The sequence below is a fragment of the Rattus norvegicus genome, chromosome 1 (genome assembly GCF_036323735.1).
Source record: "Rattus norvegicus strain BN/NHsdMcwi chromosome 1, GRCr8, whole genome shotgun sequence".
Lineage (NCBI taxonomy): Eukaryota > Metazoa > Chordata > Mammalia > Rodentia > Muridae > Rattus > Rattus norvegicus.
The window spans coordinates 54,110,143-54,182,231 of record NC_086019.1 but is presented as its reverse complement, the minus strand read 5'-3'; the positions used below and the strand labels follow the sequence as shown (position 1 = coordinate 54,182,231).

The window sequence follows — 72,089 nt, the reverse complement described above, 5'->3', positions numbered from 1 at the left end:
CACACTGCATGACATATGTGTGATGTACCACAGATTCATGGCCATTGCTTTGCTTCATGTGCATGGAGAGGCATAGGAACATGCTCACACAGCATATCCAGGATTACAGCCTGGACCACTGTATTCAGCTATAGGTAGGTCTAACTGCAATGAACATCTGTCTGTGGGAAGTCGTCCTGGAGCTAAGTTCCCGACACAGCATTCCACAGCCCTTCAAGGCTGTCTCATTGCTTAATACTCTTGATAAGTCTTTCCGTGTAAACACACCAGCTTTTGTGGCAGAGTTCTTTCATCCCTAGAATATCCGTCCCTGGGGACAGGTTCTCTTCAGTGACACACTTTGGTATCGCTGACACCTTTTATGACCCCTCTCTCTTCCTCTACGTTATTATTCTGTCCTTCTTGTACAGGAGCCAATTTCTCTGCATTTTCCAAGTTTCAAGCATACATTTTATACTTAGAATGGAGCTCAGTGCTAGCTAGTTCAATCTTTAGGCAAGGATACTCCTAAAGATGAAACACTTCACTGAGATGGGCAAGAATACATTTCTGTATTATTTCATAACATACACACATGGATGTTCACTTCCTAGCAGTGTTGCAAGGAATGAGGGACTCCCTGGTGCTGTCTCCAGACTCCTGGTCCTCACGTTGTGCCTGTTGGGTACTAGAAGCTGTCAATATGTACTCGTTCTCTTGTTTGTCTATTTGTTTAATTAGCATTGTATGTTTCATGTCATATGCATGTGTGTTTTGCTTGCATGTATGGCTGTACCATGTGCATGCCTAATTCCCACAGAGGAAAGAAGAGGACTCCACATCCCCTGGAACTGGAACTACAGATGTTTGTGAGCTACCATGTGGGTGCTGGGAACTAAAACTAGGTCCTCTGCAAGAGCAGCCATTGCTCTGAACCACAGAGCGATCTCTCCAGCCCTTAGTTTGCCTTTTTATGAACCCAAGAATAAATAGTGGTTTCCAATTATCCTGATGGGGACGGAAATAAAGCCTTATTTTTTTTCTTCTCCATTTTATCTTCTGTGCTTGCCTGGGCAATGTGCTGACGTTTCTGCAGCTATCGTTATCTTTCTTTCTGTCTAGAATTTCTGCTCTGTGCTCTTCACTTAAGCCTCAGGTACACAAAGTAAATATTGAAATAGAAATGATCTCAAAGCCTGGTATGAAATGCTTTCTATAAATGAATAATGTAAATCGGTACTGGCTGCCTGGACAGCTCTGTAATATTTACTAATGGGCAGGATTTTAGTGGGAAAGATTTCAATTTTCAGACTACCTTGGCTCCGAGAATAAAGATATTCACCCAGGATAGTTACTTCTGCTAAACTTATTTTCAGGCATGATTTTATGTTACTGCCTTTCTGAGATTTAAGAGGCCCTGTGCTGAGGCACTGGTGGTGGGAAGGGTAAGGGAGGGCTAGAGTGCAGGAAGCTTCCCTGAGCTGTGGTAGAAAAGCCCAAGGCCAGCATGCAGCCATGATCACATGGTGTGACGCACACAGAAGAGGGCTTAATTCATTCTTGCTGAAGGGAGGATGTGTGGGGAGGAAAGGATTTTTGAAAGGAAAGATTGGCCTCATTTTAGTTGAGAAGGCAAAATGGTCAAAGATCTTGGAGAGTAGATGTCCCTCCATTTGTATAGTAAGGATCAGAAAAACTGTGTGTCCACTTCCAAGATGTTATGTTACCAAGGGGCATTTACTTCCTTGTCAATATATTTGACAGAGGTCTATCTCCATGTTGATTATCTTCTGGAATATTTTGTGAAGGAGAAACCCACTTGGGATCCAGTGAGTGAAGCTTCCCATTGGGCTCAATGGAAACTCACAAAGCGATGAGGTGTCTGTTGGGTGATGGGGGCAGAGTGTTGCAGGGGACACAGACTAGAGACATGAAAGAGCTTGACATTTGACTGTATAATGAGAAATAGAAAACATCCACAAATAATGCCTGACGAGCTAGTTAGTCCAGGTGCCAATAGAGGACTCAAAACTTGAAACTAACTTATGAAAGATAATGTTTTTGGTCTCACTATCAGAAATTACATAATGTCAGATATATCACCAAGAATCTGTCCTTCCACATCTGGCTTCTACTCCTCTCGTCAGTGGCAGGTATCTCTCTACTAAACCTTTATTTCTGAGTTGAGATTTAAAAGGTAACTTAACATCTCCTTAGTCACATAAACCTTATACTCTGAGGTCTAAGAAGGAAATATGTTTGCTCAGATAACCCATACCAGGTTTTACAAAGAGGTGATGGTTGGCCCACAACAAGGCCCTTAGGGTTGTACTCCACCAATAACTGCTGAACATCACATTGTTTCCTGGACCTGAATCTTGGGTCCAAAAGCCTGAGAACAGTCAAGGTTGGTGCACCACGGAGGTATAAAGAGCTGACTGTGCGGTGTGCCCAGCGATTCAGAGAACTAGGGTGTGGTCTCAAATCAGACCCTACTAAGGGCTTACTTCTCTGTGGATGATGTAGTTTTTTTTAAATCTGCCATTTCAATTGCTACATTGCTAAAGTCATGGCTTTTTCTCTTTTTTTAATGTTTTTGATAATAATTTTGACATTTTTGTTCTTTCACGGAAGGGATGTCATCTTGATTTCCTGGCACTTAGATAAATGACAGTTATTATGGAAGATAAAGTACCCAGGAAGGATGCAAAAATTAAGGCCTCACATAAACTGTAGGGTCAGAATGACTTTGGTGATGTGAAGTCCAGCAGCAGAAAGAAACCCACCGCATGGGGCTAAGGCTGTTTATGTCTGGAATGTTTATTCCCCGTTTGTCATTATGAGTGACAGTGTCATCACTATTTGTTGAAGTCTTCAGATCAACAAGCAGCTCTCTGTGGGTCTAATTTCTCAGGGTACTGAATGCTATTTCCTAACACTTTGGACTATACATTCTTGACCTCCAGTCGTGTCCGATGAGGCTTGGAAGCAAACCATTAGTCTATGGCTGCTAAGTCTGTGTCTGTCATGGTGTTAGTTGTAAGGAAGAGAGGTCAGGGAGGTGGATGAGACCAAAACGTGCCAAGCCCCGATCTAACATCCTAACTCCGCCACCAAGAGGTCGGACCTGCAGTTTGCCCCATGCCCTGTGATGTGAGCTGCTGGTGACCTATGAGATGAAAGGTTGCCCAAGGTTGCCTGTAAAGTGCAGACACTTCATGTAAAAAATAAAGAATATAAACACTAAGATTCTTCTTTTTCAGTGGCGTGTGCTGAGTTACACTTCTGAGACATTTGAGCTCTAGGAGGATGTCTTAGAACATGAACCGAACCCACTGTATCTTAGGATTCAAAGCGAAGCCTCATGAAGTTCTAAACAGACAGTAAGAAAATTCCAGGGGAAAGCAGCAGCAGATGGAGCTGGTCAGTGCTAAAACACCCCAGCTGAGCTGAGCACCGGGCACTGAGCATGCCCAGGTACCTACTGTGTGCCTGATCTAGCTCTGGGCTGGAACCTGGAATCTGTGAGTAGGTATATGGTGAATGCTTCCTCGTCCTCTCCTCTCCCAGGTAGAGTTTCTGTCTTTGTCCCTCTCTGCATCCCCTCCCCTCTCAAGGGACTGATTTTTTTTCTACCAAGCAGGGAACTCTACCTGCCCAGTTATTGGTTGAATCATCTCTTGGTTAACCAATCAGAGGAGACTGAAAACAATTTTTACATAACATGGAGACATGAGATGCTTGACCATGCCAACATCTACTGCAAACAGATGTCTGGGCATAGGGATCAGCATCCTAATACACAGATGCATAAAACCCATCCCCAACAATTATCAGGAGAGGAACCAACAACAGAATCATTGCTTTGTCCTGCTTTTCTTTCTCCCTGTTTATAGGGAGTGGGCTCCTGATCACTCTCCTCACCTCTGACTTTTCACCTTACGAGAATTAATTGGACATGCTAAGTAGCTGGAGAAAATGATATAAAAAGGCTTGAAGACCAAGCTTTGGGCTGCGGTGTAGCTCAGTGGTAGAGCACTTACTTGCTTAGCAAGCGAGAGGCTCTGGGTTGGGCACTAGCACCCACTAGAGCTGCAAGAACAAAACCAAATACATGCGTAAGACAAGGGTGAGACAAGACACTCTGCAGCTTCTGCTTATGACCACAAATTGAATGGATTTTGGGATATGTGTGGAACATGCTAGGGATGGGCACCATGTTGACATCCTTAGCTCAAAGTGACTATTTTCTGAGCCACTCAATAGCTGCTTGTTTCGTCAGAGGCTCTTTCTAACTGGGTTAGCATGGATAGTTTTCATCGTTGAGAAAATAATCTATTCTTGTCTTTGTAGGATTCTGACTGGCTACTTTCCATTTGGATCTTGTTAGCTCCAACGTGAGGAATGGTTTATACTGTGCAAAGACTGAAGCTGAGGGTGGGCTTCTGGCTTGGGCACTGCAAAAAGATCCAAGCATTTGCACAAAAAAGAGAAGCCTGCAAAACCTAAACTATGATGGCTGGGCAGTGTGTTGTGAATAGGCAATGAGAGGTACAACAGAGCGAAGTTCACCTTTATTTTTCTGGTATAATATCAGACCATTTTCCATAGCAAGTTGGAATTTAGGCAAATCTTTTAATTTCAATATACAGAATTGGTATTTTTTTTTAACCTCGCCAAATTTGAGCTAAGGAATTTTTATTACCAGGGAACTTGATAATTGAAATCATCAAGGTGATAACCTGTGTAATGTTCTAAAACGGCATTTATTAAACATATTCTTCAATAACATCCAATCAATGATGCACATCTGGAAATGTGAAGGCCTTCACCAGACCATCTCTGGGTGTTTTCAGACTCTAGCCCTGAGGGATACACACAGGACCCAGTACTCTGCTAAGTCTATGTCCATGGCAGGATTGGGTTACTTTCCAACCCTAGAATCAAGCCAAGATTTTTCTTAGTTGTTTGTGAGGCAGGAAGAAAAGAAACATCAGCCAAGAGCAGCGGAAATTTTCTCAACTTAATAAGGACCAGGGAGACAGGCAGAAACACCAGGGACAGTGTCTCCCCGATGCCATCAGTGTGTCCCATGCATGGTATAGTGTAGGCGCCCAGTGAAGTCTTCAGCAAGACATTTGATGGGAAATGACATTTACCTTTTAAAAACATTTTATTAGTGAATTGCTGTGTTCAAGCAAATACCTGAGTCAGGAAGAGAGTTTTATTTTTTTCTACATTTTGAGCTGAGCATTGTAATCCCATTTCTATCAAACATTCAGTTTTTCATCTAAAGATATCTCTTCTTTCTCCTAGTCTCTCATCTCTCCGGTGATTCAAAAAAAGCAAATTTAAGATTATTTATACCTGTTAGTAGGTGCTGACTTTCCTATCGAGTACTTAACTTGGAGGATACCGTATTGATTAGATTTGTCCCCACAATTTATCTATATCACCGAAGAGGTTGAAAGAATATTTATTGCTTCATCTTTCAAGTTGGCAAGAGAAAGGAAGAGGAGGAAAATTGTCAGAAATTAAAGAGCTCATTGAGGAAGCCAAAACAATATCTCAAGTCCCGAAGATCCCAATTTCTCACCGATATATGCCTTTAAGTTTTGTTTTTGTGTGCGTCAGACCTGAGCCTTATTGAACTGGTACAGTTCATTTCCCCAATGCTCTCCCTACACTGAAATCTGTTGGCCTGAGAGGGTTTTTCTGTCTTCTAATTAGGAGCTGATGTACTTTCATCTCCAGTTGTCAGTCAGCCTTTGCTGATACCTTACTGCTTCTCTCTGCTCCCACTCTTCCACCATAGCTCTCATCACTCTGGAGTTCTCCTGCCTCGGCTCTACCCCACTAGTTCCGGAGATTCCTACTGAATAGGGTTAATACCCATCAAACTTGTGCACGCATCTCTGCCCTTCTCCATTCTGTCTCTCCTACTATAGTCATCTCAAAAGCAGATGTTCTCAAGTGGAGAAACAGTGCTGTAGCTTTGAGCCTTGCAAAGTGCAGTAGCCTAGGCTCAGAGAGTATACCTCACTGGGAAGAACATTCTAGAAGGTCCCAGGATAAGGTCTGCTCAGCGCTGAAGACACTAGCTTCTCTATGAACGTTAAAGACAGCAGAGTATTAGATAGACAGGTGAGGCAAAGAGGTTTCCGTGGACATTCAATACCGTCATCTGAAGTATGTGGTGTCTGAGCCTTACTGTCTGACTATGCCATTTAGAAACCTTGTTTTCCTATTTTACACAACAAAGTAGTTCATTTTTCAGTCCTTCCATGGGTTGCTTATAGCCCATTATGGTCTTTGATGTTTTGCTTCCATTTCCTGTAGGTCTCTTTTCTGAGGAGGTAAATCTCTGTACAGTAAAACGCATACTTCTTAAAGGCACAGGTAAAGATTAAGAATTTGTTATGGGCAACTTCACCAGGGGCCAGAGGATTTTCATCTTCCTGGAAAGTTTATTTATGGCCATTTTCATTCAGTCCCAACAGGCACAACCAGTCCTCTGAGCTTTGCTATGTTTCACACAATACTGACCTGTGCTGAGTAGTGAGTGATGCTTCAGGCAAATGACACGTGTGCTCATAGACCTAGCAAATCATATTGCCTACATGCTTGTCGCAGAAGCACACACTAAAGACTTCACCCAATGGTGACATGACACATAGGAAAGAAGCATCCTGCCCTTGGAGAGGTGAATCCACAGGATCACATTGTGTGTGCATTTGTCTGTGTCAGCTTCTACTCTGTGATAATTGGAAATCGATTCACAGGCCCGAGACGTACAACTCTCTGAGCTGGTGAATGTGTGCATGGGACTCTTCTCATTGGTGGTTGCTACATGTCTAATTAGTAGGATCAGGGAAGCACTTGCAAGGTATCTATCACAAAACTGACCGTTTCAGCACATGCAATCTGACAGTGCATAGAGCCGATCAGCTCTTTGTTATCAACAGTGCCGATTTAGTTCACTTGGCTAAAGCTAGATCTTCTAGGCCTATCTGTTGTAAGGTTATGACTCTGGCTTGTTAATCAATATCTTGAAAGGAGAGAACTCAAGGTTGGGTCATGTTACTATTTCTGCTCAGATGTTCCAGCTACGGTTCTGAGTGCGTTGAGGTGTCTGTCTGAATGAATGACTCCAGGATGGTCAGTACAGGAGACTCTCCTAACGAGAATCCATTCTTTGGGACACTACCACAAATTACATTCTTACTGCAGCATGCATTCTGGACTTAGCAGATGTCTTTGAACTGGTGTAAACCATTAGCAATGAGTTTTTCTGTGATTTTGCGATGGCCATCGTTTTCAACACTCTTAGTTTAGCATGAGGATGCCTCCTGGTCTCTTTTTGTAGTGTCTAGGGCCATCCCCGAAATTGGCCTTTTTCTCTAATACTAATGATATTTGCAAGTGCAGTTTTAAGAACTGAGTGTGCCCATTGCTGCTGCTGGCCACTTCGTTTACTTCATTTAGACAGAGAGTTCCAGAAAGCACACCAGAATATCAGTTATACATGTGTGTGCGCATCTTCCTGTCAAACTATTGGCTCGTAGAGATTTTCCAATGTCAGCCCAAAAGGTTTACTCTCATCCCATTCCTCTGTATAATATATATTGAAAATTCTGGCTTTATCTACCTCTATTTACCTATATTACCCTTTGTCTGTCTATGTGTATGTTTATGTATCCACACACATATATTCTACACATATACAAACATAAAAACTGCATACATATTTTAGTGCTCGAGACCAAACCCCAGGCCCTTACATCGCCTCCCACTCTGCACCTGCTTTCTTATGTACTTAATTCTAAAGCCGAGAGAGAGTCGTTTTACATTCCCCGATTTCTTCTAATGAGGAAGAGCATGAACACAAGGGTCATTTGCTTACATTCCCTTTTTATGCATTCTGAGAATACGTTATAGAAATAAACCATCTTCGGTTTTCCTCGGTCGGCTCTGACCCCTTTGCCATTGCGGTTACACCCCCTCCCCCACTAGAAATACAATCGTGATTATTTCTGCTTGTGTTTGAGGCTTACGTTTGACTTTATGGTTTTTATAGATTGTGTCAATGAAAATCACACTTTGCAAACAGTACACCAAATAGATATTCCACTTCTTTCTAACCCCACCTCCTACTCTATCTAGCTTTTGTTCGTAAGTGTCCCCCTTTTCATGTTGGGGATCAGATCCAGGACTGAGCAAACAATCTATCACTATGCCACATCCTGTGCTCACCCTGACACTTATGCATGAGTGACTAGAATATTTTTGTTTTCTTAATTCCACTTCTAACATGAAAGATCACAAAACTGCAGACACACCTGTCTTCATTTTTATCCCCATCCTAGAATCACTCCTTAGAACTCCTTCATGAAAGTCTGTGCAGCTCCTCATTATTTTCCGGGCTGCACAGCACACTTAGTGGAAGTCAGACTACCTTTCATCCTCACCAACTGCTGTGTGTAGGGAATTGATTGTCTCTAATAATTGGCAATTATACATAATGTTGCGGTGAGTAATTTCGTGCGTGTGTATGTTGAGAGGTGTCTTCAGGGTACATTACCAGACTCAGGATTACTAAGCCAGGACATAAATGCTAAGCGGGGTTGCTAAATATTGCATGGACCAATTTGCATTTCGACCATCGGTTTATGAGAGCATGCTTCCCCTCAGCCTCAACCAAAATGTGTTATCCCACCTTAAAAGGCGTTGACACTCGGGTAGGTATCAAGTCACACTGGAGCTCTTGTTGCAAAATTTGTGGCGATTACAATTCACATTGAATGTATTAATTGTACAGTCTGACGACTTTAAAATCAGTATTGTTTTAACAGATATTTATTTACTGATTTTGATTGATTGTGTGTGTACACATCTACTCAAGCCAAAGTACAGAGGGAGGTAGGAAGATGACAGAAGTTTGTTCCCTCTATGATGTGGGTCTCACACAGGCTCAGCAGGACGTTCCTTTACCCACTGAGCTATGCTGGCTTCATCTGACGACTTTCAAAAGTGTATCCATCAGGGTTGACACCTGAAACATTTAGTAACAAGCTTATTCTTACGCAAAAGTTTGTGTGTAGCTCTGTGTTCCTTTCTTCTCCACTGAGGACTAGCACCCCTGTGACATTCGGAACTCAGCTTACTTGTTGCACAGAATCACAACATAGTTACTTCATGAGTGACTTCACCGGGCACAGTGCTTTGTATCTTTCCAAGCTGTCAAGTGTTGCTTACTAATGTGGCGAACTATTATTGCATATGGACACGCCACGGTTTGTTTATCTGGCTATCTGGGCGTGTGTATTTGTGTTGTTCAGTTTTGCCTATGGGAGCACACACTCCATGAGCATTTACTTGAAAGTTATCCTATAAGCCAAACTTGGTCACACCTGTGTCACCTCCGTGACCTCAGCCCTGCCTAGGATGAAGCTGGAGGGTCATAAAGGTCAGAGGTCTACAGGATGAGATTTTTGTCTCATTAAAACCATGGGAACATATGTCCTATGTAGAGATGATTGGATTAGCGAGATGCATTTCTCGTCAAGAACTGTCAAACTGCCTTCTAAAACACAGAAGCTGTGTGGAGAACTTCTCCCCCTTGATTTTGCACCCTCTCAACTGGCTAAGACCTTTAGACTTTCCATTATGGAGTATGCTGAATTGCCTCTTCAAGATTTTAATTTGCACTTCCTCTCTGAATGACGACATCAGCATCTTCTGCAGACACACTGGACAGTTTTCACACATTTTTTTTTGACCACTTCAAATACTATGCCAGTCCACGCTGAGTTTTTAATCTTACTTTTGTACAGTAAGAGGTTGATCTGTGAATCTTTTGGATGCATTCTTTGGTCAAGCAGATGAATTTTTAGATATTTCTGTGTGCCAGTGGCTTGGATGTTCATGTTCTTAAGACTTTCTTTGTTTTATGTGTGGATCTAAGAACAAGAAAATGAAAGAAGAAAAAAAAAAGTCTACTATTTAATGAAAAAGAAGTCTTGATTTTTCAAAGCATAAATCACAGGGGAAAATTGTTAATTTAATCACACCTAAATAAATCATTTTTGTTTACTAAGAGAGTTTCCTCCTCCTGCCTCTTATGAATTGACCTTGTGAATGGAGTACACGATAGACTTGCTCTCAGCCCAAGTTTTCCCCTATGTCAAGTAGAGAAAATAAATACTTTTAACGTGGGCCGTTATCTCAGTGTGTATGAAAACATTAGCCAACATCAGAGCACATAATTATCACTTACAAGCTTTGCAGGGAATTTGGATAACTGGTATTTTTCTGTGGTTGCCTCTCATCTGTTTCCCCAAGATCCTCAAGCACATCAGCATGCCTTCTTCATGACGTCATCTATGAGACGTCTTCTCTGTGGCACCGTCTCCATGACACCAATTCCACGATGCCTTCGCAGTGATGCCATCTCAGCGAGGAGCATTTTTCGAGAACTCATTGAAATACATCTGGAATAATCTATTTTTATGCATTCAGACACAGAACATCCGCTCAGGGCTTGCATCATGCTAATTTGTTCTGTATCGAAAAATCCAAATTCATATTTCACAGTTGTGGCATGACCCATCAAGGAAAGCTAGTGCATGCTTAGGGTTGAGCAACCCAGGGTGTCAGACCACGGAGGCTGATGTGCGGTGATGTGATTGTAGGTTTCGTTGATCAGAGTCTCATTTTTTCTATTGTGGTATCCTTCGAGGCAATTATCTCTCTGAGCTTTGCAAATGAACTTGACCCTTTTCTCCAAGGTAATGCCCCTCCCTGCACAGGCTGGCACATAAACGCATGTATCTGGTTAGAAAGACTAGAAAGACCGTAAGAACTGTGTGTGTGTGTGTGTGTGTGTGTGTGTGTGTGTGTGTGACTTATTTTTAAAACAAACCATTACTGTAAAAATGATTTCACAGGCATTTAAACTGCCTTCTAAATATCCATGTTTACAACTTTAAACAGGTGTTACCCTTGGCCTTAGATGCTTCTCTGGAGGAATGAGTACAGAAACCCATGGCTGCTCAAGGTACTGAGAGCAGGGGATGGTTGAATGCTCAGCCCTAAACAGGATGCTTGTGTCACCCCCTCTAAGGTTCAGAGACTATTGTAGAAGGAGAGATGGAAGGAATATATGAGGTGAAAGTCAAGGACAAGGGCTTCAAAAGGCCATCTTCTAGGCATTGCAGATATGGTCTCACAACAGCTGTGTTGCCTCTAGTGGGCCTGCACAAGGCTGGACCTGCCTTTTTCTAGTCAGCCATAGCTTGGAGTGGAGCATATAAGACCTACTCTACTCCTCTTTCCTGAACTATTGAAGGATTTGGGGGAAAGCAGAGTCATTTTTTCCATTGTATACCCACTGACCAGCTTACTAGGTTCCTATCAGATGTTTTCCTACCCACGGTCATGCAGTTGGCCCTGATTAAATTCAGAGTGTCACCAAAGAAAACAAACAGGTGGAAATATGGAGCAGAGGCTTTAGGAAGAAGGGTTTATAAGTATAGAAGAGAGATAATATGGGATGAGTGAAATCAGAATATATATACATATATATATATGTGACATCGTCAATAAGCAGATTTAATTTAAAAAGTAACTTCATAATTGGAGTTGCTGCTCAGAGGTACACTTCATGCTCCGTTGGCTAGCCCTGAATTTATATTCTAGCACTTCCAAGACTGATTTCCTAACTCAGAAAAAAAAAGGACATATTATTTCTATGGTAAACGCTGACAATGACAAGAGCATTTTTGTGAAACTTAGATTAACCATAAACTTAATTTCGCTTGCTTTGTTCCAGAGGTTGGGTTGAGTGTGATCTCAGCTAGTATGCTGGTGTAGTAACCGTGAGGTTAGAAAGCCTGTGGCTAATTAATGTTACTTCTGATCTTCCGAATATAGTTATATTGCAGAAACACAAAGGGTGATTTCATTGCCTTTAATCCTGAAGAAATTACCTATGAACATATTATAATGGACGAACTGTGTGGAACCAAAATGCTATACTTAAAGTAAAAACTAAAATGGAAGGTCTTGAACCGGAGAGAAAGTGTTCTATTGACTGAGATTGGATACTTCCTGATATCTCAGATGTATAGCTCACATTATCAGCAGATGTATTGGTGTTCTACTTTGTAGATCAATCTCTCAGAAATTAGGTCATGATAAATCATTTTGGTAGACCTTGGTCAGCTCTGGGAGATTAAAAAACACAGTTACGATTTTATATCTAATCTTAAAGATTTTTCTTTGAAATCTATACTGGGAATTGAAGCCAGTGGCCACTGGGCTATAAAATCTGTATTTACTGTCTGATCATTTGTGTCCCCAAGGGCTGGTACTGTGGTCCTGCAGGACTAGCTGCTGCACATGGCTGGCATGGTGATACTCTGTAGCAGAAGCTGGGAGAGTCTTCCAATGCAGTCATTGCTGGGCCGGACAGTTGCAGATGGCCCCATGAAAGGCTTTGTTTACTGATCAATCCAATTATTATAAGCTTACCACAGGAGAGGTATGGTGCCCTGGATTCCTTAAGTAATTTCACTGTTTTCAAAATATTCACTTTGATTTAGAAAATGGATGTGGATGTCCTATAATTTTAAAGAATAATGTGTTTTTCAAACACCAGGGACATTCTAAAAGCAGAGATACTTTTCCTCATTTGAAACAAGGAATTTTCTATTCCAGTGTGTGCTGGTGGCAGATGGGTCTGCTTTGAGGGTATTATTCCCTCTGGTCTCAAGAGATTTGCCATGTAAAATTTTATAAAGAACAAACAAAAGGAAACAAAGAAATGGAAAATGCTTGTGATGATTAACTAGGGAGAAGCTTTGTGGACTTGTCTTTAGGCTGCCAGGACCTCTCACTTCTCCATGGCTTCTGCTTAAGTTCCTGCCTCCAGGTACCTGTCTTGAGTTACTGTTCTGGTGTCTTAGTCACTGCTGTATTGCTGGGAAGAGACACAACCAAGCAATACACCAGAACCAAGGCAACTCTTATAAAGCAAATATTTAATTTGGGATTTGCCTACAGTTTCAGCGGTTTAGTTTATTATTATGTGTCTGGGAGTATGGAAGCATGCAGGCAGGTGTTGGAATTCTAGCTGGGAGCTATATTCTGATCTGGAGGCAGAGGTGGACGAGGTGGAGGATATAGATAGGAAGATGAACCAGGAGGCAGAGGGAGGAGGCAGGGAGAGAGAGAACTGCACCTGAGGTGGGCTTTTGAAACCTCAAAGCCTTCCTTGGTCCCACGATGCTCTTCTTCCAACAAGACTACACCTCCGAATTCTTCTAATCCTTTCAAATAGTGAATTACCTGAGTAAACATTCAAATATATGAGCCTATGGAGGCCATTTTTAGTCAAACCGCTTAAGATTACCCAAAGATTAAGTTTAGGTTTACTCTGGATTGTATGCATTCTATAAAGGTTTGGTGAATTCACAGTTTAAAACCTTGTGATCTCATGAAGGATGGACAACTGCTCCCTCAGCTCCAGGTCATTTGGTGTCATTAGTTGTCAGGGTCTGAGCCTTCCGAGAGGTGTCGAGCAGTATTTGTCTGGTTTGGTGCACAGTTGTCTAGTTTTGACATGGCATTGAGTGTCTTTTCTTATTATTTTTCACTTGATTTTCTTTGCTGGCTGCAGAATCTTTCCAGTTCTTCAACTGATGTTCTAACTGGGTTTGTTGCTGTTGTTATTGTTGTTGTTGTTGTTGTTGTTGTTAAATGTTGAGTTGTTCATAGGTATTTTGAATAACAAACTTTGATTAGATACTTGGCAAGTTCTATGTATGTATTTATATATATGTATGTATGTATGTATCTATGTATGAATGTATCTATCTATCCATCTATCCATATATCCATCTATCCATATATCTATCTATCTATCTATCTATCTATCTATCTATCTATCTATCTATCTATCTATCTATCTATCTATCTCTATATCTATCTATCTATCTATTTATCTATCTATCTATCTATCTATCTCTATATCTATCTATCTATCTCTATCTATCTCTATCTATCTATCTATCTATCTATCTCTATCTATCTCTATCTATCTCTATCTATCTCTATCTCTACCTATCTATCTATCTATCTATCTATCTATCTATCTATCTATCTATCTATCTATCATAGCAATGTCTCACTAAGTAATCCTGGATATTCTGTAACTTGATAGGCAGGCCAGGCAGACCTTGAACTCACAGAGATCCACCTACCTCTGACTCCCTAGTTCTGGAAATAAAGGAGTGTGGCACGATGTCTGGAGGCAAATATTCTCTTAATAAAATACTATTCTCCTATGAGCATTGATAGATCATGTTTCCCAAGAGTTGGTATATTTCATTAAATTTATTAATAATAAAATCGTGGATTTTTCATTTACTTTTTGTAGTGCGAGGAATCAAGGCAGTACCTGGTGCACATCAGAGAGCATCCTGTCCCTGAGCTATACTCTACTCCTTGCAGTTATCAGTTTTATCAATTATTCTTTTAATATTCCTGAGACATTTTATGATGATCTTTAATTTCTGACATTATAACTTTTTTTACTTTCCCTATTTTCTTTTCTCAGTAGCCTGGATTGTTGCTTATTGATCTTATTATTATTTTTTTCCCAAATAACTCAATTTGAGTTTTGAAATTTTTTTCAATTTTATTGATTTCTTCTGTAGTTCCCATTATTTCTCTCTGTTTACATTGGATTTAATATGCTCTCTTTTTATATAGTTCCCCAAAGTATGAGCTTTTTAATATTAACTTTATATCTCCCTTTTTATCAAAAGCACATTCAATATTGCTGATTACCACCCAAACACTCCCTTGAATGTGGACTGTGGATCTGGGTAAGTTTCGTGATTTCAGTTTAAGTGATTTCTGTTGCGACTTCTCCTTTCATCCATGCCTTAGGTAGAAGCTATTGTTTGACATAGTATATTTTCTAAATACCTTTCTGTTACTAATCTTTTGCAGCATAAGGGCAGCCATTGAGTGGTTTCTGTTAAGTTTGCTATGGAGCTGTGATATAGGGGTATTTCTGTTATAGAACACCTGTGATGTACACACATGCATAGGGCCCCGGGGTCAGTCCCCAGCATAAAAAGAAGCCACTCAAACTAAGCTAAGGTAGGTTATAGAGTTTTGTTCTATTGTTCCATGCATGCATGCTTAATGTGTTCTGAACTTTCTGTGGGCTTGGAAGAGCACATGCTGGTTTTTCCATAGATGTATGCATTGCATTAATAATGCAGTTGAATCCAGGCACACTGGACCTCCAGCAAGGTATACATTGCCATTTACTGTTCCCACCCACACACCAGCTCTGCCCAGGCCTCCGTTCCCACCAGTCATTTCCTCCAGTTTGATGCCACCTTTGCCCAGTAACCTCTCTTCTGAGACATCAATAAGAGCTGATTTTTCTGTCTGCTCATCTCATTATCTGTGCCACTTACAAAATGGTCACATGTAAACAAATTAATGAAAGAAATATGTAATAAGGTATATTGTTACTCAGAATGGGCCCAAATTAGAGAGGCAACTGACTCCTCTCTCAGTTGTTTATAAACTAAACAAATTATAAAGAAAATAGGTGCTGGGTAGAGTTTCTCATGAGGCAGAGACTATAATCATGAGACTTACAGTAAAGCACTAAACAGTTTACACATCAATATAATATATTTTTGCAAACTTATAAATATTTTACATAGTATTTCAGTAAAAAAAATCCTTCTTGTGTTTAAAAAATTGATTTTTAAATTATTTATCTTAAAAAGGAAAACCTGTAGTAAAATTTTAAAGTGTCTACAAGAACTTACTTAATCCCCAAATATTTTACCTTCAGACCAAGGGTACTAGAGATTGCATTTTTTCAAATAACTTTCTCCCTAACTTGAGAGGTACTGGGTTCAGGGAAATAATTTTAAATATTCTCTTGTTAAGTGTCCCTCACTACAGAGTAGTCAGAAATGTCAGAAAAAGCATTCAGATGGTTTTTTACTTTGTCTAACAAAAGCATTTTAATTTATGAGAAGTTATTAGGTGACTCATCACTTTTCTAACTAAATATCCAGGGGAGTCTTATTGATCCATTTAGTTCCATCCATTGAACTAAAGAATTCTGTTTAGGGTGTTTTTTTTTCTTTTTGACTCTTGGATACATATCTAAGGCGTATTGTGACTGAAACAACTTCAGAGGTCACCACTCAGAGATTCTAAGTTATAGGGCACTTGATTGATCTATGGCAGAAAGAGACTATGCCTGAAACTTAGAATATGTGCATGTCCTTTTGCATGTGTACATCTGTATGGGCATGGTATATATGAACATATGTACACATGGATGAAAACCAGAGGTCAATCTCTCATGGTGTTTTCTGGGTGACATCCATTTTATCTCATAAACCTGGGTCCTTCATTGGCCTGGATCTTGGACAGTAGGCTAGATTTGCTGTCCAGATAACCCTAGAATCCACCTTTCTCAAGATTCTTGTTTTACATGGCCCTCATGGCTAGCCTTTACATCAATTCTGGGAACAAGGGGCTAGATTTAGGTCCTTGTGTTTGCATGATAAGTACTCTACAAATGGAGTCATTCCTTGCTCTGTGTACTTTCACTGCATGGGAATTCTGGTCACCTGGATACCTGCCCCTTAACCATTCACAGTGGCATACAGAGGGGATGTAGGGAGAGAAACCATCGTTGGTCGTGCATTGTTCTCCTTGGTATGCCCTGGACTTCCATGAAAAGCCAGACCACACCGCCAAGCAAGTTTGGAGCTTGCCATCAACCTTTCATTTATTCTGCTCATCTTTTCTGGGCAGTCCTCAGGACGATGAACATCGCTGCTTTAATTGTCTTTTAATCCACTCTAGTAGACCATAACTACACACATTCTTATTTCTGTGAGTGAATGATTGAAAAGTTATATCACTAAAATCATTAGATTCAGAGAGTGTATTGATTTGGAGTCTTGGAACAAGAGAGGTCAATATACTGCTTGCTATTTTATCTCATTTAGATTAAAAAATTCCTGGAGATACTGGAGTCTGAGGTTCTTCTTTTGAATTAGGGATCATAATGGCTGAGCAATTTCACAGGAGCCCAGATTTTCCTTTCCTGGAGTTTAGGAGATGATGCTAGAGGGCCCATCTGTACATGTGATTAAGCACATATACTGAGGTTTATTGACATCAACTCCTTATATGAGTATCTCTGTCTTGTATAATTTGGGTCTTGAGATATTGTGCCTTACAGTAATTGACAACTTGAATAATCTTGGTCATAATTTACTCAGCCTGATAAAGGTGGAATATTCCCCAGCTAGGCTTAAAATTGATCATCTGACCATTATTAGTAGAAAGAATTGATGATTTAAAAATCAATCAGCATTTATTGAATGCCTACGAGCAGCAGGAAACCATGGTCAGAATCATTCTGCTTCCCTGAAAATCAGGTTATCTTTGCAAATGATTCTGAAAGATTTAAAGTAGAATTAAATTTGAATTGCTAATTTCTATCCAAAGTGGAAATGACATTCAGTTTGGCTGTGCTGGACACCTGGCCCTGGGTTTTAGGAAAGGGACCAAGTCAAACCAACTGGATATGAGGCAGAACAGAACGCTGTGCTGGAGAAGGCCCAAACTGAATGAGTGTTATCAGTCTTTAATTTATGGAGCTCTGGTGGTCTGAATTCCTCTAAGCCCTGGAAGAATTTTAACTTGTTTAACGCTGTCCATATGCCAGCAGGCTGTAGTGCTCCAGCTGGCAGGAGGAAGCGCTTGGGCTGATGATCACACGAGCTATAGGACCATGGTGACTACAGAGACCTCAACACAACCCAGCTGGGACTGTGCAGTCTATAGACCTATTTCTTATTATCATTTACTGAAACCCTAGGAGGAAGTTAGAGGGCTGAGGTGGGGCTCAGTGCTGGAACCATTCATTTTTGATGATTTTTAAAACTCCTGCATAGAGAGAGAGCTTTGTTGGACATTCTTATCTAAGGAAAACATGTCACATAAAAGAAACATGCCTTAGAAGATGTTAGCAAAATGGAGTTTCCTTCCAAGTAGAAACTGAATCCAGGCAAATCATACTCACCTCAAGGCTCAACATACTCCCTCTATCTTCTCTTGGCCTTGCTTCCAGTCATGGTTGATAGCATCTGGTTCTAGATGTGTCCTTTTGATTTGGGTAGGAACTTCATCTAGTTATAGCATGTGAGAGAACATACCATGTTTACTTCTATCTAAAGGAATCCAGGAGATGGATGGAATGCTCAGGAAACAGAAAGAGAAACACCAGAGGAAGTAGCCTCTTGCTCTTGTATTAATGTCACTGGTGTACCCACTTAGACTTAGCCTTCAGCCAGCTTCAGTCTTGTGGTGAGCAGTTTCTGGGCTTGAATAAATGTCTAATGACATATATCCATCACATCAAGGCTTTTCCTGCCTTAAGAATCCTCTAGACTCTAGCTGAGGTGTGTCAGTCTTCATCTCAATAAACAGAGCTTTCCAAAGAGTGTACCGGCTAGCAGGAATATCTTGTTTGAGTCTAGAAAGAAGAAATTGGTACCAGGTTTAAATAGATGGACTACCTTAGATCACTTTTACCACTTTTGTACTTGGCTTTGCACTTCCAGTTACTGAGTACTATGCTGCTGCTCAGTAGTTCCCACAATGGTCCTGAAGGTGCCTAGTGGGCATCAGGCTAGTGGAGGGGGGTGGGGAGGGGGAGGGGGAGGAGGAGAAGGAGAGGGAGAGGGAGAGGGAGAGGGGGAGGGAAAAGGAGAGGGAGAAGGAGACGGAGAGGGAGAGGAAGAGGGAGAGGGAGACGGACAGGGAGAGGGAGAGGAAGAGGGAGAGGGAGACAGACAAGGAGAGGGAGAGGGAGAGACTGTCCGCTTTGTGGGGGTGTGATGAAAGACTTTTGTGCCTTCTCAGTTTGGCTGTGTAACCACCCACTGCTGACCTAAAATAATAAATTGTAAGGAAAAAGCCAAAAGCAGCTTTCTGGGAAGCCCAGAAACAAAAGGACACTTGCACTTGACTTTTAATGGACAGTCTCCAGGTGGCATAGAAGGTTCTTTGTTAAGAATTCCCCCTGTAGAGTGAAACAAGCATGTCACACAGAAAGGGTACGGACAACTAAGTGACCCAGATGTGTCTCCAAGCCACTGCATGGGGAGTTAGACAAGATGAGTATACTATCTTCTATACACCTAGGAACAAACACCAAATGGGCAAAAACACCCTGGGGGTATAGCCTATGCTGGGTGAACAAAAGCATTTAGTTATCCAAGAGATGGAAGCATTAAGGGGCACGCGCGCGCGTGCACGCACACACACACACACACACACACACACACACACACACACACACACACACATCCTCCATGATCAAAATAAAAAATATATTTCTAAGCAATTTTGTGTTCTTTTAAAACACTTGTATGTGTTCGTGCTATGTGAATGTGTAAACAAATATGCAGTGTGTGACAGTGCACACACAGAGGCTCTATAGGAAGTTCATGTGTGCTGCTATACCACAGTTTACTCCTTTGAGACAGGCTCTCATAAATTTGATGCTCACAGTTTTGGTAAGGCTGGCTCAGGCACCCAGCTTCAGGACCCAACTGTTCCTTTCCTCAGTGTTGGCATTATGAGCCTGTGGCCATGGCAGACTTTTACCTGGTTGCTAGAGACTCAAACTCAATTCCCATGTGGAGGAGTCATCTCACCAGCCCTAGGAAACTCTACTTCAAAGCATTGGGTCACAGTTCCCCTGTGATGTGGGTTTCTGGTCTTTTTTATTTTCTAGTTGTTACAGGTACCCACCTTTCATAACCTGGTTCTGATTAGGGACCCTGAGGTGAGGTGACACTATTCTGAGATGAAATCTGCTTGTCCTCACTCCTTTCCTATTGTATGCTTTCTAGGTCCTCCACTTTTCAATCTTGTGTCCAGCCTACTGGAAATGAAGATGGTACACGTTACATAAAGAGTACTGTGATGTCCCTTCCTTTTCAAAGGGTAGACAGGGTCAGTGAGCATGTCAGAGACTACAATATGATTGCCATATATGAAAAAGGCAGGCGTTGGGGATTTAGCTCAGTGGTAGAGTACTTGCCTAGCAAGCGCAAGGCCCTGGGTTCGGTCCCCAGCTCTGAAAAAAAAAAAAGAGTAGAAAAAGGCAAAGAGGATTTTGCTTACATAAATATGATCACTACTCAAGCATGTGGGCTTGTCCTTATGAGATGCGTGTTTTCTAGAAGCTTCGGGGGACTCTTCTTGGTCTTCGCTGTCAGTCTGGAAGCACCTGGAGTTCTACAGAAGCAAGGATATTCATGCAGCCAGCAGAGCTATGAGCCTGGGCACTGAGGAACGTGAGTTTCAAATGAGACCCTGGTCCTGCCTTAAAACTTGATTGGGTCCGTCAAGAAGACACCATTAAGTCATGCCCAGAGTTTGTTGCCATAGAAATTTTGACTAGATCTTGTATAAACATCCCTCCCAGCAGTGGACACTAGTACAGCTCACCCATGGGTCCCAGATGAAAAAAGTCTCATCAAATTTTTGACATGATATTGTTTCGAACTTCAACAGGCACATAATTGAGTCTTCAGTGGCCAAACAGCTTCCGAGTGCTGCAGACTCAGTGAATCCGCAGGCACCAGCCGCCCCAGCACTTCTTCTGTTGGAAAATAAAAATAAAAAGTGCTTTTGGCAGCTCTACTCTGTTATTGGATACTGTGGCAGCAATCCCAGCATGCCTCAGCTTGGGATGATGCTTCTGGCATCACCCAGACAGGGAAGGCACATTTATAACCTGATAATTGTGCTCCCTGTGAGAAGCAAAACGCAGGGTCCAAATAGAATCAAGCTGCCACAGGTGGCTGGCTGTACTTCCCAGGACCTATGCCGCATGGAAGCTTTGATAGCCTCTGCTGTTGGCAGACTAGATGGTTGATAGAGTCCCTAACCAGATAACCCATGGTGAGGAGTCAGCTGTCCGGTCCTGTGCAGGTCTGTTCCCTACTGCCATTGTCATTTCTCAACAAACACAGAGTGGACAAAGAGGTGAATAGCAGCCACAGGTTCTCAGACTGTCCATTCAGCTCCTCAGAGCCTTCTTTGAGGGCCCTCCTTACTGAGTGGCCACTGAGGATTTCCACTCTGCCCATTTGGGGTCCATCTATGTGTTATTCATCTTCCTATCTTTCCTTGCCCATTTCTTTCTATCGGAGCAAAGTGTTCCTTGTGTTATGAGCCAGAGTAGACCCGTGTCTTCTATGGATACAGTGTCTGTGTGGTTCCCAAACTATGACATCACATAGCATCAGGAGTTGATGTCTTTAGGAGATGATTGGCCATGTGGTACAGTGCTTATGATTGATACCAGAGTCTTCACAAAATGGTTCTCAGAGAACTCTCTAGCCTACCACGTAAGAATTCTAGAAGGACATTGGTGAATTAGCAACTATCCCTTATCAGACATTGAGTCCTTCAGAGTCTTGATTTTGGATTTCCCAACTTCTATATCTCCAATAAGTCAGTATTTGGTGCTTTTACACCACACAGCCCATGGTGGCTTTGTTTCAGCCACCCAAGTTGACTGAGATGATAACTGTCCACTTACAGTTCTAGAGAAGTCAACAGTCTGATGCAGTCATCAGAATGTACTGTGGTGAACTATGTACTGTGGAGACACACTGATGAACCATCTCCGGGTGGCCTTCTTCTGTAAGTAGCATATGGAGCCCTCAGTGTCAATGAGAAGGCAGGATCTTGGGAATGGTGAGCTGTTTGTGTAGTTCATCTGTGCTTCTGGGGTTTGCTCTTGTCTCTTGGATAAACGTTTTATCTTAAGACATTCAAGTTATTGCCACATCTTGATTACCAGGTTCTATCAGCACAAATAATGTCACCAATATACTATTGTATTGTGTATCCTGTTTTCTGACGATTATGCATAATACACTCAAGGTGTGACATCTCTGTCAGGTATCACAGTTTTGTATAAGAAGTTCCCTCACAAAATAGGCTCATGTGTTGAAGGTTTGGAGCAATGAGATGCTGAAGGGTTCAGCTTTAGGGTCATAATAAGAACTCAGACCTAATCAGTGGATTAAACCATCCATGAATTCCTACTTTGATGGCATTATTGGAGGGCAGATGATGGAAAATAGGAGGTGGGCCTTATTGAAAGATGTAAGTCAGAGAGCATGCCTTTGAAACATATTTTTTCCCGTTTATCTCTCTTTTTCTCTTTATCCTCCACCACACCCTTTCACCATAGTGCCTGCCTCACCAGGCCTAGACATAAGGGAAGTAGCCAATAGACCCATTTGCAATTTCCTTCTTTAAGTGGGTTTTCTCAGTCTTCCTGTCCAACTGGTATACAGTGGAGCCACACTGACAGCATATACACAGCACCTTTGCCAGCAGAAGACACACAGTAGGCACAGATAGATAGATGGCTGTGAAGAAATGCTTTGCCAGGCAAATAGCACACATCAATAGTTGCGTTTATTTGCTGAGGGAAAAGATCCCACCCAAGGAGGTAGGCAGCCTACCACCATGCCTATTTTAGTTACTGTCCTCCATAGTGACTCTCCCAAAGTTTCCCACTTTTTGAAAAATATCTGGCAGGTAAATTAAAGGAGAATTTGATATGAATAGTGACCTCAATGCATTTTGGGTATTCTACTGTGACACTAATATCTACAGTCCCCCAGGCATGTGGCATAGCTCCTGCCTTAATATTCTAGTATGTGGAGGTGTTTTGGAGGCTTTTACTGAAGTCTGCCCACCATGGTAGTCTTTATTTCACAGGTCAGGGATCCAGAGAGAAAATCTTTCAGACATTGATGGTATCGCTTTCAGGTTTTCTTTAAAAAACAAATAAACTGGATATAACTCTGGGGTCCATAGAGTCTTTTGAACTCACTGTGGGTTTGAGTTGGACCAAAGCCACTTCTCCAATGTCTTCAATTCCTGATGCTGACCAATAAGAACACTGACAGTTTTAGGACCCCAGGCATCTGGGTGGGATGCCAGCCTTGCATGGAGCCTGCTTCTTGTGATTGCCACGGTGCCTCCACATTTGTCATTTTCTATCATAAGACCGTTTCAACTTGATAAAAGGATAAGTGCAGAGGACATGAGAGGGGGCAAGCCTGTTGTACCAGAGCCATGCTTTGGTCAAGGGAAGCCTGGGTCCTCGCCATTTCAGGGATATTACTCATTCATAGCCACAGGAACTGTGGCTTCATATTGCACACAAGCCAGACTTTTTTGATTATGTAGATGAAGGAAATATTTTACCAAGAGAATGATTGTCTCATTCTAGGGGCAATATTGCACTGGCAGGGCCTCTGGATGGGAGGTTTCCAATGGTTGTTCAGCCACAGTGCCCACTGTGGCAACAAACAACCCTATAGGTCTCTCTGACCATTCACTGTAGACTCAGAGAATCCATTCCCTCAAAATCAGGCAGGGTCATTGTAGAGGGGACTTTACAATCTGCCCAAAAGGCCCCCAGATGCCCTTTCCCCATCCCCAGCCAATATTCTAACTTTTTATATAAGACTTTACATTGTATCTACTAAGTTTAAATCACATTATAATTGTATAATATTAATATTAAAGTGTGGGCATGATTTCAAGTTATATAGCCATATCGATAAGACACTAAGATACTTGGCTTCATAGGGTAATTTCTGTGTTCTCTAATTGTACCTTGACTGGGGAGCTTTAAACTCTGATGTTGCTATTTCTTTTTGACTTCGGGGTGCTTGGAAGTAGTTGGCACATTCTATGGTTTTAGAAAATTCTGCTAAAACATGTCTATCCCCAAGGGTTGTCTCATTTTTACAGTTCAATAGTGCTAGGTACAGTCACATTGTGACAGATCAAATCTCAGAAGTCTTTCATCAATTAAAACTCCATGGCTCACAGTTTTATGTTTTTATTGTCCCTTTTGTGGAAAAAGGTAGTAATTATTTCTTCTCACTAGACTTCTGTCCCATTTGAACGTTGATCTTTTTTCACTGTCTGTCCTACATTCTGGTGATGGGGTCATTCTTCCTTCCATTTGTCTCAAGTCACATGGCCAATCCCAGGATCGCATCCAAGGAAACACTATGTTATCTAAGTTGCAGAGTTTAATAGTGAGTCTCCCACCAACAGGAGTCCAGAAAGTAGCCAGCCCACTCAAGCTAGTAGAGCAAAAGGGGAAATTGTTCCCTCCATCGAGTAGTGGCACAGCTATCAAGGCTGGGGAGAGACCCACCCAGCCTCACAGCAGCCGTCTCTGAGCCAAACCCCAGAGTCCACAGCCCTGTAGATTCTTCTGTGATCATCACCAGTAGACAGGACTGGGCAGCAAGTTTATGGCTGTGTAGCCATTGAACTGTGGGTTCTATTGCCACGAGGGAAAGGTCACAATAGGTTGTCACTGCCTCATAACAAGGGCAGGCCAAAGCACCCTCCCTTCCTTTCTCTGACCTCTCTCTTTTCTTCCATGCTTCTTTCTCTTCCTTCCTTCCTTCCTCCCTCCCTCCCTCCCCTCCCTCACTCCCTCCCTCCCCTCCATCCCTGTCTTCCTCTCCCTCCTTCTCTCCTTCCCTCCCCTCTCTCCCTTCTTCCTTCTTTCTCTTCCTTCCTTCCTTCCTTCCTCCCTCCCTCCCACTCTCCCTCCCTCCCTCCCCTCCCTCCCTGTCTTCCTCTCCCTCCTTCTCTCCTTCCCTCCCCTCTCTCCCTTCTTCCTTCTTTCTTTCCTTCCTCCCTCCCTCCCTCCCTCTCTTCCTCTCCCTCCTTCTCTCCTTCCCTCCCCTCTCTCCCTTCTTCCTTCTTTCTTTCCTTCCTTCCCTCCTTCCCTCCTTCCTTCCCTCCTTCAGTCCTCTCCCTCTTTCCCTCTTTAGTAGAAATCTGCATGATCAGTAAGAAGCTTGTTATTTTTTTCTTAGTTTCTTTAAGGAACCTGCATTTTCCAACAGTGAGCAGGGCAGAACCCAGGAGAAGTTCTGTGTCTGTTGGGAGGCAGGAATGAAGAGAGAAAAGGGCTGTGGGCAGGGACAAACCAAACTCTGTCCTTCACAAACTGACTTCAATGGGTTACTTGCTAAACTGTGGATTGACAAGAAAGTGTGCAGCTGGGCAAAGGAGAACATTGAAAAGTCAGAACTGAGCCAGAAAGAAACTGTCACTAATCATCTTTTTAAAGTGGTCTGAGCTCATCAAACCCTATCAAGTTCATTTTAATATTTACCGATATATATATATATATATATACATATATATATATGTATACACAAATACACACACACACACACACACATATATATATATATATATTCTGAGTGTGTGTGTGTGTGTGTGTGTGTGTGTGTTTTGTGTGCATGCTTGCATGTGCCTAGGGAGACCAGAGGAGGGCCTTGACTCCTTTGGAGTTGAAATTGCAGGCAGTTATGAACCATGCAATGTGGGGTGCTGCTGAGAACTGAGCCTGAGTCTTCAGGGAACACATTGGTGTCCTTACATTGAGCTCTCTCTCCAGACCCTCTTGTCAAGATCTTTTTGCTTGGCTAATCCTTCTATTTCTCATTTACATACATTCCACAGAGTTTTAGGAGAGTGAGTGTATCCCAACCACCATTTTCAACTGGATGTCAGTGGACTCGAGTCTTCACTTTATTTATGCCGGCTATCTTTGGTTTTGTAGAATCCTAGTTCTGGGTTCTGTGTGTTCAAATGTAGCCTCTCTCTATTCTTCAGTACATCTGGGCAAACCACCCTTGTGCACTCACAATGCACAGTGATGCTCCTTGCAGGGTTCCAATGCTGCCCTGTTAGTTAGATGCTTGGGATGGTCAGAGGTGGTACTGTGGATAAGCATGAACCTCCTGAGCTTGTTCAGAGTGCACAGAAAGACCAAGGTCATAGAAATCTAAATGGAATTGCTATGCTATGGAGGAAGCTTGTCTTTAAGATCAAGTATAGCTATAAATTGTTATAGCTATATCATATCGTGATAAATATGACGAAGGGGGGAGGGTCGAAGACATGCAAGTCATTGTGTCAGTGAGATTGTGATCTAGCAAGTTTCCTTTGAATTTTAGAGGCATGTGGTCACTACACAGACCACACACGGATTCTAATCGGATATGTCTTTGTCAAAAGCTCATGTAACTTAAATTTTTAATTTCAGAGCACTGAATATTAATAGGATTTTATTTTTCATGTTAAATGGGAAGTGGAATTTTCTTCCTAGTGAATGGAAAACAATTCTCCTTTGCTTTCTCCACCAGTTTTGTTGAGGTACAGTCAACAACTCGACATATCATTTGACTTACACAGTAAAATAACATGATGTACATTGTAAAATCTTTGCTAAAATCATGCTAATTAGCCCATCAACCACTTTACACAATTAATGATCTGTGTGTACATGTGTGCATGGGGACTCTTCGTATCTGGTATCTTAGTGTCAGGTCCTCAGTAGAGTTTAACAATTCTCCTTTGCTGTACTGCGGACCCTAGAACTTGCTTGGATGGCTGATTTTTCAATGCAATTTTAGCAGGAGAATTTGCCCTGCCTTTCCTCCAGCGTGATGCCATTAGAATTCTGTGATCAGAAGCATTTGATAAAGACTTAATGCTAGGTCTTCTAATAAGCACTGCTGGGTGACCAGGACAGTGCAGTGGATTTAATCTGTACAAGAACCACCCCCAAACCCTCCCGCCTTTGTGGTTCTCTTTATTTATTTCCATGCTGATTTCTCAAGCTTCTTCCCATATTAAAGTTTATTTGACAATCTGGTCACATATAGTGCAGGTTCCTAATTTTGGACTATCCTAAATATTGCATGGCTTTAATACACTTACCGGACTGACCGTTTTCAATCCCACCTGTGCTAAGATAATTGAGAAACCGCCCTGAATGCAAAGCAGCCCTTAGCCTCTCCCAGGCTGATATGGCGGGACACTTATTCAGTAATCTCACGGCTGGAGGTGCAATTTACACGTGCACAGAGGTTAATATTACAGGGCTCTTGGGCCAAGCAGCTGACAGCTTTTCCTGCACTTGAATTTTGATTTTCCTTCCCAAGGACCCTACATTTTCATTAGGGCTGATGCATATTTCACAGACGTAAGTGAGGAGCCCCAGGCGGTAGCAGGAGGAAGAGGTTCTTCTTTGATTTCATCGTGTCTTCTTAGTCATTTCAGAGAAAATGTTCCCTCTCTATGCAGATTGTAACTTGAAATCTAGCAACCGAAAACCCTCTTATGTAAGGCAGAGCTGCCAAGATCTTAGAGAAGAGAAATCCTTAGGCAAGCCACTTTTCTGGCTGAGTTCTACATGAAGGCAATAAAACTATAATTACATATTAAACGGCGAACAATTCAAATAAAATCATATACTGCCTTATACAAACCACCCTTCTTTTATTTAGTCTTTCAGCTCTTTTTGACTCTGTAATTCTTTTAGCCTTGATCACTGAACATTGCTTTACTGATCTCCTGACAAAATTCAGTAAATGCCAGAATCCCACAGAGGTTCCAGAGTCTTGGAAAGCTTGGTACTAGTTACACAGGATATCACTCCTCAAAGAGCCCATGCACCTGGCTGAGGAAATTAGGGCAACTTTCTCCTTGGATAGTGTATCACATGCTGATGTGTATATGCAGATCATAGAGTATTAGTATTAGAGTGAATCATATTGCCTGTTTTCTGTCTGTCCATCACCAGCACATTAAAGTCAAGTTTCATTGTAGAATTTAGCATTTGAAATCATGCTGAATGTGCTAAGTGAGTGTGTAGAAGGTCCAAGAGCAGATTAATGAAGCCAATATGTTCCCGGCACCGTGTTCTACACAGCCTAAAACCCATGCTTATTTGCAGGATCTGTTAAAAGTTTTTCCAAAAGAAGATTAGGTACAGCCATTAAGACATTTCCCATGAAGCACCTAACAGACCAGTCATTTTAGGAATTAGGCTTTATCTAACAATTCAAAGTTCAGATCAAAGCCAAGCACCAGCATGTGCCTCAGAGCACAAGGTGGACATGACAGGAGAGACAGCTTGCCTAGCTAGAGATATAAAATGGCTTCCTGATGTCCATAGACCATCTTCTGTGGTTAGAAGGTGATAATCGGTGTTCAGGAACTTCCTAGGCCCATGTGTACAATGACTACCTTGATGTTTGTTGAGGATGCCTTAGACAAGCTCTTTATACAATGAAGGTAATGTATGTTGTTGGACACTACACTACCCAATGCCACACTGGAGAACTCATCATTTTGAATGCCAAACATCTGCTCACAATGAACTCAGATAATAGGTTCTTGTGTGTGTGTGTGTGTGTGTGTGTGTGTGTGTGTGTGTGTGTGAGAGAGAGAGAGAGAGAGAGAGAAAGAGAGAGAGAATATGTGAGTATATGTGTGTATGAATGTATGTAATAAGTGTGTGTGAGCGAGTATGTGTATGTGAGAGCCTGAGTTTATGAGTGATATGAGTATGTATATGTGTATGAGTGCCTGTGCATGCATGAGTATGAATATGAATGTGTGTGTGTGCGTGTATGTGTGTGTGTAAGTATATGTGTGTGAGAGAGAGAATGAGTGTGGATGTCTGAGAGAGTATGTGAGTTTGTATGTGAATATGAATATGTGTGAGTGTGTATATGTGTACACACACATACATGTACATCTGCATGTAGAAATCAGAAAACATTCTTGGTGTCTTTTCTTGTCTCTTGTGAGATAAAGTCTTATTCACCACTATGTATGACAGCTGGGTAGCCCTGGAGCTCCTAAGGGTTCTCCTGCCTCAGCATCCCATGTTACCATAGTAGACCCTTTGGGTTCTATAATCCAGACTCAGGTTCTTCTGTTTGGCACATTGTCCACTGAGCCATCTCTCCAGCCCCCAAACAGCAAGCTCTTAGAGGCAACACACATCTCTCTAATGGAACAACAATGACTAGAGCTCTCTAAAGGGGTTTATGTGAGCCTGTCCAGGTTTAGAAAGCCATGGACAACTCAAATTTACATTTATTAAGAGAGATGGTAAGAGTGTGCCTTCTTGGCTTGTGCTGGACGCATTCATATATGTGATTTATTATCCTCCTGGCAAAAGTAGAGTTTAATACAAAGAATGTGTCTTGGGACCATGGCATTGAGAAGGTACACAAAATGAGTTTTTGATTCCCTTAATCTATCAAAAATATAAATAGAAAATGTAATTTCTTCTGGGCATGAGTCATATTTGTCTCTTGGCATATCTGGGACTTTTTTGCTGTGTGTTGTAAATTTGAAATTGTTGAATGTCTGAACAGGTTACCACCCAATAAAGTGTTTGGGGCTTGACTTTTTTTTTTAAGCAAGAGAATTATTTATGGTTTAGTTTCAGTCCTTTGAGAATTATTTCAGTTTGTGATGGAGGAGCCTCAGCAAAGCCTTTAATGCAGAGACCATGTGGATATGTGCTGAAAAGTGTGGTGTTGGGGAATCTGTGCTGAATCAGGTGGTCATCACACTTGGTCACCTCTGGTGGATATGAACTTAAGATGTCTCTGGTGTTCAGCTTAGCTAGGGCCTCTCCAGCTACTTCTATGTATAACCCTGTAAGAAGAAGAAGGAGAAGAGAGCTGCCATAGGACAGCTGAACCATATGTGTAACCTCTGTGCACATTCATGTTAGATGAAGACTCAATGGAGTCTTCTTATGTTCTCCTGGAGAATTCATTTTGGGTGATACATTCCCTCTCTTTCAGTATTCGGGATTTCCCAGAAACTTCCAGTTGCTCAAAATCCTTTGATCTCTCCACCCAAAGATGCCTTGGCCTTGTGTGCTTCTAAGTGAGGCAGCAGTAGGAGAAAATGTTACTTATTTTCCTTCTCAAAGGCCTCATAGTGGGAGGTGACTATACTTGTTTGTCCATGGGTGTTGTGTGAATGAGAAGTGTAAGGGTAAATCTGCATTTTCTTGCATAAGAATGGTCCCTTTATAATTCCATTCTTGGCCAATGTGGCGTTCAATGTGACTCTCTTGTTGATGATGTTTTGACTTTCTGTCTATTATAATGCTAAGTGTGTGGCCACCAAGACCTGGAGTCTGCATTTAGCCACTGGAACCCTGACCCCAAATGAATTCTGGTTGGTGAATAAAGATGCCAATAGCCAACAGCTGGGCAGATGAAACATAAGTGAGTTTAGGTTGCACATGCTTGTAGAGAAAGGACCACAAGGAGAGGGGATGAGAGAGAAGCCACCAGGGAGGAGGAGGAAGAAGAAGAAGAAGAAGAAGGAGGAGGAGGAGGAGGAGGAGGAGGAGGAGGAGGAGGAGGAGGAGGAGGAGGAGGAGGAGGAGGAGGAGGAGAAGAGAGCTGCCATAGGACAGCTGAACCATAAAAATGTGGTCATGTTGGGGCTGGTCAATTGGAGCTAAGAGCAGCACAGATGGCACAGTAAGTAATAACTTGAGTTATTAATAGGAAAGTAGATTCTAATAGCATAGAGGGTAAGCAGCTATTTGCTACCTAAGGCTATTTAAAATATAAAGGCTGTGTGTGTGTCTTTCATCTGGGAACAAAAATGGTCTAAGGTGGTGAAGAGGCCCTGAGCCAGGATTATTAATATCTATCTATCTATCTATCTATCTATCTATCTATCTATCTATCTATCTATCTATCTATTTATCTGTCGGGGACTGGACGTCTGAACTAAGCAAAGCTAGAGCCCTGCCCTGAGCAGATTCCTGAGAAGGGCTTGACCTTCTCAAAGAACTTGTCCCCGAAGACTGTTGCCTCATGTCTAAGGAGAACATCTTGCAGTTTAATGTTTCACCTTATGTCCTTGGGCACTTCCCTGTACCCCCCCCCCCAAGCTTCAGTTCCTGCTTCAATTCCTGCTTCAGAGCTTTAAATGCTGTTCATTCCTCTCAATAAACAGACATTGACAAGGACACTGCTTGGTCTTGCTCCTCTTTCTCGTCCTTTCTCCCTCAGGTATGGGTCCCCCTCTACCCCCACAAATAACTGGGTCCCCGCTGGCAGGGGCATCTATCTATCTATCTATCTATCTATCTATCTATCTATCTATCTATCTATCTATCTATCTGTATTTTATTACAGTTACTTCAGCATCTATTGGGAAGTAGTGATTCTTTGAGGAGGGATGATAGCCACTATCATGTTGCTGTACCAATTATTTTCTGTTATTGTGGTTAAAACACCATAACTAGAGGAAACCTAAGGAAGAGAGTTTATTTTGACTTAGGCCTTAAGCATTCATCCATCATGGTAGAAGTGCATGGCAGCAGGCAGCAGGTATGGCAGGAAGGGCAGGAAGCTGAGAGCTTATATGCTTTACAGCAAGCACAGAGGAGAGAGAATGAACTCAAGGTAGAGCTTGGTTGTATAATCTCAAACCCAACCCTCAGTGATGTACTTCCTCCAGCAAGACTGGATTTCATAAACTGCCCCCAAACAGCACCACCAATTGGGAACCAAAGTATTCAAGTAGCCACACCCCTGGGGGACATTTATCATCCCACCCACCGCAGTTGTCCAGGCTCTAGTAAAGAGCACACGCATGCTCAGACAGACAACTCTAGTTAACATTTGTAGGTAAAAACTAAGCATAGGAAAAAACCTTTGTCAAGAATTCCTATTGCAGGTCCTTGGCCATAGCTGATAATTTAATAAAGAACTACTATATAAGCACAGTGCATGCTAAGCCCTGACTATGACACCAGGTTAGACCTTGAGGAGGAACCAATAGGCAGGCAGCAGTGATAGACTCATTCCTCAGATAGGCTTCTGGGAAATCTTTGTCCAGCCATTTTTTTTTTTAGATCTACGAAGACACATGACACATTTATTAAATGCCCCCTAGATATCAATTCAGCAATGACCATAAATTTAAAATACAATAAACCCTTTTCATTATAACATTTTTTTTCCTATTATACTGAGAAAGGAAACTGCTACAGGGATACAATTTAACAGCAGAAACCATATGTGTTAGACAGAGTCATTAGAATTTGTATGTTGGGAAATATAAATGTGTTCCATTGAATACTTAATCAAAATTAGTTAAAAAGAAATCCCTCACAGCCGCTCACTGGCTCTCCAGTTTGTAGACATAATATTGGTTTCTTGAGCTGAGTATGACACCCATGTCTCTAAATGGCAGACCCATCTCTTAAGGATATGCTCTCTATAGGAAATACGAGGCTCAAATCCATAGTTACATACAATCTCACAGTTGGTGGTGTAAGACCCCCAACCCTTGGTCAGTGGTTCTTACTCCGAGATGCCCCTGAGTGAGACATTGAGATGCAAATCTATGCAAAAGCAAGAGGATTATTTTCCAGCATGTTGGGGTCAACCCTCAATCAGTTCCTCAAGGCAAGTGACTAGAAGGTGACCCTGAATGGCTATTACAAGCAGTTTTTACACTTTTTAGGGGCACAGGTTACATCAGCAAGGTTACAGTTCAAATTTATTGGCTAAGTATATAGCCCTTTAAATCTATTGTCTAGCAAGCCTGGGCAGATCAGGACATACATTTGAACTCTACCTGGGACTTTCTAGAACTTACTATCAGTCAGTAAATTCTGAGAATTTTTTACTCAAGGATGTTCCTGTGGGTGGAGAATGGAACTTGGCCTAGCCTTGACCTGAGGCAGGTGGGTGTAAGACTGGCAAAAGCCTTCAGGGTCCTTAAGTGATATCATTTACAGGACCATGAACAGCAAACATGATCCCAAATCTCTTGCATTGTATGGCTTTACATTTTGCTATTTCAGTACTTACAGCATAAAAATAAATACCTGTACTACAGATTATACTGCCTGTAAGAATCTAGCTGCTGAAGAGAGAGAAAGACTATAATATGAAGGTATGGCCCCCAAACCTCTAACGGTAGACTGACTCCATGATGAGTTAGTTAGGCCTGAGGTTCATCAGGCAGCAAAGAATGAGAAGGAAGAAGCCAGAGAGAGAGAGAGTGTGCAGATGTTGCACATCCTTTTAGTGTATGTCTGGTTTTCCTGAAGTGTCAAATCTATACATATACATATGTATGCATATGTATAGATTATGGGTACAGATGCCAGAGATATGGATGCTGATGAAGGCATGGTAATGTTTGAGATGGTTGCTGGCTTTTATGTTTTCTACTTCTTCGGTTCATTAGCATTCTAGATTCAGATCTGAGGATCATGATTTCTAGAAAGGCAATCCTAGAAACTCAAAATGTTGGGGCCAGAATTGTTTCAAATTCTGGAATTTGGGGAATTTTGAGTATTTATATAATGAGATAAATCTATTTATTGGTGTCCCTCCTGGATGAGACTTGACTCTGATCATGAAGTTTATGTTTCATGATTTAGCATGCATTTTTTATCCACATAACCTCAAGAGAACTTTACAAATTTTTTTGAGTATTTTGTGTACGAAGCAGTTGTCTTGTGTAAATTTTTCTATGCATGCCATCTTAATAATCAGAAATCTCTCATTTTGAAGTGTTTTGGTATTTCATACTTTCAGATTGGGATACTCAGCCTATAGTTTATTTCTATATTTATTTGAGTATGTTCTCTAGAGGATTCTATGCAGAAGACCTGGAGAGTTCCATTCACCCGTTTATTCATCTATCTACCTACCCATGTAGATGGGTACCTACCTACCTATGTGTCTTCTCTTGAGTCAGGGTCTCACTCTGTAGTCCAAGGTAGCTAGAAATTCATTATATGGCTGGAGTGCTTGAAGTAATCCTTCTGCCTCAGCCTACCAAATGCTCTGATCAGAAACCTGACCTACCATATCCAGCTTTCTTTTTAGATGTGCTTTATATTTTAAGATTTTGTGTTTTTACATACTTTTAAGTAGGATCCAGGATTGATATTAGATATTCGTAAATAAAGCATCCTTGACATGTATAGTCGTATCTCAGTTTCTGTAGGAAGCTAGTTATAGGGCATTTCTGCTCCAAGATTCCAAAGTCTCTCACATGATGTGGACCAAACATTTGTATACAAACCAAGCACATCCTCAGTGACTTTAAAGCATCGCTCAATTGCTTGGAGTACATCTCACCATGAGAATGTTGTGTGCATGGCTCTTGCCTGTAAAGCTTACGTAACAGCAAACAAAATAAGGGTCCATATGTGGGCAATCCACAAGACTCACCCTGTTTTCTACCCATGGTTAATTAGCTGCATGGTTCTAAAGAACCACTCAAATTGAATAATGTGCAAGGCATAGGAAGAGATGGAAAAGATTCAAAAAATTGCTATGGAGAATACCATGACCAAAGAGAAAACTGAATGAAGGCATCTTAGGATGGGGCTGTGTAACCACTCCACTGCTCCTCCCATAGATGGATTCATTTCTGTCATTTGCAGGAGAGAAAAATGGTGAATAGATTGCATTTCCGAAGGAAGATGTACTCTTTTGATTTTCAAAGTTGGAGAGAGCTATTACCACTGAGTGGGTAGGTGACTGGGCAGCTGATGAGAAGACAGCTCTATACTCTTGCTATGGCCAGCAGGGATGTTGGAGATAAATGTGTCTTTCGTTGAAATCCCAGGAGTCCCATGTGCCAGCACATGGCTGTATCCACAGGCAGGCATGGAGTTAGTGAGCATCAAGGATGGGCCACTCAGCTTTCCGGAAGTGTGTGTCCTGGAAGTCACATGGCACAGTTGCAAGGTATGTGTACAGGGACATTACCCTCAACAGCAGTTTGGCTAGAGATGCTACAAAATGATGGCACACTGCCACAGTTAGCCTATACCATTTATTGCATGGCTTGTTTTCATCATCAGTGAGTGGTGACATTTCCTAGCTGAGAATTCCAGAGACAGAGTCATGCAGGCAGCCTCCTCTGGAAGGATTCTTGCTGAAAACAGGGCTCCATGGGAAACTGAAGCTCCAGAAGACTTTTAGTTTGTGGTGGAGTGGAAAAAGTTTCTGAGGGAGAAACAGCCAGAAATGGAGGTAGTTTACCACACTTGATTTCAATTTCACTTTCTAGAGGAAGCTAACCAGTTTGAGGGGAGAACCAGGATTGAGTTGACACTGTCCAGATGGCAGTAATGTGTGTGAGCATGTTGTACATGTAAGCTGGGTACCTCTGTGATCCTCAGAATATGTGTACTTATGTGAGTATATACATGTGTTCATCCATGTTTTTGTATATGGGTGCATATCTATGTGCTATAAGGATGATAACATATGTGCTCATGCATGCTCATGTGAGCATATGTCTGTGTAAAGATATGCCTCTTTGCATGCCTTATATATATGTGTAAGCATGTGTTTTTGATCATGTGTATAAATATATATGTCGTATGCACATTCATACATGTGTGTGCACAAGGTATGAAAGAATATGACATGAAAGGAGGCATGTGGAAATGTGCACAGGTGTGAGTGAGTGAGTGTGTGTGTGTGTGTGTGTGTGTGTGTGTGTGTGTGTGTCTATATGCCTGTGAGGGAATGTGTGAAGGCTTGCATGTGGGAGCATGAGTATCTGTGGGAATGTGTGCCCATTTGCTTGTGTGAAGGCAGTGGGTGTGTGTCTAGTGGTGTGGAGAATCACTTGAGGTGGTCTTTGGTGTGCTAAAGTCACACTCTGGAGTCAAGTGTGCCCTTGCCACCCAAGGAGGTTGTTCATCCTCTGAAAGCCAAGTCCTTGTGAGACAGCACTTCTGTTCTTTGAGCTTTTTACTTGTCTCTCTAGGAATGGGAAAGGAAGAGATGGGGTCACTGTGACAGAGGGCTCCACAGACCTCTTCAGCAATTAAGCTTTCCAGAACAGTGATACAAATCATTTAATACTTCTTGACTGATGGCCTCACGTCACAATGGCACTTACTAATAATTGTCTCATGCTTTGGAGCTGGGAAGCCGCCTAAAAGCAAGGGCTCTTTATTCTACATCGTCTTTCATCTGTTTCTTCTTCCCTTGGCGCCTGGTATAAAAGCCACTTCCCAATGGATGTTTCAGGTGACCTTAGCTCATGTTTATTGTCCCCTGTCTGCCAATCAGTCTGCAGGGAACAGAGGTCCCAACCATGAAAAGATGAGAGTCCTTTGGGATGAGCTGTAGCAAAATCTACAACTGTTAACTGCGGCTTCTGAATTGCATGAGGTCTTTTAGAGAACTCAGGGGCAGTTTTCTGGGGTTAACATTGGAGGTGTGGTGGGGACTTTTGAGAAAAGAACAAAAGAAATTTAAATTTAAGATTAGACAAGATCAAGAGGTAGTTGCAAGAAAGAATTTTTTAAAAATAAAATTTGGTATATGGTACCAACAAATCTATCATCTATTATCTCACTATATATCATCTGTCTGTCTCATCTGTCTGTCTGTCTGTCTATCTCTCTATCTGTATACCATCTATTAACCTTCTGTCGCTCATCTGTTATCTTGAAATCTGCTCAGTATTTAGTCTATATCAATACTGTTCTCAAAGGCCTGCATACCAGTGTTATAAGTTTAACTTCCTCTACAGATAGGAAGGATCCATTCTTTATATTCAGTCAGAAGGAGAAGATACTGTATCATCAGGTCTGTGCTTTGGCAAACATATCCCACTGCAGAATCAAAGAGCAAGGCTCTTTGGGTGAATGGGTTGCTCAAAGGTGAATCTCATTAAATCTGCAGGGGTGTGTGGGTCTGAACAGCATGATGCGGGTCTAAGCAGAAGATGGGAAAGAGGTTGCTGAGGCAGGTGGGAGGGAAAATAATTCACATTATTCAGCAAAGATCAGGTGAGAAGCATTGGCTTCATGAGAAGACAGAGAAAGAGAGGGGGGAGGAGCAAGAAGAGGGAGGCCCGAGGAGAAAGTAAACCTTTTGAGCTCAGTGGAATCGGCAGAGCAAGATGCACAGAGGCAGAGGACCCTGGGCCTCTGTGGGTGCCAGAGGAGCTCCACAGAGAGTGAGAAGAATGTCTGCAGAGGTTGGGAAGCAAATGAACATGGAAGAAATAGAAACAAGATGGGCTCACCAGGCTGGCAGACACGGGGCATGCAAAGGCAGCAAGGCCATGTACCACCAACCTTCAAATGAACTCTCTAGTCACCTGAGTTCTAAGGTAAGGAAGTTGGGACATCTGAGAGACAGTGCCTTGCTTACAGTTACATTGTAAATCTATGATTGGACATTTTTAAATCTACAGAACTTGGGACTTCTCATGAGGATCAGTGAACTTCACAATATCTTTTTAGTACTGTACCATTAACTAAAAAGAGTCTCTTCATATTTTAAGGCAACGATTTCTCATTGAATATGTATAGAATGTATTTATCAGCCATGAAGTGCACAGTGTATGTCCTAAGCCATGGATTGCATGGTGTGTCTTTATTTCCTAAACAAGTGTAAATCCCGAAAGGATGTACTTTACAAAGTATAACAATACTGCATTAAATCTCATTGAAAAATTTCAACTCAATAAAAGTTCTATGCCATAAGTAGAAAAGAAAGCAAGATAACAAAATATGAACAATTGTTTTTAATTCCATAAAATATTATGATTTTAATTCATTCAAATCATAATTTATGAAATATTTCTGTGTGAGTAAACATATAATTTTAAGCAAATAATTAAAAACATGTTGACTATTCCTTAGAAGTTACATGTTCACTATTAAACAATGTTCCGCATAGTGAGAACATTGCATGACTTTTCCTGGGGAAAGAAAAGCTTCTAGTGTCTCCAAGTAGAGAAGACAATGTTGAGTAAAGAAAAGACTGTCCCCTAATGCCCCATTGTTTAACAATGTTTCCTGGAGTCACTTATAGGGGCTAGGGTGACTCACATGGAGCTGTACCACCAAAATGTCCCTCTCAGGCAACTGTTTATAGAGTAGCAGTTGGAACCTCAAGGGGAAAGAGCCTCAGGGGGACTTAATGAGAATCTCTGAATTCTTGGAAATCTGTGACCTTCTTCATTCATCCACAGGGACTATTAACTGGTTTGATCTCCTTATACCATGAGCCTTGAAGACCTATCACTGGGTTTCATGTTGGTCAACATGGCTATTCTTTAAGACAATGGTGATCATATCCAACCTGGAGGACACAGAAATAAAATAAAATGGTGATACATTGTGACAATTTAAGATATTTTATGCTGTTTCAACTCTGGCAGTCATTGTTCAGAAAGTGAGTTAAACCTAGACATGGAATTTCACCAGGAAGTGCTTTCTCTCCTCGATGAGGTTGTTATTAAACCAATGGGTTGAGTGAGTAGAACAAGGAAAGTCAGTCACAACCCAGGAATGAATTCCTGCATGTAGGATATCTTGGTGCATCGAGGATTAGCCAGCCTTGGCCAGGATAGTTTTCAGGTTCGGATTGATTGTATTGTCAAAGGCTGTAAGGTCTTGTTGTCTGTGACCAATTCATTACACCATGTGACTCCTTTTTGTCTGTAACATTTTGGAAGATTTATTTTATTTTTTAATTTCCCCATACCATGTGCCTTGAAGACCTATAATTGTGTTTCTTTGTCTCAATCTTTATTGCACAGACAGGTCACATTCCAAAAACACAGGTAAGGAGTCCCATTGGGCAAGGCGGTCAGTCCTGAATCAGATTAATATCGAGTTGTCCTGACTACCTTAGAAGAAACAAACCTCCAAGAAAATGACTCTGAAGTGTTGAGAGAGAGAGAGAGAGAGAGAGAGAGAGAGAGAGAGAGAGAGAGAGAGAGGGAGGGAGATCTTGTTTTCATTTTTTGAGGCTGCCAACTGTATCTGTCGTTATTATCATCAACTAACCAAAGATTTAGCTCCTTTGGGCTGTAGTATAACCCCAAGGCCCTTCTCTCAACATGTATCTTAGTTGGTGGCCAAATTATATATGAACTTGATTTTCATCTTAGCTTTACAATATCAAGTTATTTATCATATCTTGGGAAGGTAATAAACCATGGGCTTAGCCAGTAGTACTGCCTGTGGTAAGGAAACTAAAAGTTGGCTCGCACCAGACATTGCAGTTGTCTTGGTGTTAAAATCTTGAGGACTTAAGACAAAGAAGGGGGCTGAGAAAAAAGACTGTTGCAACCTAGGACAAGACAATGTGAGTTTCTCAAGACCAGGAAGGTTTTCTAAGGCTGAACTTATCACAGTCTACATGACAGGAGCTGTGCTCACTAATCCTTGAGGCTCCTTCTGTTATGCAAATAGTTCTAAAATGGGTAGCCCTACCTAAAGAAAGTATAATTGCTGTCCTCTCCTAGGCCCCATGCTAAGTGCTGTCCTGAGCATTCACAATCCACAAAACTTAGAAGAGTGAATTTCTGTCTGTGACTACTAGGAAACAGTGCCTGTCATCAAGGAATAAGGGACGTATCGAGTCAGTTTATAGAACGGAAGACTAGAATGGGCAAAGCTAAATAAATGTCATAGAACATGCAAAAAAAAAGACAATATTCACTGAAAAAGAACAAAGGAGTATTTTTTCTTTTAGATCATTTATATTTTAAAACAATTTCAAATACATAAATGAAGATGTAGAAAAATTCTAATACACTGCTTCCCTTGATAGCTATACCTCGGTTAATATGATACTTGTTTCAGTGGGATGATTTGAATGAGAATGACCTGGACCAGGGCTCATATATTTGAATTCTTGGTTCCTAATTGGTGGAATTGTTTGGGAAGGATTAGGAGGTGTGGCTTTGTTGGAGGAGGTGAATCAATGAGGGGTGTGATTTGAGGTTTTTGAAAGCACTCACCATTCCCCATTAGCTTTGTCTATGTGCCTTATGCTTGTGGGTTAGAATGTGAGTTCTTGGTTATTGCTTCAGCACCATCCCTACCTGCCTGCCGCCATGCTTTCCCACCGTGATGGTCATGAACTCTAACTCTTTGAAACCATAAACCCTAAATAAACCCTTCCTTCTGTAGGGTGCCTTGTTCATGGTGTCTCATCACGGTGGTAGGAAAGCAACTAAGACAGTCAGTTAGTGAATCACAATAGTCCCATGATTATTACCTAAAACCCATAATTTTCAGGATTCCTTAGCTGCACCAAGTGTCCTCTTCCTGGGGCCCCATCAAGACACATTCTAATTACTCCTCTTGGCTGGGATCATCTCTCAATATTTCACTCTTTTTTTGAAGAGTGCTGGGTTGGCATTTGGTAGACTACTTCTTGCCTTGGACTTGTCTGGTTTTTGGCATCATTAGAATAAGGCTTGGTGTTTGGAGGCAAGCCACAGACATGAAGGAACAATGTTATTACACATCACAATATGCACCCCACTGGCATGACTACACATTGGTGTTGTCATTGGCTTCAAGGCTGAGGCACTTGCTATTAAGTTTCTCCACAGTGAAGTTACTCTTTTGTTCTCTTACATGTTATAAACTTTGGAAGAAGCTAGTTGCAGGGTTCAGTTCTCTAAAAAGAAACCCTACCTGATGGAGTTCCAATTTATTAAACTTTGAAGTCTGGCTTAACTCAGGCAAATTACAACTGCTTGGTCATGAATGTTTGTAAATAGTTTATCATTAGTATATACTTGAAGTACTGGTTTCTTTTTTCATTGATACCAATTAACCTCATTTGCTCTTTTCTCCATCAAGAGCCAAGTTTCTTCAAGAAGTAGAAGGAGTCAAAGGAATGTGTCCTTGAACTGCTAAATTATTTTTATAGGCAGTTATTTTTGCTCAGAGTACTTTGTAGATGGAGAAATTGTGTCATTGTCTGTAATGAGTTTGCTCATTTTTCTGTATTTTTTTTAATATAGAACAATTCTCACAGAGCTTAAAATAATTCAGTTTTTGTGCATTCAGTGTAAAGTTGACATTTGTTGATAATTGACACGAAGAAGTTATTTAGAGCAGAAAGCTGTGAGCCAGCTCTTTCCCAGTACTGAGGATCTCCTGCCTCCTCTACGGAGGCAAGTTCACTGGCCTCCGTCTACAGAGTCTATTCAGTGCACAGGATATCCATTTAATATGCGGTGGACATATACCTTTAGGAATATTCTGTGGTCAGAGTAAGACCTGTGGTCCTATACACATATGAGATGGGAGGTTTTAAGGACACAGTGGCATGTGAGCAGTGTGTAAGGGGGATACCAGCAGCTATTATATACTTCCTAATCTGTACAAGAGATTTTCCTGTGTGTAGACTGGAATGAGAGCAACCAACCAATTTCTACGACCATCCTTGCCTTTATATTTCAAGGCCTTCCTTTTGAAGACATGAGACGGTGACTTGTTTAAACTAGACAGCTTTATAAAGGAACTGTTTTGGTAACACCTTAGTGGATTTACATCCAACACTGAGAAGGGCAATAGTTTGAATCTTTAATAACCCCCAAAGACCCAGGGATTAATTTTTGTCACCAGCCCTTGGCATGATTCTGAGGCGGCAGAACCTTTCAGAGGTGTAGCCCGGCTAGGATGCTGGCTCCTCTCCTGGCTTGCTGGCTGTCAGCAGGTAGACAAGCCACCCTCCTCTGACACATGTTCTTGTCCAAATGCAGAGTGACAGTGCCGAAGGAGCAGAACTGAGCCATGCGACCAAGGACGGAAACCTCTGAAAGAGTAAGCCTTCTTGAAAGCGACTGGCTCAGTTTCTCGGCCACCATCATGGGAAGCCAACTAACAGAGCAGTTCCACAAACAAACAAGTAGGGGCGGGGAGTAAAAGATGCTTGTGGGGATGAGGGGGGTGAGGGTGGGATAGGCAGGTGTGTGTGTGTGTGTGTGTGTGTGTGTGTGTGTGTGTGTGTGTGTGTCCTACTGAGTGCTGGCAACAATGCTTGACACAGGGGCCGGGGTCGGGGGTAAGGTGGGGGAGTCCTACTGAGTACTAACAGGAAACAAGGGCATTATTCTAATCCGTGCAACAGCAACACTAGTCAAGATGCAAATGAATGTCAAATCCATCGGTGGTCAGAAGCCACCGGCAAAATATTACCATAAACTTTAGAGGCATGAGTCTCCTAGTGGGATTGTTTCCACCTCTCTGCTTCCTGAGAAAGCAGACTGTAAAGTCAGCTGCAGAAGAAATGCAAGGATTCTTGGTGACTAACCCAAAGCTGAGTGTGGGCTAGCCTAAAGCTGAGTGTGGGCTAGCCCAAAGCTGAGTGTGGGCTAGACTTAGAGATATGGCTTCTCTGTAGACAACAGGTATGGGTCAGGTTTGCTTATAGCTGCAGGCTTTTCCTTGGAAACTATTAGGCTTCCAACTTACAGAATACTCTCAGGGTTCCAAGAAAGCCTCCCGTTGGTCCTCTGGAGAAGCATATGGCTGTTACCTGCAGTCTGTTCAGATTCATCTACCTCTTCTCACTCAGGAATAGGAGCACTGGCAGAGACAATGGCACTGCAGGCCGAGGGCATCTGCATCTCACTTTCTAGATGACTGGCTTTCTGCAGAAAGTCTAAATGCCTCTAACACAAGGAGCTCTCAAAACCCCTAACGGGTCTAAGGTGGAGTTTTAGCATCTCTGGGACCTAACTAGTACTCTGTGCCATTTACAGCCTGACTGGAGAGTCCATGATTCAGCTGCTAGCAGGGCTGTGGGCTGATAGACCTTCCCTCCTACCTCCTGGACACATCTTCACACCTACTTGGCTATGACCTGGTGGCCTTACTCAGCCTTTGTAAGGAGAACAATGGGTTCACACCCAAGTAACCCAAGCTATGCCTCCATCTAAAAATCCCCAGTGTTCTCAGATCTGTAATTCCCTGTGACCCTGTGAGTTCTCATCCATGGGTTCACGGTTTAGGGTGTGGACACACTGGGACCAGAATTCATCATGTCCTACCATGGGCTCCAAGTCACTCCTCACTTTTCCTTTGCTGGCTTTTTACTCCTAAGATACTCTCTCGGCACTCACATTTTCTCAGCCAATCCATGTTTTGTCCTCAGGAAAAAAAAAATCTTATATTTTCTGCATTTCCTGATTTCTAGCTGTTTCCAATTTCCCCTCCCTTTACCCATACATACAGGCATATTCCCTTAAGAGACCTGGGTTTTCAGAAAAAGAGAGAGCACAATAAATAATGAGAAAGGGAGGGAAAAGAGGGAAGGAGGGAGGGGGAGGGAAAAGGGAGGTAAAGGAGAAAGGACAGGGGGAAGTAAAAGAGAAGGAGGGAGGGAGGGAGAGAGAGAGAGAACAACCCCTCCCCCAGCACTTGTCCTTCCTTTCTGTCACTAACATCTGCTGAGGAAAAAGACCACTTGTTTAAAATGACAGGAGGGGAAAGAGGGGGAGAAGCGGCCAGCTTCTCTCTGCCAGTGGAACTGTTTATCTGAAAGCAAACCAATGGCTGACATTAGCTTCAAGGGTAAAACCAGAATAGTTACTAGGACCTCCTAGGCTGTTCCAATGAGGCCAAGTATGGGAGGCGCCAAGCTAAGTTGTTGATGGACAGAGAAGATACTGGGGTCCTTTATTGTCTCCTGTACCCCCCTTTTTTGGCCCCACTCTGGGGATGAGTTGTGATACAGTGAACTGTGACCGAGTGGGAAACATGTCTCTTTTCTCCTTAAATCTGAGGGGACACAGGGTTCTGAAGGCAGTGTTTAATTTTCATGAACAGCGGTGGATTGGCCTCTACTTGATTTTGCCACAGGGATATGCAAGCCTGACCTCAGTGAGGCCATTGATTTTTGTTCTCATACTTTCTTAGGGAGCCCAATGGGCACATTTCACTGTAGAGTCAGGTCTGCTTGGAGAGCCATGGGACCATTTTTTTGTGGGAGGCAGTATAAACAGGTTTCCTAGCTCCCAGTGTCTACACATTACAGGTGACTGAGGGCAGGGCAGATCCTGGCTGGAGTTATTTTCTTCCTGTTCAAGGGCACCCTCTCATAGGCAGTAAATCACCCTCCCTCTTTCCCTGTAGACTCAGTTCATAGGGGACAAACATACCCAGGGGCATGGGTATCTGCTCTTCTCAGCTTGGGGGCTAAGTGATGACAGAGGTGTGGGAGGTCAACAGGCTCCAGTTTGGCAGCCATGAGCTTCATGCCCTCTACCGCTGAGAAATGATTTGGATTGAACAGCAATAGCTGATGATGACTTTGGTATATATTTTTGGAATTAAGGGCAAATGGGTGCTCTGTATTTTAACTTGAATTTTTCTAAAGTAAAGATAACTCATGAAATATTAAATTCGAAAGCTTTTCCTGGAAGAAAAAAATAATAAAAAATGTCATTTTCTCCTTAGTCTGCCTCTAAATTTTGGAGGATGTACAAAATTCATTAGCAGCACACCAGTTCTCTATATAGGTGAGTTCACAGAAGGCCAGGGTAAGTCTCCCCTGGGACCTAGAGGCCTCATGGTTAAACATCTTACTCACTTTAATCTTTGTTCCGATTCATCTGTGAAGCATCTATTTGAAAAAATTATTTGAAAAAATATGCACAGAATAATTAAAAACTGCAAAGCATTGTAGTATTTATCATGCGGGATTTTGAACACAGTTCTACATATTTATTCGTTCATCACTACATAAAACAATGCATTACTCACATATATAAGGAGTGGTCTACCTGATAAATGCATGCAGATCTGTGATCACATTGGCCAGGAGTGTTGTTATGGTTAGTTCTTTTTCAACTTAACTCAAGTTAGAGTCATCCAGAAAGAGTGAACCTCAATTAAGAAAGTACCTCCATCAGAATGGCCTGGGTAAAGTCTGATGGGGGCATTCTCTTGATTGACTATTGATGTGGGAGGGGCCAGCTTACTGCATCTGGTGTGTGGTGTTTGCCACTTCAGGTAGGTGGTTCTGGAGTGTACAAGAAAGCAAGCTGAGCAAGCAAGCCTATAAGCAGCACTCTTCCATGGCCTCTGTCTTAGCTGCCACCTCCAGGTTTCTGCCTTGCTTGAGTTCCTAACCTGACCCATAAATGATGAACAGGGAATCGGGCCTGTGAGTCAAAGGAGCCCTTTTCTCCCCAGGTTGCTTTTGGTCATGGTGTTTGATCACAGCAATAGAAACCTAACCACGACGGGTGCTGTGGTAGGTAGCTTCCGTTGTTAACTCAGGACAAAATGGTATCACCTGGAAACACCCTCTTCATTCTATAGTCCTGTGGGTGGGTCTGTGGGGGAGTTGTTTTGTTTGCCTTAATTGATGGGAGAAGATCTACCCTAAATGTGGTAAGACCTTCACCTCTGTTGACCTTCGTACAGCCTTCATGTACAGACTTGCCTATCGTTCTGTGCAGATGGACTCAGAACTATTGATTTTATCTATCTATCTATCTATCTATCTATCTATCTATCTATCTATCTATCTATCTATCTATCTATGTATCTATCTATGTATCTATCTATGTATCTATCTATGTATCTATCTATGTATCTATCTATGTATCTATCTATGTATCTATCTATGTATCTATCTATGTATCATCTATCTATCTATCTATCTATGTATCTATGTATCTATCTATGTATCTATGTATGTATCTATGTATCTATGTATCTATCTATGTATCTATCTATGTATCTATCTATGTATCTATGTATGTATCTATGTATCTATCTATGTATCTATCTATGTATCTATGTATCTATGTATCTATCTATGTATCTATCTATCTATGTATCTATCTATGTATTTATGTATCTATGTATGTATCATCTATCTATCTATCATCTATCCATCCATCATCCATCTGTCCATCTATCTGTCCATCTGTCCGTCTGTCTGTCTATCGTGGGGGTGGAACACATGTGGAGGTTAGAGGTCTCCTCTTCTACCATGTGTGTCCAGAGTCACAAGGATCAAACTCAGGTCGTCCATCTTGGCTAGCAGCCTCTTTTCTTGCTGAGCCATCTTGCTAGCCCCACTGTCTTGGAACTCCATAGTAAACACAGAATAAGTGGATGCCCAGACATAGAACTGCCATAGAGAACTAGACTTTCATCTGTTTATTTCTCTGGGATATCCTCCTCTCTGTGCATTGCTGCTTCCAAGGATGAGAGCTCTTGAGAACTATTAGGGGCAAACTATGGGGTGGGATGCAGGCTAACGGTCTCCAGGAAGGCCGGTCCAGTTCTCACCACGATCAGAGCTGTAGGTGTCATTTGCACACTTGTCACAGGACGTGTCTTTCTGAAAATATTTTGGGCAAACCTCTCCCATTGTTAGTCATCATTAACTTCAATCTGCTTTGCTGCTGGGGAGATGACACTTCATTTTTAGAAGGTCCAGATGCTTGCTGAACATCTGCGTTTTCCTCAGTAGCTTGTCTGTGTGAACCAGCCTGTGTCTGTTGACAACACCAGTATAAACAGACAGCCTCAGGAATATCAGAACAGCCACAGAATATCGGAATAGGCAGCATCGTGGTGAAAATAGACTTTTCCCCGGATTTTCATTTTTGTGTCATCCCGGTCTCATTTAAGTCTGTGAGGTTAAATGAGATTTGTGTTGTTTTGTTACCCGTTCTGCCTGGCTATGTGAGCCCTAGTTGGGAAGTATTTCTCTATCCTAGGAAATGATCAGAATTCAGCCAGATTTACTGTTTTCCATCCAGTTACAATTTCTAAGGTGGGCCTTTCTGTTGGAATTTTCTAAAAGTGTTACTTACTTAGAGCAGTGGTTCTCACCCTTCCTAATGCTGTGGCCTTTAATACAGTTCCTCATGTTGTGGTGACCCCCAACCGTAAAATTATTTCATTGCTACTTCATAACTAATTTTGATACTGTTATGAATTGTAATGTAAATATATGTGTTTTCTGTCTTAGGCAACCCCTGTGAAAGGGTCATTTGACCCCCAAAAGAGGTCAAAACTCACAGGCTTAGGACAGATGTTTTAAATACTTGTATGAGTTTTAAAGACCAAGAGGTTGTGAGAATAGACCCAAATTTGAAGTATGTAGTTTAGAGTTTTGCCCTGATACTGTTCTCCTGCACCTGCACCTGGGGTAAGCTGGAAATTACTGGAATTGAAAACTGCACAAGTATTCCCATAACACCAACATTGACTATTAATTTATATTTTTACCCAAATATTGTTTTTCAGATGCAATAAAGTCTCTAATTATAATGATATTATTTGATGACATAAACGGAACCTAACATCTCCTCTTTTATTCATTGACTAATTATTGTTAAAGCATTTAGAAGACACCCAGTCATCTTTGATAAACCATCATATTTCCTCACCTTCAGTGATATTAAAATCTACTTTGGACCAGGGACTTAGTGTTTGGTTCCAAGGTTTGATGGTTGCTGCTGGTATGGATGTTTTCTGTAGAATGGATGGGCAGACATCATTGGTCAGAGTTTCTTGAGGTCAAGGTCAAACTCAGGGATTGGGAAGCCCACTAGGAGGCAGGGAGGTGTGTGTGTGTGTTTTCTTCTGGGGGTGCACACATATATTTTGTGTATGTGTTTTTATCAGATGTTAGAATAGACATTGGCTTTCCATTACAGAGAAGATCTGTCTTCTATACTTTGATGATTTTTTTTTTAGATATGATGCGATAACACATGGTATTATTGTTGTGGTTTTTAGATATTAATTGCTATCTTTGTAGGAATTTTAAAATTACAGTGAATTTTTTTCAGTTATATTTTACTTGAGGTTATTTTTCTTTTAAAGTAGGACCTGAAACCAGTACAGTTTCCCTTAATCTGGATTCATCTGTGTTACATTTAACAGCATTATTTTTTAATCTCAGCATAAAATCAGGCTTTCTGTTACTAGTCATTGTATGTCCCACTTTCTTCTATCTTGGGACACTCATTGCTTTGAGGAGGGATGGATGGATGTTAGTAGAATTTCCAGATAACAAACTTAACTCTTTTCCCTTTTTGCCAATGGCATTGGTCCTTGGTTGGTTCCTCTTAAAATGATATTCTGCCACTAGGGGATAGAAAAACGGTTTACCAGTTAAAATCACTTGTTCTTCCAGAGATCCCAGGTTTGAATCCCAGAACCCATTAGCATTTCACACCGTGGGTCTGATGCCCTCTTCTGGCCTCTGGAGGTACTGCATGCATATGGTACACACGCTAATCTAAAGACAACCGACCAACCACATCAAACAAACCAGCGGACAACCCCATACACACGGATAAAATAAAAATCAAAGGTATTTTAAGGATTAGAACTTTACACCCAAGCAAGGTTTAATGTACAAGCCTATACAATCTTACTTTCTGTGTGACAAGATATCTAGCCAAGATTGGATTTACTGTCCTTTGCTTTAAGGTGGGAATGATGGCCATATTTTAGGTATTTCCATGAGGAATGATTGAAATAACGTGTGTAAAGCACCCAGCTGGATGTAAAGCTTGGCACATGAATGCGCATGCTCTTTTATTCTGATAGAGTAAATTAGGCTGTTGAGAAGATCAAATGGCTCATTTGACAATCCAATTCATTGGAAGAATCTCAGTATTGTCACAAGGCTTGAAAGTATTTTCTTTAATCATTTTTCTTTGAAGAACTAGACTTATTTCTTGAATTTCCGAGCCTACTGGAGACAGAACAGGGGCCTGTACCGTAAGCAAGCATGTAATTACTGCATCAGAGCTCCTGTCTTGTGCATTCTGCATGGGAACAGTGTTCCATGTGGGTTCTCTGGGAACCCGCCATGTCCCATTGAGCATGCCCGGTGGGTGCCTTTAGTATTCCACCCAAATCCACTCGATGAGGTATTGAGAAAGGGCAAAGGTCAGCTCAGGTGCTTGGCCCTCCTGCTGCATCAAAGCACTGTACTGGGTCCTTGTTCATATCAAAAACTCACCTGTGGCAATAAGTTTCCACAATACTGAATGTCACATGCTGCGAGCTGGGCTGGGACAAACTAGAGAAACCATGTGACAGACAGAACCAGTGACGGAGCACACTGAGAGACAAGAGTCTGCACACCCAACACATAACTTACGTGCTTGAGCCAGTGACAGAATTTTCTTCTTATTAAGTGCTAATTAATTTGTCCACTAGTTTATAGACCTGCTGGATGCTCCCTCCTCATGCATATTTTATGACTTTGGCTAAGTAATTAAAGTTTCCTGAATAGCTCGTGTTTCTGCTGTGCATGTGGCTTATCTCTTTTGGGGATTCTGTCACTGAAAATGCAAGCTGCACTCAGAGAAGGCCGCTGGCCCTCCAGCTGGCTTCTGCCACCCAGCCTAGGGAGCTAGGAAGCCGGTCTGTCGAGGCTGAGCTCAAGTGGGGCTGAGTCCCAACTGCCTCCTGAATGTCATCCACAGAACTTGCCTGGAAACCATTCCTGTGTAGAAGCCTCGGAAGGCCCAGGCAGTGACATGAAATTTACGGGAGGGTTCCAGCTACCTGGGTTCTGGAGATGTCAGCAAAGGACATGCCTGCCCATGCTGATTTTTTATGAATCCCACATTCTCGTATTTGAATAAGCTAATGTCCTTCAAACCGACCATGTTCTCCTGCTCCTGATCAGTTCCTGCTCCTGGAAGCAAATCTGGGGGCTGAGCACAAGGCGGGCCTCACTGTTACCTCAGGGCAGCAGCTGCTGCTTTGTGCTGATCCCTCACTCCACATCTCCACACAGGAGCCACTGGCTCCCATCATTCCTCTGGCCACACCATCACTTCCTCTTTTGTCTGTGGAATATTATGGAAGCCAGTTAGCAAGCCCATTGACAGCATCATGGATAACCTTTCCCTCTTCCTATCCCCGGTCCTTATGAAACAGTGCTGCCAACATTTTCTAGAGCAAGGTTCCTTGTTTCATAAACAGGTTTCATGGGTTGGTATGTCTCATTACTTGTTGATTTTAAGTCCTATTAATTGTCTCCTGAGGGATTTATTTTTTTCTTTTTCTGGAAAACACTGAGGGACTCACCATCAGCGTACTACTACCCTGTGTAACGTCAGGTTCCCACTACAATACACCCAAGGACAGCGCACTTCAGGGGGAGCCAGCAGAATGCTATGCTATCACTGGTTTAGATTTTAAGTTGAAATTAAGACAGTGTTTGCCTTTCACTGTATGGAAGCCTCATTGGTTAGTGTGCTCCCAAAAGCCGGGTTATGAGTTTGCTGGCGGCTGCTTCTTCGTACACATCTGCTGAGAAGTGTTTCCTTTGAAGAGACAATGTTTGGAGTCCTTTAAGCTGTTGTCTTTTTGTTGATTTTAGGTCATATATGTAAACTTATATGACAATGATAATGACAAACCTAATAGGACAGGGAGTAAACAAGCAAACAAACAAAACAAGCAAACAAACAAAAACAGTATTGAAAGATGCTCAATAAGTTTAATCATCTGAATAAAAATAAAAACTAAAATGGTGACTCACCTCATACCCCTGGGAATAAATTAAAAAAAAAAGAAAGAAAGAAAGCAAAACTAAATACCTTATCCCTGTTAGGATGGAGAGCCTGAAACCCCAGATGTCCTTGACAGGATTTTAGGAAGTAAAGTCCCTATAAAAGCAACCAGAGAATTTCCTTTTTCATTGATAAAATGTACTTACTATACAACCCAGAATCCTATCCCCACAGGAATTTACCTGAAAGAGAATTGAAAGTATATTTGTGCACAAGACAATCTGAACAAGAATGAACCATTTGACAAGAGTCGAAACCACAACCATCTTGGATATTTATTAACTGAGCAGGGCATACACAGAATGCGCTAAATCCCTAAATGGAATATTACTCAGCCATAAGAATGAAATATAGGCATATGCTATGACATGGATAGGACTCAAAGTCTCTGTATATGGGATATGTCAGAAAATAGCAAATATCGTAAGGTTCCGTGATTGTGGTCAGGATAAAAATGTTCTGGATACAGAATGAGGATTAGAGGCCAGTGCTGAAGAGGACTGCTCGCCGAGAGATTGCTAATGGGTGAAGAACTTAACTGTAGAGAATAATGCTCTAAATAGAGTTATTAAGCTGCCACATCCTCCCCCACTGTATACTTTAATAAGTAAATTTTATGGTGTGTGAATTATACCGTAATAAAACTGTTATTCTAAAAAGTGAAATTAGAATTCTATCACCAGCATGCAGAAGTGCTTACGGTTTTCTTTTCCTGGATCGAACTCTTTATTGGATAATACACTGTACTCCCTGGTTCTTTGATACCCACTGAGCACAGAAGAGACTGAAGCTCATGGAAGAGTGTACCTATTTATCAGCCGCTGTTAGGCACCGCCAAACATTGTGTTGTGCACATGGCTCCGAGCACTGTAATTTCAGTCAGCTACTGCTCAGAGAGTTAAATCCCACAAAAGGAATAACCAGGTTGATGACTAAGGGCTGCTCGCCTCACAGAACTCTGCCTATACCTCTCCGCTGCTATTTTAGTTAGGTTTAGTTGACATGACTTCCACCTAAATGCTTTCCCTGCTTGGCCCTTGACAGGTTCATATTAAGTCGAGGAAACATTGCTGGGAATGAGGATCTGTGTCTGTGCTTCTTGAGAAGGAAGGTTGCAGCTTCTTTAATGTAGCTTGCCAGATGTTGCAGGAGGAACGGTGTTGCCCTGAGCACCTCAGAACTCAAGAACACAGCATAGCTCCCAGTTGAATTCCACATGCAGTGACCTTCGTTCAGCAGGCAAATTAGACCGCTCCTCTGGTCTGCCTGCAAAGTAATGTGTACATAATAAGGGTTGGGGAAAATAACTCAGCCTGTGCAGATGAAGTGCTTGTCTTGTCATCATGAACACCTGAGACCCGATCCCCTGCATCTGGATGAAAAGCCAGACTTCGAGGTGGTCTGTGTGTATAATCCTAGCACTGGGGAGGGGAAGGTGAGTGGATCCCTGGGGCTCCTTGGCCAGTCAGCCTCAGTTCTTACAGATCTTGGCCTGTAAAAGACTGTTCTCAAGTAAAAAGGTAAAGGGCTTCTAAGAACAACACTGATTTCTGTTTAGTCTCCCCGTGCTCACGTACAGATGCAGGTGTGCACTCGAGTGCAAATACACACCCCATGAGAACATGCACACATGTATGCATGTGTATGCACGTGTACCTGCAAAGCCAGACCCATAATCATCACAAGGTTGTAAACAAAGAAGGAACAATTTGAAAGTTCAAAGTCTCTTAGGATTTAGTTTAGAAACTACATGTCAGAAGTCAGTCCCCTGCCAGCCAGGCGTAGGACCATTTTGTTTAATCATGAAGACCAGATGTCCTTTCAGCGCTGGAAGACCTTTGGCTGGATGCCAAGGGAGACTGTAGCATCTGAAGGAATATTCTTGGGTCCTGGGGGGTGCAGCATGAGGGTTGGGTCTGGAAACGGCATTCCTGTGGACAGTTATACGCACCTTTACGTAATAGCTCCTGTGTGTTTGGAATGTGGAATATAATGTCAGCGGCACCTGGCGGGTCTGTCACCCGAGAGCTCAGAGCAGAGAACACAGGCTCAACCCTGTCCTGGCATAAGATGACCTGTGGTGGATACCACAACCAGGAAGCACGAGCGGAGCCAGGCAAATTAAAGCAATAAACAATTAGCCCTTGCTAGGTATGTAGCGAGAGATACCTTGCACGGAGGGGCCACACTGAATGTGTGGTTTGAAAATGAGCAGATGGGGAAGAATGTCCTAATTAGAGAGTAGCTGGGGCAAAGACAGGCAGAAAAACGTGCTTGTGATGGTCTGGGGGACATGCCAGGGGCACTGCCAAGCCACCTACAGCTCTGGTTTATGCCGAGACCCTCTAACTTTCTTCAAAGGGGTTACCATCTACCTGTATTTTTTTTAAATGTAAAACTACAACTGTACACAAGCAGAGGAAAGAGCACTGTGTCCCAGACGCGGTCAGCATACTCCTGATCTATCTACACAATAAGACACAGACCCACAGGCAAAGATTCTCTCTGTCTCAGAGACGCTTTGGAATCTGAGACAAATATCAACCAATTTTACTCAAAAATATTCTGGTGTGAGCCTCCACAAGGTATGAACTCTGGAAAAAAACAATGATCACATTATCATCAAAAACAAAGCAAATAATGGGAAACTCCAGGGCAGAATCTGAGTCGGATTTGACACTGTCTTGTATTTGATGACACCAGCATCCACGGACCTGAGTCTTTCTGATCTCTCTTTGGAATTTTGTGTCTCCCTAGAAAGGATGCTGGGGCAGACAGGAGTGCATGCCTAAAACTCAACCGCTTGCCAGTTGTGTAGACCGACTTAGTCACTGTAGTCCCATGAGAGGGCCATGTTGAGGCATGGTCCCTATGACTTTGGGGAGGTGATTCTCATGAAAGGTTCTTATGTCAGTGGGCTATACCTTTGTGGGGCTCTGTTCTTCCAATTGCCTTTCTCTTTCTGTTTTTGGTCGTGGTGTTTATCAAAGCGACAGAAAACGAGTTAAGATAATTTCTTTGCTCTTTGCTCATTGGTCCATGAGAGGAAAGGTTGACCCTGCCAAGTCTCCTACCGTGATGAACAGGCTACTTCATCAAGGACCGAAAACTTCCAAATCGTGAGCCAAGACTGTCCCTTCCTCTTCACAAGTTAGTTAACTACTTAGTGGATTGTTTTAGTCTTTAATCCCTCGGCTCCATTGAAGGTCTAAGGTTTCTGTTTCCAACCAGTAAAAGTTGAAAAAAGCACTTGCCTAAGGGATTCTGATGGGTCCATTCTGCTTATCTAACGGCACCCTTTGTCCATGACAGAGTGTGATAACCATTGGCTTCCCGTGTTTTAAGAAGGTACTGGATACTTACTTACCAGCAAGTGTTCTGACACTAAAAGTATTTGATGGGCTGGTGGTGTGGCTCAGTGTGCAGAGTGCTTGTCTAACATGCACTGTGTTTGGGGCTCATTCTCCAGCATCGCATAAACTGTGTGTGGTGGCACTTGCCTGGGATCTCAGCTTTTGGGAGGTGGTGGCCAAAGTATCAAAGTTAATGGTCATCCTCAGATGCAGAATGAGTGTGAAGCTATCCTGGGATACATAAGACCATTTCTCAAAATGCAGAGGAAAACTCCCCAAGTTGACATAAATGCTATCCCAAAGATCCAGCTTTATAATGATATTCTCTCTTAGATTTTCAATCTTTTAAAAAATATTTAAAATTGTTTAATTCTGTGAATATGTTTGTGTCAGTGTTTGGGAATGTGAACGTGTGTGCACGTGCCTGGAGATCTGGGAGAGCTGAAGTTACACAGCTGTGATTCACCCAACATGTATGCTGGCCAGTCAATGTGCTCTTGACCTCAGAGCCATGACTCAAGGCCCACTTTATCAGTGGTTATTTATAACTATAATTATAACATGAAGTCTTGGAAAAGACAAGAAACATTCTCTCCAGGATTTTGAGCTTTTCCTCCCCACCCTTGCTGCTGGGGCTGGTAGGCAAATCACTGGGCAGTGGTTCACGCCTTTACATGTAGATCAAAGAGCCAATTGCAAGAGAGATGCACAGGCAGGATTGTGCGCGATAGGATTCTGAAAAGCCGTCTCTTCTGTGCTTATTAAACAAAGAGTGGGGTCATGGGAAATTATTTCTTTTGATTATTCTGGTCTTACATTCTGTGCTACCTGGCCTGCCACCAAGACTGTGAGGAAAATAAATGGCCATTTGTCTATGTCTGTATTTTGAAGTCTGCTATTGCTCCTGTCTCAGGACTATCCAAACACGGAGCTGCCAGCAGGGATACATTGCTGGTGGAAACACCTGCTAGAGAGGAAATAGGGGTACCATGCAAACCATGGTAAAGTCAGCAGACTCTCTCTGGTTTGCTGTGGTTCCATATCACAGTGATTTTGCCAGCAATCTGCACTGTTTTGTTGAAGCATTTGCATCAATCAGTCGGAGAGCAATGCTGAAGCTCTCAAAGGCAGATGATGGGAGTGAGGATTCCCTCTCAGTCCCAGCAAATTCTCACCCGGAAAACACAGCAGCCCGCTCGGCGATGCACAGGTAAACAGCCCAGGGTCCACAGAGACCAGCTGTGAATCTCCTCAGTCCCCAGGGAAGGTAGCTGACACCCGGCCCCTCCTCTTCTTTTGCTGTCATTTTGTAACTGGAAATTGATTTTTTTTTTCCCAGGAGGTAGTTGAAGGGACTGGGCATTATCTTTTCGATCCCAATGATCTCCTTCTTTTCATCCCCTTAGATAATCTCCACCAACATTGTGTGTCCTTGCAGATGATGTTCAAAGCCAGAGATAGTCCCGATAATCAAGGCAGTTTGTCGTTGGATTATCATATGCTTAGCTGAGTATAGCGGTTCAAAAACCTGCTCCACTTTGATTGGGATGAGACGGCTTGATGACTTTATTTCGTTTATTCCTCTGAGAATCCTAGCACTCAGGCTGCTAAAGGAATTGGGAAACTCCACACCTATTTTATCAGCCCAAGAGTCACCTAGCCTACTGGAAACGTAGGAAAATAAATTCTCTTTAGTGCTATTATCAAGTGTTGTTACAGGATAACAGATTATGAGATAGAAAATTGCGCCTTTTAGGTTTCCGTGTACATGGGGTGCAGTTTTAGCCTAAGGAATGTTTGGAATGGGTTGGTAAATGCTGACGATTTGGCACCTAAGAGAAAGGTGCATTCTGTGATTATTTTATTATTTAATTTAATTTATGCGTATGGCTATTTTGCCTGCTTGTATATCTTTGCACCCACAGAGGCTGGAAAAGGAGGTTGAGTTACCTGGAATTGCAGCTACAGAGTCTTGTGAGTCACCACACGGGTGCTGGGAACTGAGCCTTGCAGTAGAGCAGCCAGTGACTGTCCTTAACTTCAGAGCAACTCTCCTGCCCCAAACTGTGTCTGCTGTCCTGGTGTCATCCCTGTAACCGTGCAACTTTGAAGCAGCATTTCTGCTACAGTTTCCACCTGTTCTTCACCTTGTCTAAACTCTGAAAATACGGATCATCCCCTCTTGACATATGTGAGCTAATGTCAGATCTTTTGTCCCTTGTGACCTCTGGTCTGATGGGAGCTCATAGGTGACAGAAGTCTGACATGGTTATACTTGCTCATGGTGTGTATGTCACTTTTGTCTTAAAAAAAAAAAAAAGACACAATTTCAGTTCTACACAGTTTCAGCCATTACTGATTATAGTAGTTCTTCCCAGTTGTCAACTTGACTATATCTGCGATGGACTACAAGCCAGAATTGAAGGGCTCCCCTGTGATCCAGATCCTGAGGCTGGAAGACACAAGATTCTGACCTGGATCTTGGCATGGAGATCTTGAGGCATAGTGGCCATGAAACGCTTAGGCCCAGGCAAGGTAGTACACGATTTTAATCCTGGAGACTGAGGCAAGGAGATCTCTGAGTTCAAGGTCAGCCTGGGATAAAGCCAATCCCAGATCCAGGCATGGCAGTACACACCTTTAATCTGGGCCACACCTTCTCCTGGAGACCTACACAAGGACATTGGAAGGAGGAAGAGTCTTTCTTCTTCGCCTGCTTGCACTTGCTTGCCAGCACATCGGCTGGAATCTACTTCTATAAAAGCCCAGCTGAAACAACTCACCTCATGGGACTGAGCAACTACTGGATTCTTGGACTTCCCACCCACAGCTGCCCGTTGTTGGGTTAGTTGGACCGCAGACTGTACATCATCACAACGAATTCCCTTAATATATAGAGGCGTTCTAGAAGCTCTGCGACTTTAGAAAACTCTGACTAATACACTGATCTTGGTCACTTCAGTAAAGACATCGCATTGTCTTCAGTAAATTAGTACCTTGGTTATGCCTCTCTTCCTGTAAAGCTTGTGGTATTGTGCGTTGAGTGCCGTATTTCTTCATTTTGTGTTTATCTGGCACCCTAGTTCTTGTTTACCTTTACTTGACCATCTCACTGGACGTGCAATTGTCAGTTTCATCTTATCTCCCAACACGTCAGCCTTTATTTCCTTCGGGTCCTGTGTGGCTTCTGGAGAGGAGCCAAGTCCCCCGTCTTTCTGGTGCCTTGTGGGTGTGGTGTCTTATTCTTCCAGTGTTGTAGGGTTTCCTCCGAATGTCACTTCTGTAGTTTCAACAGGAAACTGCCAGGTATGTTTCTTGTGCTTCTTCTGTTTGAAGTCTACGAGCCTCTCCGGTCTGTCACATGCTGTCAGCAGTGATTTGAATGAGAAATGTTCCCCCATTAGGTTTAAGTATTGGTCCCCAGTTGGTGGCACTGTTTGGAGAGGTTTTACCAATGGAAGCACATCACTGGGAATGAGTTTGAGAGTTCACAGCCCTACCCACTTCCAGTTCTCTGCTTTAGGTTCACTGGGTTTCCTCAGCCTGCTGCTCGGCACGAGGCCTCCTGATTGTGATGGACTCCTGTCTCTCTAGAATCATAAGTCAAACTAGACTCTTCCATAGCTGTTCTTAGTCATGGTGTTTTATCACATTGACAGAAATACCACTAATACAGTATTTATCATCCACTTTGCCAAACCTACAGAAGCTATCGCTTCATTTTCTCTGTCTGTCTTTTCTGTTATATGTAGCATGCCTGTGTAATTAGCCCACAGTTGTTGGATAATCTGGACCATATGTTTCTATTCTTTCTGCTCTCTGCATTTCAGTTTTACAGGTTTTTCCTTGTATTTTCAACCAAAGGCACTTTCACATCTCTGTGTTTCCATATCTAATACTTCCTCTTGGTTTCTTCTTAGGGGTTTTTTTCTTCTCACAAACTTAGACTTGTGTGTGTGTGTGTGTGTGTGTGTGTGTGTGTGTGTGTATGTGTGTGCATGTGTATGTATGTATGTATGTATGTATGTATGTGTACATGCATATGTGTATATGCATTCCTATAGGCCAGTTCTCAACCTTCCTAATGCTGCAACCCTTTAATACAGTTCCTCCTGTGTAACTTTAATTTTTTTTAAACCTTATTTTTAATGACAGTTCTTTTTTTTTTTTTTTTTTTTTTTGGTTCTTTTTTTTTTTCGGAGCTGGGGACCGAACCCAGGGCCTTGTGCTTCCTAGGTAAGCGCTCTACCACTGAGCTAAATCCCCAGCCCCTTAATGACAGTTCTTAAATGCTTTAACCTCCCTGTAGCCTACCACTCACCAGAGGTAATGGAAAAGAAAGGAGTGAATCTGTTTAGAAAGCTTCTTTGGAGCACCTCCCATCTGTGTTGTGTGGAAATTGGCAGTTCAGTTCACAGTTAGCTTGATCCACTTGCAAACACTTCATGACTGTACCAGTCCAGTTTGGTAGAGCTGGGTTAGCAACAGCAGTGGCATGACCTAGCAGAAACAGCCAGGCCTCAAAGTCAGCCTGAGCTCAAGTCAGCAGGAGGGACCAGGAGGAACATCAGGAGAAGTTCTCAGCTGTGCCTCTTGTAAGACCCACAATCTGCACAGGTAGCAGAGGATGGCCTTGTCAGGCATCAGTGGGAGGAGAGGCCCTTGGTCCTGTCAAGGCTCAATGTCCCAGTACAGGGGAATGTCAGGGCAGGGAGGTGGGAGGGAGTGGGTGGGTGGATGGGGGAGCACCCTCAAAGAAGTGGGGAGGGACGTGGGGGTGGGGATGGAATAGCTGGTTTCTGGAGGGGAAACCAGAAAAGAGGATAACATTTAAAATGTAAATTAAAAGATCCAACAACAACAACCCACCAAATGAACAAAAGATACAAAATGAACTGTACAGTGGTAGCGCATGCCTTTAATCCCAGCATTCATGAGGTAGAGGCAGGTGGATCTCTGAGTGGATGCCAGCCTAGAGTACAGAGCAAGTTCCAGGACAGCTGACACAAAGAAACCTGTCTCCCAATTCCTTCTATGAAGCCACAATTACGCTTATACCAAAACCTCCACAAAAACCCACCAAAGAAAGAGAACTTCAGACCAATTTCCCTTATGAATAGTGATGCTGAAATACTCAATAAGATTCTTGCAAACCGAATCCAAGAACACATCGAAACGATCATCCATCATGATCTTCATTCCAGGGATGCAGGGATGGTTCAATATACAGATATCCATCCACTATATAAACAAACTCAAAGAAGAAAAACCACATGATTATCTCATTAGATGCTGAGAAAGCATTTGACAAAATTCCACACCCTTCATGGTAAAAGTCTTAGAAAGATCAGGAACCTAAACAGAGCTGTTTACTTCTTGAGTCCTAAGCAGCTGCCCCTTAGAGCATTCCTAGTCTGAACGGAGATTACTGATACTCAACAGCCTCAGACAATTGTCTTCTCTTCATCCCTCTGTTGTTGATGCTGTCATGTGATCATGCAATCAGAACATGCCTAGTAGCTCACGAGGTAGAACTGACACCATGTTTCATGGTCTTGACAACCTGTATGCAACTCGGGCTGACCATCATGAAAGACAGATCTGAAAAGACTGCTGTCCTATTTTGAGTGGCATGCCTAAAGTTATTAATCAAATTTTATCATATATATATGTATATATGCAATTTATCTATCTTTTATAAGCAAGGATGTATTTCATGTTCAGTTTCACAGATACTTCATATATGTTATTAATTCTATTTTACATAGATATTACTTATATATTTATTTCACATATCGATATTTATAGGAGGAAAGTGAATCGTAAGAGCTGTAGATCAATATAAATTTTACATATGACAAGTTGAACATACAAACCTGAAGTCTTGTTCCTTTTCAACCTGACATTTTCTTTTCTTTTCTTTTTTTTTATTGACTATGTTATTTATTCACTTTATATCTGGATCACAGCTTTTCCTCCCTCTTCTCTTCTTAGTCCTTCCCTCTATCCTCCCCTCCCCCATCCATCCCTTCTCCCTTTCTTTCCAGAAAAGGGGAGGCCTTTCCTAGACATCAAACAGCCCCGTATGCAGTAAGACTAGGTAGGTACACACACTCTCTTCCACTGAGGCTAGATGAGGCAGCCCACTTAGAGGAAAAGGCTCCAAGGACAGGCAATGAATTCAGGGAGAGCCCCTGCTCCTGCTGTAGGAGTTCCACACGAAGACCCAGCTGCATGACGGTTACATTTGTGTAGTAGGCCTAGGTCCACTCCACTCATGCTTTCTGGTTGGCGGGTTCGTCTCCATGAGCCCCAGTGGGCCCAGGTTAGTTGACTCTGTAGGTTTCCTTGTTCAACCTGACATTTCTATTAGTGTTTCTCAGAAGTGGCCTAATTTGATGGCTAAGCACAGTTTGGATCCCAGCACTTTGTGGAGCAAGTTTGTATCTAACAGCGCAATCCGAGCAGTCTCTGAGCCTCCAGCCTTCCTTTGCCTGGCATTGACAGGTCTGTGATGTGTGCCAGGCACCGTGGAGTGAGTAGGACACAGGAGCAGAGTGTGGTGTTAATGTTGTCTGTGATGTCTTACCGCTTTTATTTATGCACTGTTCTTTGATTTCTATCAGATTTGATTCTACTTTCAAAACATTAGAAAACCCAGAGCCCCTGGGGTTTGCTCTGTTTTCTAGGATTTCTTGATCACCTCCTAAGGTCCACAGTCATCACGTCAGGGCCCCATTCCTTCCTGTTTCTTCCCATTGTGGAGAACAGAGAAAGCTTATTTGTCCCCATAAACTATTTTTTTTTCCTAAATCAAACCTACAAAGACTAAAAGACGCAATGAACGCTAATAGCGGTTCCGCGAGTCAGTGTTTTATATTCTGGGGAAGGCCAGATTATTTGTTTATCTTTTGCTGCTGTGTTGTTTGCTTTTGGAATCAGGGTCTCAAATCTTAAAACAGACTAACCGGAAAGTTACCTATTGTCTCGGCTGGCCTTTAACCCTGAGACCTTCTCTTAACTGGCTGAGTGCTGGAATTGCAGGTTGGTATCATCACACTTGTTCCATTTCTTTTGTGAAAGCATTTTGATTATGCATACACAACACACACATAGACAGTACCTATACACACACACACACAGACACATACCTATATATACATACACATATATGTGTATATGCATATGTATATGTATATACTCATACATACACATATATGAATCGTTAAGGTATTAACACATGGGCTATCATTTCTACTGCTGAGAATGGAGCCTAGAAAATATGAATATGGACCAATATTTATAAAAATAAACTTATTATCCTTATATTAGGTAACAGCTACATATACATTTACACACTCACACTGCACCATCAGAAATGGCAGCCATCTAAAGGTAATATATGAGACACTTTATGAAAAGATATAGACACAGTCTGGGCATCAACATTCTACCCACATGTAGGTGTTCACAGTCTAGGAGTTCACGTGAAAAAAAGTAAAATACAGAAAATACTGCTTTGGGTGGGTTTCATATCCTTTTACATTCACATGTTTCTCTAATTCCACATTGTTTGAATCTGATAAAACAAAGGGGTAGACTCATTTCAGAAGCACCATTTTAGAAAAAAGGTCATCTGTTCTGATAATTCTGTTCAGAAATGAACGGGGGTGGGGGGGTTGGGAGTTGAAAGGGGGGCATGCTGTTCAGCGTGTGCTGGCCACATGGCACATTTCTAGGGCTCTTTTGTGCTTGATTTTGTCCCTCTGAGACAGCACAGTGGGCAGAGGAGCCCAAAGGGAGCAGGCACAGCACACTCAGAGTTCCTGGATTCTCTGCCCAGGATCCCTTCCCCCACTTCCCTATCTGAAGCTCTGCAGTCAACCTTAGTGAATCCGGGTAGCGATCCTGCCCAGTGCCCTGCTGCAAGCCCAGCTGTTTTCTGCACCCTCTCTGATAACAGGGAGAGGGCGCCCAGCATCCGCTTCTGAGACAGCTGGATGGGGATGTTACTGTTGCCTCCTGGATCCTGTGCATGCGAAAGGAGGATCCCTGGAATCAGACATTGTTATATTCTCTCAATCTCTCTCTCTCTCTCTCTCTCTCTCTCTCTCTCTCTCTCTCTCTCTCTCTCTCTCTCTCTCTCTCTCTCGGAAAGGAGGCTAAAAATAGGCGTAGAAGTACCTTGCAGCTTCCAGGCTAGTGGCTAGAAAGTCACCATACAGAGGTTAACAAGCCAGCGTTAAGACAAAGTAAAGTAGTGAGTGCTCGCGATGTCACCGGAGTAAATAGGGGAGAAAGGCTGCTCTGACGTGCTGGATTCATGAACTTTCCTGTTCTGCTCCACCCAGAGCGCAGAAACTCCTCTGCCACACCGGATGCTGTAGCTGCATTTGCAAGCCACTGTCTCTTTCACCTCTGAGGCCTGGGAACCATAGCTCCCCTGTGGTTGCTCCTTGCCAGGCTTCCGTAGCCTCCAGGGATCTGCAGGTCTCTCCAGGAATGTTGCTGTGAGCCGGAAGCGGCATTGTCTCATCCGAATGCTTTGAGGAGGATCCAGGACAGGTTTGCCAGCTTCTAGACAGTATAGCACATCAGCCCGGCTTCTGTGAGTCTCTGCTTTGTGAATCTGCTTTCTGGACTTGTCCTTATTCACTACCCAAATTAGCTTAATGCACTACGGAAATCTCAGTTCGACCTGGAGGCAGCCGTAGCAGGGGAGAAACAGAGCTCCGAATCAATTGGCCAGGCGAAGGAGTGGGGGTCGGGGGAGACAAAAGAAACATTGTGTCAAATTTATTTTCCGCACCCTTGGGATTGCAAGCAGAGCAGCAAGGCTCCCAGCGCCAAGTAGCATGGTGGCATGTGAGGATGATCACAGCGAGAGGGAATAGGGCCGGCTTGGATTTTAGCTAAAATAAATCACATTCATGTCAAACTGCAAAGGGCACATAGGTTGCAAAGAAGACAAGTGGCGAAGTAGCAACATCAAATACTTATCTCAAATTTACCACGGGCCTTACATCGTTCTCTAACTCGCGTATATATCATTTAAATGTATCCACAGTTTAAGTAGGGCACTAGGTCCGTTCTACCCTCCACCTGTGCTCTCAATGCTTCCCTACGTGTCTGCCAGTTTGTGGGATGCCTGCAGCTAGGATGAATCAGAATACAAAGAGAGGGCTGACAGGTTCATGAATGCCCAAGGTGAGCTGTGACCTAAAATGAGACCAGTTCTAAGGAAAGATGGATCGTGTGTCATGCATGCTGGACCAGCAGATGGCAGCAGAGTTCTGGGCTCCCGCTACAGTGAAACTCCGCTCTTTTATCAGAGTGGTCCTATGTGCCCTCCCTCTGTGTCACTGACCCCAGAATGACATCTTTGATTTATACTCATACATGACTAGCATCTCTCCCTTTTACTACAAATGTATGGCATTAATTCAGAGGGCACCATTCTCTGGATGGGACATCCTGCTTACAGAAAAAAGAAAAATAGAGTTTAAAGGGGTGAAGGAATTACACAGAACAAAATAGGGAGTATGTGTGTTTTCCTGTCTTTAAGCTTGTCAGTCTATTTTACCTCATAACCAAAACACAATGCTTTGGTTAAAAGTGTTTTTGCAACTAGTTCCTAGTATGAGGCAGCATAAGTCTTTAATTTTGTTATCTGGGGAACAGAGACAAGAGGATGTCTGTGAGTTCAAAGCCAGCCTGGTTTACACAGTGAGCTTTAGGTCAGCCAGGTACAAAATGAGACCCTGCTTAAAAACAAACAAACAAACAAACAAACAAACTCTTGCTTGATTGGCCATTCAGTCTCTCCATATTTAATAACATTCTATCCCCGAAACTGTTTTTAAATACCCCCTAACATAATATGATTAGAGATAGTGCCCAGAGCCAAATTTCACATTGTCCTTAAAACCATAGTCGGAGATTCTCCAGGTCTTCCCAGCTGTATTTTAATGGTTTAATGATTTTTCAAAGTAAAGGAATTTGGGAAATTATAGGATGTAACAAATTGATGGCAGTTGGCCTTGTACAGGTTTAATTAAATTAGGGCTTAATTGACGAGATGGAAAGGGGTGGTGGGACTTTTCCCATCAGCATTCTGGGAGCATAGATGAAGATCGGTCTTGCCAGAGTGTCATAACCTAACAAGACGCTAGGTGGTGCTACAGAGTCACTCTGTAATTTCTAATACTGGGTTTTAAGGCTCTTTGATCCTACGTTATTATTATTTTTTCCGGTTTCTGGAGAGCTTGCATCAGAAAAAACACCAAAAAAAGAGCAGATATTTTTAAAAACGCAGTATTGTCAATGAAATCACGGAAATTGATGCCCGAGAAAGACGAGAAAGGCACGCTTATGCGTGTTTAAATTTAGATTCCATATTTAGATTAATCTTCAACCAAGTATAACAGTCTAAAGTGTCCTGGAAATACTTAATGGCCTTTTGCTGCGGCATTAATGAATTGCATGAAATTGGAATGAGACCTGCTCGGACCCTACCATCCAGTGGAAGAAGGCACAGCTCGTCCTAGATAGATGTTGAGCGGATTTCACCAGTGTGGCGGTCCGCTGTGGTATGCGCTTGGTGTCGGGGTGTGTGCCTCTTCATCCTCCTTTAATGGACAGACGGACCCTAGTGTGAAGCAAGGGCTTTAAAGCCAGGTGCACAGCTCTGCGCCAACGCACACCTGGGCCAGGTTTCCTCTGTCATTCACTCCCTTGACATACGGACTATTTTAAAAGCATGTCTATGCTTGGCTGTAACTGAGTAGTTGAGACAGCCCTCCCCATCCCCCTATTAAGCAACGAGGTGGGAGGCAATAGATCGGGGATGCGATTGAAACCGGGCGACTTTTTATAGGAAATTTCCTGTGACTATTTACAGAGACATTATCAGCGGGAAAGAGGTTCTTTCCAATAAATTACAAGTCGTGGGCTCTGGGGAAAAGGGACTTCCTACTTTAACACTATTTAGTGCACATCGAGTGACAGCCATCTCGACTGTCTTAGGCAAGGCACCGTGAGTTAGGGTGGTCTCTAACAAGGGCTTCTTGAACTCTTCTTCTAGATTCCTGATACCATTGCTCCTAGCTCACCTCCAATATCAGCCTCACTTTCCATTCGGGGAGTCCCATGGCTTTCTTTGCGGGCCTCACACACATATGCACACACACAACACCACTCTCTGCGCTGTCTGCACCGTGTGGAGCTCCTGCCGGGGAAACATTGCATTGCACAGTCTGACTTTAATCCACATACAATTCCTCCTCAGAAGACACGGTTTCCACCTTACCCACGAAAACATCAAGATTCTGAGGGTATAAGCAACCTGTCCGTGGTATCCAAGACATAAAGAACGAGATAAATAAACTCCTCACCCCATCTGATCCTTAATCTTGTGCTGCTAACAGCTGTCAGAGGCCTCATTATAGTGCATGAAAACCAACTCTTCCAAAAATGTGCTTGCAAAATTCTAGCAAGCTAAAACGCCTTGCCTGGGTCTAGCTCCCCCCAGCCCCCATTGTGCCTGCTCAGTGTGGCTGATCCATTAGCAATATCTCTTTGGGAGCTGGCTTTCCATCTGCTACTTTAGGGGGGTGGTGGTGTGGAGCCCCCAGCCTAGGGAAAATAAACCTTTGAGTATGACTTAGAATGACAGTAATATGTCTGTCTACCAAGAAAGCCACGGGCACATGTTTGGTTTACCTAGAAGTTTCCTGTACATTGAAATGGTTATTTTTCTAAGGGGTGTGTGTGTGTGTGTGTGTGTGTTTTTCAAAGAAGGTACAACAGGTTCTGTTCCTGACTGCTGCATGAACAGGCATACCTCAGAATCCAGGATGCAGACTTTTAGCAGTGTCAGATGAACTTTTGAACCCCAGGTCATCAGTTTGGCCCCTGCCAACCCAGTCTCTAATGCTAGCTAGACCCTGCAGGTATGGACTCCAAATTTGACCAGGGGCGGATTAAGCCCCGTGGTCCAGGAATCCATGATGGTGGCACCTGGGCACTGAGCCTCTGTGGGTCATCATCTATCATCCAGTGGTACTAAGATCTACCTCTGTCACTCTGACTTAGTCTCTAGTCATGCCCAGCCTTGGCTGACCCTGATACCACCAGGCTAAAAGGTCTTGGTAATTCTTTGGTTGGCACCTATCTGTCAGCCTCAATGGAAGTCTATGAGATACAGAATACATCTCACCCAGGGCTGAGCAAGTCCCTAATGCCTGAGCTTTAGGTCTGCACAGTGTCAAGTTCAGCATTGTCCTCAAACACCATATAGCCTATGTGGACTCAAGCTCAAGACCGGACTGGTGTTGGTATAGTACTTGCTGTCTCACGCTCCTGTCTGTTTCCTGCAGATTTATGTTGATGTGAGACTTGGGTCAAGACTGTCCTAATAAACTCAAGAACTGATCAGATCCTTATGTTTCTGGACTCTAAGACCAAAGACCCAGGATCTAGGATCTCCCCTTGTAGTCTAGAACCCAGTACACAGACAATTCTGTAAACCAGGTTCCAGGCTCTCCCTTATAGTCTAGAACCTAGAGCATAGACAATCCTCCAAACCAGATTCCCAGCCCAGAACCCAGAACAGATCTGGATTTTCAAACACCAGCACCCTAGCTTCTAGACACACTAATGGAAACAGATTGTGCAGTTTCTCAAAGTCTTAGGCTCCAGGAAAACACTATTGTGTTCTGTGCATGAGTATATCACCTATGATTCTAGGTTCCAGACTAGCCCTGTGGATCCGAAGTCCATCCAAAGTCTACCAGGAGGCTAGTCCCAGACATAGAATGATGTCTGTAACTCCACTCTCCAGAGGGCCAAGTTTTGGCTTATTTTAAAAAATCTAGGGTCTGGGGCAACCAAGAAGTCCCAGAAATCCAGGTTCATGCCCATTATAAGACTCCTGCTTTCAATTCAAACTCAATTCCAGTACAGCTGCCTTGAACTCAGATGCTGGGTCTTCTTCATGAACTTAGATGCCAGAGAGTTCCAGAGGTGACCAAAATTTGGGCCCAACCTAGTGCCAGGCCAGAAGTAGAAATACAGGTTGTAGACAAGACCTCATGGACACAAGTTTCAGTGGTCTTCATAAACCCAACCTCCAGGCTTACTCACATTGAACCAATAAACAGCTCTTTCTCAGAGGATCCTGCCTTCAGGTCTGATCCTAAGAACCAATCACAATGGTCTAACTTCTGCTGACCCATTCCCCAGGCACCCTACCCAATGATCTAGCATCAGATACCTTCTCAGGCCATGCCAGATGGTCTCCCTGGAATCGGTGGATGGTAAGACTGATGTAGACTGTTCCTGAAGAAAGCCATCTGTCAGAGACTAAAACAAAGCTCTGCTCCTTCAAATATACAGATAGCCTTGTCAGGAAACAGTAAACAAGCAACAAGGAAATGTAGCAACAGAAATCTCCCATTTCTAAGAAAATGATGAGACTCTCAAACAACTTAAAGTAACTATCTGAAGAGGCTTAGGGAGTTTGAAACAGAAAGACAAATCAACAAAATTGTGCAAACAGAAAAGTGACCCAAAACAGAAAGTTTAATATCTATCAAGTTATTATTTTTACAAATACATATTTTATTATTATCACCATAAATATAATGTATTAGCAATATATAAGTATATTGTTATAAATATATATTTAGTACAATAATATATCATAAAATTTATTATTTATTATTATAATTAATAGATTATATTATATATTTATTATTAGATGATATTAGTACAGTTAATGTATTTACTATAGCAGTAATATTAATATAATATAAAAGTACTATTTTTAGAATCAAATTCTGAGGAATGACATAGAGATTGGCAGCAGGAGAAATGACCACATTGAAGAAAAGTCATTTGAAAATGTACAGTTGAAAAACACGATTCCACATGACTCTTAGTGACTTCTACCCATAGATTAATGCATTAATTAGTCCCCAACCATCTCTGAAGATACTCCATCTGTAGTAGTTGGAGGTTAATACAGAAACAGATCCATAGTCAATCAGTATGCAGAGAGCATGGGAGACTCAGGAATGCTCAGCCCTAAACAGGGCGTGTGTATTAGGAATCATTTCAGCAGAGTGGCCCTTGACAATGGCAAAGAAACTGTTTCCCACACTCAGCAGGGCAGCTCTATCAGCACACACAAGACTCTTGAGAGCTCAAACAAGACCAAATCTCAGCAGGGAGTGGGAAGGTTAGACATGAAGTGTCACCACTGGCTGAGGAACTATGGCCTATAAATAGCTGTTGGGAGAGTCCATTTTCTCTAAGAGGATAGACCTGAGTAGGTTAGCCATGACCAAACCCCTAAGGTTATCTGGGAAGCACAAATTAGATTTTATTGGTTAAAAAAAGAAAGGTCATGAAGTTGGGTAGGGAAGGGAGTTGGATTAGGCTGGAGAAAGAGAGGAGGTAAATATCAAAACACATTATATAAAATTCTCACAGAACTTATTTATGAAAGAAGATATATAAGAAGAAAATATCATGGAATGAAGAAAGCTCGTGGGTCTGTGGAACAGCAGTCAAAGTGTGGGTAATGACGTAAGAATAACAGTAGACAGAAAACTTACTCAAATAATCAGTAGTAAAAGAAATAGTCAAATTTGGAAATGCAAATATGTGTAAGATAAAAATTACAATGGTATTTTCATAGAAATATAGAGGAAAGAGCTCTGGCATTACATGGAACCCTGGATTGCCACAAAGTACAAAAGCAATCTTGAAGTCAAAGAATAAAAACATCACCCAACATGTTGGTATGTCCACTCCAAAGGCAAAGGAATTAGTCAGTTTTCCATAGACCTCAACTAGATGGGAAGCCCAGAGAGGAAAGTGACATATTACATCTAAAGATCCTCAACTACTCGGGAGAGTGGAATGGGGAAATAGATTAAAACCTGAGGCTGTGGAGCCCCTGGAGGAAAACAGGGTAGATGTTCCATAACTAGTCTGAAAAATGACTCCTGGAAAAGATTGTAAAAGTCCAGGAATCAGTGCCCAAGGAAACAGATTTAGAATTTCAGCATAGGCCAGAAAGTACATTGAAGAGACTGCCAAAGAATGGGAGGAAGCACCTTTGAATCATGCATCTGGGAGATTTAAGATCTTAAATGCACCAGGGACTAAGACACTGTGCAGTAAGAAAGCATAAAACAGTGCATAAAATCACACACACACACAGACACACACACAGACACAGACAGACAGACAGACAGACAGACACACACACACACACACACACACACACACAAATAAAAAAACAGAAAAATACAAATTAAAATCACCACCAGAGTCAAAAACTCTGACCCAGAATTGTTCCTGTCTGAAAGAACTGCATGTACAAAAATGGAGAAGAGTCGGAGGAAAAAGAGATCCAGTGACAGGCCCAAACTGGGGTCCAGCTCAAGGGGTAGCCCCCAAGGCCTAACACTATTACTGATGCTATGGAGTCAGAATAAGACACAACAAACAAACAGATGAACAAACAAAAACAAACACACAAATGGGCAAGGAGTGATCAGAAAGAGTGCTGTGGTCTGAATGTGACCCAGAGGTATGTAAATATTGCTTTATTTCCTCAGAGGGATGTGATGAGAATCATACCCAAGTTATGTGACTACACGACTTGGGCTGAGCCCATTGTTTCTTTCAGTGTTCTAACTATCTGCAGTTCTAGCCTCCGTACAATCTAATATTCAAAGCTGACTGATTCAATCTGGCTTCTCTTGACTTCTTACTGATTTGCTCTGCTTGGCCTCATACTACCTTTGGCAGAATGTTCTAATCTGGCTCCTTTTCATTTTCCAGCTTGTTCTGTCTTCACCTGTGTCTAGCTTGTTCTCTCTTCAAACTGTCCCTGTAAAACTGCAGCACACCCACACCACCATCTATGTCTAGTTTGTTCTCTCTCCATGGATTGCTCTTAAGTAGCCTGTCTTTCCTATCTGTTCTAGTGAGAGTTGGGTATATCCCATCACTGGCTCATTCTGTCAAGTCTTTCTCTGATTTATCACTTTGTCTGTCCCTCAATTATATATCACTTTCAAACATGGCTGCTTCCTTCTACAAATGAACCTTACTTTCATTGTTAGGGATTAAAGGTATGTCCTAAGGGCATGTCTGCATTCCAGCCAGATTGTACTGTAAACCAGGGTGTGTCTGTATTCTGGCCGTATGATATCTTTGAATGTGATCCTTCACCAGAGCAGCCATGTTGCTGGATTAAAATTCCTCTACACCCAAAGATTTATTTGCTGATGGTTCTTTGTAGATGAAAAAGTATCAAGAGGTAAGTAAGGCCAGAATGGGACTCCATCCTGAGGGCTCCCCCCTTATGAATAGGAAGAAGCTTTTCAGGATGGAAGTTATAAGTAGCTCTTAGCTCTGTCCCTCCCACTCCATTCATCATGTGAGAGCACCACAGTGATGTTATCTTCGAAGACCCCTTTGCCTACTGCTGTACTTGGTACACTGATCTTGGATGTTCCAGACTCCAGAATTTTGAGAAACAAATTTCTGTCACAATTGCCTAATCTTAGATATCCCTGTTACAGACTAAAACAGTGCATAAAATCACACACACACACACACACACACACACACACACACACACACACACACACACACAAATAAAAAAACAGAAAAATACAAATTAAAATCACCACAACACAGTCAAAAACTCTGACCCAGAATTGTTCCTGTCTGAAAGAACTGCATGGACAAAAATGGAGAAGAGCCGGAGGAAAAAGAGATCCAGTGACAGGCCCAAACTGGGATCCAGCTCAAGGGGTAGCCCCCAAGGCCTAACACTATTACTGATGCTATGGTGTGCTTACAAACAGGGATCTAGCATGACTGCCCTCCATAAGGCCCAACAAGCATCTGAAAGAGTCAGATGCAAATATTTACACCTAACCAATGGACCCATGTACTTGAATTAGGGAAAAGCTGGAAGAAGCTGAGGAGGGTGGTGACCCTATAGGAAGACTAGCAGTCTCAACTAACCTAGACCTCTGAGATCTCTGACAGTGAGCCACCAACCAGGCCACATATACCAGCTAGACTCAGTCAGAGAAGATGTACCTAGCCCTTAAGAGACTTGAGGCCCCAGGGAGTGGGGAGGTCTGATGGGGTAAGGGTGGGGGTGGGGATGGGAACATCCTCTTGGAGACAGTGGTGGGGAGAGGAGGTATGGGATGTGGAACAGTTAGAGGGTGGACTGGGGTGGGGAGGGATAAAGTCTAGACTGTAAAAAAAAGATTAAAGAATAAATAAATAAATTTAAAAAAATTAAAAATTAACTCTCTCTTGTAATTATACTTATGCTCAAAAATAGGGAAGAGATAAGTTTTAAAAGGGGGTGGAGGAAGAGGGATGTTTGCCTAGTGCTGGTGAAAATGAAAATTATACATCCGCCACGAAAAACATTGCAGCCTCTCACAACAAAAACAGAAGTCTTTTTATGCCAGGAGTTGCACTAGTAGGTATTTATGTAATAGAGTTAAAATCAAGGCGACAGCACACTCCTACTGCAGCCTTGGTCTCAATAGACACGTTACAGAGGCAACCTAAGGGTCTATTGTCGATAAACAGATAAAGAATCGCATGTGCAGGTAGGTGCATGAATGTGAGCATGTGTGTGCTCCATTCGCTAGGACATGGATGCATCCGGACAGCATTATGGTAAGTAAAGTAAGCCACACTTAGGAGAAGAAATAGAAACATGGAGTAGATTGATGGTTATCAAGGGCTCAAGTGGTGGGTGTGTGTTTAGGGAGATGCTAGTCGAAGAGACTAGATTTCAGTTAGGAGGAGGAGTTCGAGTTCTAAGGAACAGCCCGTGCACACAGCTAGTAACAGCTCATCACAATCTTGAAGATTGCTAAGGGACTGGAGTTAAAAGCTTCCATCAAAACAATAATTATGCAAGGTAGCGTGTAAGCTAATTAGCTTGATTAACCATTTCACAATGGAGCTGCATCTCCAAACAGGCTGCACATAAATGCAGGCCACTTGGTGTCAATGGAAAAAGATCAGGCTCCGTGAATGGTCCCCACCATTAAGGATGCATGCCTCGTATGTGATGAGTTAACACTTCTTATTTTAACATTACTATTTGTCTCTGTTGTAGGGACAGTTAAACTCTCCTATAACACATAATTTATTCTCTTCTTGTAGTTTTTTGTGTAATTTTGATATGGTTTATTTTTTTAGGACAGGGTCTTTTTTTTTTTAATATTTTATTTATTTATTATCTATGAGTACACTGTAGCTGTCTTCAGACACACCAGAAGAGGGCATCAGATCTCATTACAGATGGTTGTGAGCCACCATGTG

General features: G+C 42.3%; 1 long non-coding RNA gene across 1 annotated transcript; it reads right to left on the bottom strand.

The window, feature by feature from the left end:
- Positions 1-50,610: 50,610 nt before the first annotated feature.
- LOC108349524 (uncharacterized) lies at positions 50,611-62,989 on the bottom strand. Its single transcript, XR_001835617.3, has 2 exons — positions 61,890-62,989; positions 50,611-51,618 (listed from the first exon to the last, which is right to left on the bottom strand). It is a non-coding gene; the product is annotated as an uncharacterized LOC108349524 (long non-coding RNA).
- Positions 62,990-72,089: the final 9,100 nt, after the last annotated feature.